Below are 72,089 nucleotides of genomic sequence, written 5' to 3'. Positions count from 1 at the left end.
AGAATAGTTAATCATGGAAGATTTTCCTGTTCTGTCTCAAAAAGAGGATCTCACAAAATCCTGGCTGTTGAGATCCAGGCCTGGAGCGCAGGCTGCTGTCCTGAACCCCCCGAGGAGCACCCCGACTCCGCAGCCCCGGCTCCGGTCCCTCCAAGCTCTGCAGCAGCAGTCAGGATACAGCCTTTGGAGAAGGAGCAAACCCCGACTGTATATTACCAGCTTAATTTGGTTTTAGACTAGATTGACTAAGCTACTGCAGCTGTTTTGTCTTGGTGTGAAAAAACAGTTCTTTTAAGAGGGCATCTCTAAGAAACAAAACATTCCCAGGTACTTTGTCATGAGCACGGTCCAGCCAAGCAGATTTCCTCTAGAGCCTTTAAAGTATTAACTCACTTTTTTTCCCCTTTTATAAACTATTGCAGAATCTGTTTGGGTTGAAGATGAATGACATAGAAAAGCAATTCAACAATGCCACCAATGCTTTGAACAACCTTCAAAGTTGCCTTGAGGAGGTTAGTGTGTTAATTTATCAGGAACAAAATATTATTTGCAATATTCGGTGACTTCCACTCCATGGCTCATTTGCATCTTTCCTGAGTAAGAACGGAGGAAAGGAATACACTAACGTCTTGAAGTAGCAACTGTCCCTCAGTACTTAGCACCTGATTATACAATCTACTCGATACAATCTACACTATTTTTGCAGGGAAGGGGAAAATACATTGAGGAAATGTGCTCATTTCTCACCCAGGAAGGTGAGGAATTCCTCAATTAAAAAAAAAAAAAAAGAAGAGGGGTGCAATAAAGTTTAAAAACACGCACACCTTCTTTGAGAGTGAGGATGCAGCATAATGAAGGGGTAAGCCACAACGTTGCACACCTTAAAATTGACCCTGCCAAAGAAGACAGCACCGCACCTCGCCCGTATTTCTTAAGGCTGACTTCCCTGGTAGATTAGAAAAACCGGTAACTTGGGTTCGTGCTTACATGCATGGACGTGATTCCCCCGTCCAAAATAAATCTCTGCCCGCACGTTCTTGGCTATATTTTTCTAACACGTTTCTTTGCCATCAGTAACTCCTTTCACAGATACATTTGCATCCAGATTTTCTTTTCTTCAGATTTAAAACCGAAAACACTGCAGAGCTGCAGTAGATTAGCAAAACAAGGCCCCAGGCCGAGGCACAATACACGGGCTGCAATTTCATCCCCGAGATTCGGCTGCTCCACTTGAATTGTGCTTTTGTGTTTTATGGCGTCAACAGAAACATCCCACTGAATTGCCGCCTTGTATTCGGTTACAGACGGCACCCAGTATTATCCGGCTTTTTGCAAAATGGCATCTCTGAACATATCCCCAGTGCACTGGGAAGAAAAGCCTGGACAGGGCTGGAGAAGGGAGCCAATGCTTTCTTTTTATTTCTGCAGAGCCGGAGTCAGTGTTATTTAGCCCCCAAACTTCCACTTCAGCAGTGGTAGCACTCGTTCAAAACCACAATCGGGTCCATCGCAGGTCACCGGTGGCTGTCACAAGGTGCCGCGGGCTGATGCAGGCTGGCTATTTAGGATGAAGCAGACCGGAAACGGGAGTGATCCTTTGAGTCTGTGCTTCGGGAGGATGGCTGGGATTCATCCCTCTGTCCTGGAAGTTCACTCCGAGCAGTGATTACTCGGGAGCAAGGGTCTGCCAGGATTTCTTATGAGGCAAAAGGCTCGTTCACTCTTTGGAGACGTGGCACCATCCCAGAAACCAGCAAGACCCAAAAAGAGCAGCTAGCATTTGCCAGGCAGTTTTCTTGTAAAAAAGAGTCATTCCATAATCTGCTAAGGAAAAATAAATATTATCCTTATCTTTCACCAGCCTTCAACTCCAAAGTCAGGCATATTAATGGCTAGGATTTTTGCCTCTGACAGTAAAGGCCTAATTCTGCCCTCAGAGACTTGCACAGCCCAGTTGATGTACCTATGTGAAATTAGGGAGAAAGCAAACCTCCTGTACCGCAGTGATCCTTTGGTAGCAAGCTAACAGGCGGACACAGAGGGCTCCACTTTATTAGTTATAGATATCATTCACATTGTCCGTATTTAATTTTATGTATGTTTCACAAGCGCATCGACTCTCTAGGAAACATTACTGGCCCAAAGCAGGAGGACAAAGCATCGCCCCTTACACTGACCGCAGGGACGTTTCATCTGCCGGCACCAGAACTGAACCAGACACCCCAAAAACCCCAAGTTTGGACCCCCCTAAAACGTGCAGTGTCTTGGTCTGCAGCTGGGGTGCCACCAGCCGGGGGACGCAGGGAGGCAGCTGGGGTATTTGCAAAGAGGCTAGGATGTTAGGCAAACCGTAGGGATCGGGATAAGGATAGGGACAGGGAAAGGGATATGGAAAAGGATAAGGATAGCAAAAGGGAAAGGGATAGGGAAAAGGATAGAGATGGGGTAAGGAAAAGGATAGGGAAAGGGGTAGGGAAAGGGGTAAAGAAAAGGGATAGGGAAGGGGATAGGTGTAGGGAAAAGGGTAGGGAAAGAAAAAGGGGTAGGGATGGGGATAGGGAAAGGGGTAGGGAAAGGGATAGAGAAAAGGGTGGGAAAGGGCATAGGGAAAGGGAGAAGGAAAGGGGTAGGGAAAGGGAGAAGGAAAGGGACAGCATACTGCAGAAGGGCTCAAATCCCAACTGAACTATTTAATAATAATATATAGTAAAGAATGCATAATAACCTCTAATAAAAACCTCCTCCAAATGAGGCCAGTCCAGCTCTCCAGGAGATGCTAACAATGTCGTTCTGCTGCTTTTTTTTTTTTTTTTTTCTGGGGGGTGGGGGGCGGGGTGGTGGGGGGTTATTTGTTTGTTGGTGGGGCTTTTTTTAAAGGTAACAGGGCCCCGAGAGGCAGAATTAAAACATGTTTTTTTCCTAGGGACATCCCTTGCCGGCTCCCTCCGGCGGCCGCGACGCCAGGTGGCAGCGCAGCCCCGGCCACGACAGCGGCGGGGAGGGGGGGCAGGGAAAAAAGGGAGGAAAAAGAGAGATGGAGGGGAAAAAAAGGAGCGGGTTTCTAACAGGCTGCCTGCGGGGAAAGCAGCCCTGCTGCGGGAAAAGCCTCCGTGGGATGCTGGTGTTTCCAGCCCCTGAAAAGAGCAGCTCCAGCCGCCGTGCAGAGGGGATGGCAACAGAGGACACGGATGCGTGGACACGGATGCGTATGTTTGTTGTTCCTCCCCACCCCAAAAAAAAGCTTATTTCTAATAAAGAACACAAATTTTAAAAAATGCTATACACTGGGAGTTCTAAGAAAAACATCAGCTTGGGCTGATCAGCATGTTTTGTTTAGGTTTATGCCTTTTAAAATGTCTTTTTAAAGCAAAACAGCATGCACGTCTGAGGAAAGCTATCCTTGGAACAGTAGAGAGAAGTAAAGGTTCTGCTAGGAAATACAGGAGCAGACTGTTTCAGCACTGAAAACTTTTTGCCAACTTATTTCCAAACCCAGAAATGCCTGGAAATCAAGAAGTGGAAAGGTGTTTTCGATCCGTACGTGTGGCGGGAGGTGCAGGCTGCAAGCTTATCAAGCTTCAGGCTGAAACCAAGAAGCATTTTCCTCCCATAACTCCATTTAGAAGACTGTTCTTGTCCCACCTGATAAAATCAGAAAATTACGAACCTAAATATTCTCCTGGCCAACTTCTACCCATCTGGTTTTGTTTCAACATCATTCTTTGGCTGAAACACCTTCCCAAGTTCTTTATTCTGTTACGTTGCTGTATAATCTTAGCTCCTCCTAGCCTTTGTCTTTTGGCTAGACCTGAACAAGCTGGGAAGCGGCTTCTCCTTTCCTGAAATTGATACCTTCAATGTCAACAAATTAGCTTTTTCCCTTTCACAAAATGCTCGGTTCCAAGTTCCCAGCCAGCTCCTGCTTTGGGTGCTCTCACAGCCGGGGATAGCCCAACTTCTCCTGCGGCTTGTCCCAGCCCTGCCCGAGCTGCGCAGAGGGACGGGACGGTCGTCACCACGCCCCAGATCAAGGGGTTTGGCAATGCCGAGAGTGAAGAGCAGCATTCCAACGCCGTGCGGGCCGACGTGCAGCAGCTGTGCAAAACAAGGCAACCTTGACCCCAGATGGCCAGCCATAAAAGCGACTCCCTCGCAGCCCACCTGATCTCTGCAGAAGACCTTTTTTGAGACCTCAGCAACCTCAGCTCCCACAAATACCTTAGACGCCGTAACTCCCCAGCCATCGCCCACGCGGCCCCCTCCACCTCTGTTCGCTGAGGATTTCAGGGCTCGTTTCCTGACGGCTCCTTCCCCCTGTAATTCCAGAAAATCCAAAAATTTTAACTTGTGCATCTCTGTTAATAGCCCTTCTCAGGGAGCTGGACATTCGCCAAGCACTTCCTCAGCTACTGATCCGGTCTTAAGTTTGTTAAGCACAGAGCCAAGCCTACGCTGTAGCAACCTAACCACAAAACCCAAGCAACACAAAGGGCATAGTCAGTATTCAACACCTCATTTCACAACCTAACAGATGAAGGCAGCACCCTTTTCCCCCTTTCCCACACGTGTAACCTCTCCGCGTGCTTTTTTCCGCATCGGCGTTTCGCGGCCTCGTTGCCGGGGAGGTGGAGGTAAACTCCCGTTGAGGAGGGACTTTTTTGGGAGGTCGTTGTGTCTCCAGGGATCTTATGGAGTGAAGCCAAGCATGAGGAGGAAAACACAAATAAAGGCAGCAAGGAGAGGGAGAGGGCAGCAATGCTTCAGTATTTGTAGGAATACTGGTATTGAGCTCAACTGAATTGAATAGGGCTGACACACACAAAAAAATGTAAGTATGTATACTGGTTTGCTTTGCATGACTGGTATCTTGAAATGGATAATAGTCTAACACAACACACGACATACCTGTTCGTGGTCCTGTATTTGGCAGGGACTGGACACAGTGTTCTTGCAGATCTCCCAGCCTGAGAACTAATTGTTCTGTACTGAGAAATTTCTGACCCACACAGGTACGGGAGGCTTAAAGACCTATCTCTTGACACCCAGATCTCCAATGAACGCTGAAGGTGACCTACAACCTTGCCTTCATTTTACAAAGATCATGGTGATTCAGGTAACTTGGCCTAGGATATAGTTGAAACTAACAGTTTACAGTCAGAGGGCGAAAGGCTTGGGAAATTAGTCTTAAAAGAGAGTGGCAGAAATGATATGTTGCTTAAATAAGTAAGTACTCTCCTGAAGCCCTTCAGCCTGAACAATGATATTTTCCTTTTAACTTGGCCTGAAGAGCTGGGCAGTCTCCGGTCACGCTCACACACCATCCACACTTACAGCTCCTTTATTCCCCACTCCCGTACTGGGATTTAGGCAATGTTCCCAGCCATCGGTACGAGAAAAGGGGTGTCTCCTCCCAGCAGGCATCTGCAGCATGGCCATCCTGGCATCCTGTCCTCGAGGGCTCCCGCACGGCACAGGGCACCTGCCTTCTCCTGCATCACCCTCGACAAGAGACCTGGCTGCTCACGACACTTGGGGAAAGACGGAGCAATGTGGAGGTATTGTTAGCATCTTTCTTTGTAACACAAGGAAATTAATAAGCTGACAATTTGAAGAAACAATGCATCTGGCAAGACACTGCACAGAAAGATGACATTTTAATAGAGGCGGGACAGCAAGGTGGTACGTTGCAGGTACATACATACAAAAAAGGTGTTGCACAGAATGGTATGCGTCTAAATCTCACTAGCTCAAAAAAAATGGCAGTCGGGAACACCTGTGGCAATATTTGATCACAGCCAAGAGCACAAGGGAGTGATGTGGGTAAGAGAGGGGAGGACATGAGAGAACATAACAGCACCCAAGATCAACCACTGTGTGGTGGAAATAATCCCTTCTGTCCTGAAGCAGAATGGGAAAAATTCTGCGTGCTGCTGAAGATTGCATCCTGAAATAGCTTGGCCGGAGGAGGGCCACAGGGAGCGCTTTTTTGGGAGGACAAAGATCTGAAAAAGGGTTCCAGGAGCATGAGGCAGACAGGCTAGAAAGACACCCAGTGCCATGTTGGGACAGCCCTAGACTTGAAGTCCCGTGAGCTTTCACAAACACGCTCCTCGCACCGTATGATGAAAAAACAGAGAAAGGCGGAGGCAGCGGCCACATGCTTGCTCTTCCTCCCTCACCCCTCAAAAATTATCTCTGGTTTTCCCTCTTACAGCAACAGCAGCATTGCACATACATCGAGGTGTGCCCTCAACACGGGAAGCCACGCAGCTGGGCACGTGTTAGCTTGTATTACACAACCAGAAGCGTCAAACTTTCCCAACAGCGTAGTCCTTTCCTCCCACACCCAGGAAAGCAGGACTGCCCAGAAGCTGTCCATAAGAACCGATCTGGTGAAATTGTTTGGGTCTATACCCAAAGGAAAGAGACAGGTTTCCCTCCAGAAGAAGACCCAGCAGTAAGTCCCTGCCTTCCACTTGCTCCTGAGAGGACATGCTTGCTAGGGAGCCTCAGCTGCTTCCTGCCACCACCACTCCCCCGTCTCAGCTCCCCCAGTTCTGAAGCCCCTTCAAAATAGCTTTCAGAACAGCAAGTTATACAGGATACATCCACCCAAATAAGTTTCCTGATGGGCAAAGGTGGAGAGAGTGAGCTATGACTGGGATCCAGGTGGATCATTCTCCCCGCTGGATTACAACCCTTGGGTCCCTTTCCCACATGAGGGGCCTTTGGTCTGCAGGTTGATGAAAGAGCAGTATTTCTGAGGAGGGGCTGCTGGCCAAGCCCAGCGTGGTGGGACTAGACCATCTCCCTGGAGCTACCTTCCAGCAGCTGCCGCTGATGTTACCAGCACAGGAGCAGCCCTGGGTTGTCCGTTCTTCCCCTTTCCCCCATAAAACAACAGATGGGAGAAACTAGGAAGAAGGTTGATCAACAGTTGAAAAAACAAGTGCTCACTTGACCTACTCGCTCATAAAACATTGATGTATGGCCATCCTGGCCTGACTGGGCTCTATGACAAAAGGCAAGCGGGAAAGCAGCACCAGCCATGGCTAAATAGCTGCTTCTCACCCTGAGTCACCCAGAGGTCACCAGCGGGCTGTCAGCTCTGCCAAAATACTCCCACAAAAGCAGAAGGCATTGCCCTGACTCCTTTGGTGTGATCTGAGAAGGTGCTCGCAGGAGGCCAGGGGATCCCAAGGCCTGCCGGCAGGAGCTGCCTGGGGCCCTTCCTCATCCGAAGGACCCCAGCATGTGGTGGAGGAAGAAGAGTCTTGGTCTCTCATATGCACAGAGACTCTCCAAATTTTCTCAGGACCCTGTAAGCCAAGAATAGAGTATTTCCTGAGGATTAGGTAATAATGAAAGAAGCTAGTGGCAAGGAAGTTGGTCACAGGTCTGGGAATAACCTGTCCTAAAGAAAGTTGCTTTTATACGATCTGATCAGTGACGACAATTTGTTTATGAGAAAGAAAGCTGTCTTACCCATAGTGTTACTTTAACCTTCTTAACTAAAAGCTTTTTTTCCTTCACACACTTAAAAACTTTCTACAGCAATCCCATCAGTGGTCCCATGGATAGGCTGGAATGTTTCCAGCTGTTGGCTTGAGGTGGTCTTCCCTTTATGTCCACCAAATACATACTTACAAAAATCAAAGAAAAAAAAAATTAAGGAAGCTGATGAGTCTTTCAGGAATCCTAAGTGCCACCACAGGTGTGGATTCATTTGCCTTTTTGGCAAAAGCGTGGAGTCATACAGTCCCTGCCCCTCATTACATGTCATTCCTTATCCATTGCTTTCTTCACTGCTCCATCTGCTTTTGTAAGGCTGCTCTGAAAAAGAAACAAACAGGGAATGACCTAGGTTTTATTTCTGCAGGGTTATTTTTAACCTGGATCTCCTCACTGGTTTTGTTTACAGTGCAGCTCCACAAAAAAGATTTGTCTGCACAAATGAGGAGGCAGCAAGCCGCAGTGCACAGCAGAATGAGTGGCCAGCGGCAAGGAGTCCTTAAAAAAGACCATAAAAAGCTTTTGCACCTAAGCAACGAGTGACGGGATCCAGGAAAAAAAAAATTGTTGCCTTTGCTGTACCCTAAGATCAATCACACTACAAATTCCAAATGATTTTATCTAAAAAAAAAAAAAAAAACCCATAACATTTGTCTGTCTTTATACAGTAAAGTAATGCAGATTTTGAATTCATGCATCTTCTTGTTGTCATGCCTTTTTCAGCATCACCAAGAAACCCAACCATGCACCTTCTTCTGGACCACCAGACAGAAGCTGCAGAGCCAAGAACAACAGAAAGGAAAAGCAAAATAAACATTTCTTCCATCAGGAAGCTTACAGGTGAGGCTCACAGCGTTGCAAGGTGTTATCTGCAATGAAATCAAATGACCAAACTTATTGTCTTAGATCTGAGCTTGGAAACTTTCCCTGGGGCAACAGTCCCCCTCTACCAGAAAGCCAACAGAGCCCAGCCAGGACACAAGGGGTACATAGGAGCTACCTAAGGTTTCCATACAAGTAGAATTGGGATGGAGCTATTGGGACAGCTTCTGGCATACTCATGGTACCACCAGGACTGTTATCCAGGAAAGCAGTACTGGGAGGACTGGTAAATGCCAAGGGGCTTTGGCAAAGTGGCAAATCAACACTTGATATGCACAAAAAACTATACACGCTAAAACTCTAGTGATAAAGGTTGCTGCACTATAAAGGGAAGATACAGAAACGTATAGAAAAAGAGGCATAAAGGTTAAGACTAGAGAAGCAGGGCACAACAGAGAAGAACCTCTTATAAATATAGGCAAATACTTTAATTCCTTATAGAGCTGTATTTTTTTCTAGATGTATTTGCTATCTTTACAAAGAGTTTTCTCAGTGGTTGTCTCCTGGAGCTGAAAAATCTTTTCCTTGCTCTAAATCCCACAGGAGCTGAAGAAGGGAATTTATTCAAAGTCTGTATCTGAGATTATCACATATCTGCTGCTTAGTTTCAAGAAGTAAACAAGTTGTTTGTGCATTGAATGAGAACATTTTCTTCCTATGAAGCTGCCAGAGGAATTCAGTTTCTCCCACCACAATAAACTTTGAACATGACCGTATAAGCTTTAGCCACCCTATGAGAAATCAGATAACAGAAAAAAACATTACGGAAGCATCCAAAGTGGAGATCTAGCACCTCCTTCCTCACTTTGTGGGGGTCTAATATTTAGTCCAAACTTGCCACATGGAAACTGATTAATGATCTTTAAAGCCTGATACAATACCACTGCAGATTCAGCCTGTATCTGAAACTTAAAAGCCAAGGTTAGCAATTTGTCTCCAAGCAAGCGATACCTGAGATACCAGGGAAAAGGACAAAGCTTTGCAGTAACAAAGGGGAAACTGGCTTCCCAGTTCTGGTTAGCCATTTCTCTTCTCATGTCTTGAGCAGATAGGAAGGTCTGCAACCTTTTAACCTCAGCTAGAATATAATCTTGCATATTCATCACCTATCTGCAACGTTTGGGTATCTACAACAACAAAGTGCTGTCCCTTCCAACCCAAACCATTCTGTAAGTGTTCAAGGTCAGGCTAGACGGGGCTCTGAGCAACCTGATCTGGTTGAAGATGTCCCTGCTCACTGCAGGCGGGTTGGACTAGATGACCTTTCAACATCCCTTCCCACCCAAACCATTCGTATGATTATTGTTGAAGCCTTATATTAAATCACAGCCTTGTATTAAACCTGTATGACCTGTATTAAACCTGACCTTGACTGTTTCCAGGGATGGGGCACCTACCACCTTGCAGAGCAAGCTGTGCCAGTGTTTCACCACCCTCATTGTAAAAAAAAAAAAAAAAAAAAAAATCTTCCTTATACCTAGTCCGAACCTACTCCCTTTTAGTTTAAAACCATTACCTCTAGTCCTATCACAACAGGCCCTACCAAAAAGTTTGTGCCCATCTTTCTTGTAAGCCCCCATAAAAAGCTGCAATAAGGTCTCCCCGGAGCCTTCTCTGCTCCAGGCTGAACAACCCCAACTCCCCCAGCCTTTCTTTATAGAAGAGGTGCTCCAGCCCTTGGATCATTTTTGCCCTGTGCTGAGGGCCACAGAGCCGGACACATGGCAACAGCTCAGATTAATTGCATGTTATGCAACACAGTATTTTATTTTCATGAATCAGTTTTAAATGAGCTGCTCTTTAATTTTCTTGTGAGCTCCTTTTCATTGGGAAAGGCACGTGGGTAAATTCAATTTTGCTTTTGTATGCTATTATTTTAGATCCCTTCATTACATAGGTTTATCACGTTACAGTTCTGTTGAGGCAGTGGTGACTCCAGCCTCACGCTGGTGCAATGCACATCTTTTTTTTCCTCCCTCTTGTTTTTCCTCAGGCCGAACAGTTTCCATTCCTCTCCTTGTCCATTTCTGGAACTCTCGTCCATTTTATCTGCTGGAAGTGGCCAAAACCAAGGAATCCAAGAAACTTCTCATCAGTTTACTTGCATTGGTTTATCCCTGAGCACCAGGCTGAGACATGCATTAAGACATCCAAGAGGATGCTGAGCATTTTTATACCAACTGCTTGCAGCTCATCTCAAACCAGCTACTGGCTCAAAGTTTCCTCTCTCCTAATTCACCTTCATGCCCAAATTACTGAGCAGTGTCAGCAGTTCCTACATCGTATTTGCCCCTTCCGGTTTTGAGCAAGCGACGCAATTCTGCATTTTCTTGTAACACCAGCACAGATAAACACATACAATGCTGCTTGTTTCTCTCTATCTTGGGAGATCTCTCTCCCAAATTAACTATGACACTGCACAGCCCAGGCAGTGCAACACTGTGTCAGGCAAAGTAGGACAAGGAATTCCTCCTGATTTTGAAAGAAATATTTCATTTCATACAGCCAGTTTAAGACAATCTAAGCTTGGCAAAGTAGATGATCAAGCATCCGCATGTGTTAATTGGTGCGAGTGCCCTCATGCAAAAAAAAACCCTTATAGACCAGCACCCAAAAGTATTTCTTCTCTATCAAGCACTATATTAGTGAAAAGTCTCCAAATCTGCTCTAGAGAAATGTCCTGAAGAAGGCAGAACTTTGCGCCAAGACCTTATTTTTTGTTGTTGTTTCTGCAATAGGGTGAGATGAGATAGTAGTGGGAACAAGGACTGAGAAGTTAGTCAATGCTTTGGACTGCTGAATGTTGACCATATCCTATAGAAATGAGAAATACCCAATGCAGAGTTTGCGGTGAATCATAAAATTAAGGTGGTGGGGTTAGGCAGCAGACTCAATAGCCGGCAGGACATCTTTGATGAAAGAATCAGACAAACCTTAACAGCAAGATGAAGATACTACATGAACGCTCGTTTTACAACAAGTTGACTACGGCATCATAAACTGAGTATAATAGAGGAGGGCCCTGAGCACCTGTGTAGACACGCAAAAAACATCTAGTTTAAAAATACCACTGAGTGTGCATTGAACTATTTGCCAAAAATCCTCACGCTCATTTGCAAAAAGTTACAGTCTATGTTGTTTCTTGCTTGAGTAATAGCTCCTCACCAGCCTCGGTTCTTACACCTAGACACACAATTATTTCATTAACATATAATCATACTAACATTAAAAAGCCAACTAATGCTCCGTACAGTACAATTATGCTCTGTTTGTAAGTTGATGCTTTTGTCTGTATTTTTCATAGACCACTACTTTCATGACAGCACTTCTAATCTCATTGAAGGCTGCTGTTTGTGGTTCAAACACCAATTTGACACACTTTAATCAAGAGATCCTCCAGTCCAGATTTCCCCAATTCAAGCTGAAATGTACAGTGCTGTTCTTCTAAGGAGCAATTCCTAAATTGGCTCACGATGACAACCCAAAGAAGTTTTGGTATTCCTCATGTCTCGATTTTTCTAACTCCTATATGTAATACATAAATAATATAAACTTTATGTATCCTCTTAGCCACAAGGATCACGTGAAGACAAGAGTAACTTCCAAGCAAATACTTTCTGATATATCCCTAACTATTGTTCAAGCTTCTGTCCCCTCAACATATGTGAAATACAAGCTTTTCTAACCAATTTTTGTTTCATTACAGAGTAACTGAGAAGACCAGGAGAGAGATGCATGACATGCTCCGATTTTTGTTATTTTACAGTGAAATAAAATTTAGCATTGGTGTTTTTTTTGTTTAAAAGAGCAAACACACCCACAGCCCTAGATAAAACAGTTTTATACCACTGAAAGGTATAATTTTCATTTGGATAAGTAAGCCTCAACTGGTCCGCGGTATTTACCAAACAATGGCAGAAGGCTGCCTTGGAAGATTAATTCAGTTTCTTTTAAGACCGTCTTCTCTGTTCAATGCATAATAAACAGTATTGATCAAACAGGTGATTAAAACCTCAGACTTGGTATTGTGATTGGGTATGCAGGCTGGAGTTGCATGTGTATTTTTTAAACACGCCTTTTTGACATTCCTTCAACAATCCAGCTGATTTCAATGCTGGCTGAGCACCAACACCAATTGCTGCTAGATTCTTTGTCTTGAAACACAGGAACACTTCCTTGCTATAACAAAGAGGGAAGTTTTCCCATTGTTATCCACAGTGCAGATGTGGAATACATACCAAAATATACCCAGGGAAGAGACTGTTGGAGGGGTTGTTGTTGGGTGTGGTTGGGTTTGTGTGCACTTCCTAAGTATCATGTTAAAATTATCCAAATGAAAGGAGTTACAGTCTTCCTGAATACTGCTACCTGTCTCCTACTAGTGCTGCTGGACCAGAAGTAAAAGAAAAAAAATTAACACACATATTTGGTTTTCTCTACAGCTCCATAATAAAACAATTCACAGAAGGCAAACATGAAGTTTCTCTGAGGAAAATGCCTCCTCCTCCTCTCCTCCCCCTCCCAAGATCTTCATCCTAATTCCTTGTTCTACTTGTGAACTGTTAAAAACCCCACACCTGAACACTGTTCTTCAAAACCCAAATGCAATAGGGTAGCTTTCACCTTTGTTCTGTAATGCGCTTAGACCTTTAATATTAAAGAGCAGCAACATGACTTCAGAGACTCTTCTCTCATATTTACATTTTGAACCTTCTCGTTAGAGATGTCGCCTTCTTCCTTGGAAATTGGGGAGTATTACAATTCCAGGGAACCACAAGTGAAAGTATTTGATAGTACTACAGCCACTTTTTGCACACATGTGCACCATTTATCCCAATACACAAGCTAAAACAACACAGGCAATTTCTTGTATAACACTGGATTTGTTAAATCCATCTTTAAACACACATTCCCCATGACCCCCAAAAGAGAAACACCTCTCAAAGAAAAAAAAAAACCACATGTGATCTCATTGCAGGAAAAATTACAATATATTTATGTCATTTGAAAGAAGGATCACACCTCTCATTAGTTGGCCACTAGGCATCTCTAGGGTTGTACAGCAAGGAAGACAGCAGTCATTTGTCAAGACACCAAAAAAAAAAACCAACCCAGAAGTTTATTAAAAGTGCTGATGTCTTCTGGTGGGGGGGTGGGAAATCACCAAAGCAAATGAAGCACAGCTTAGCTTCAGAAGGATTCAAACAGCCTTCTGTTTCTTACTGATACAGATGCGCACATGTATTAGATTTCATATACAAATAAACCCACTTGTAGGTACCCAACACAAATTACAGGGCAAAATTTAGCACCCTGGAAATAACAGGGCTAAAATTTTGCTTGAATGTATGCATACGGTAATATTTTTATTGTGTCTCTTCACTACAGATATATAGATCAGACTAACTACAGTAAATACCACAGACTTACCATGCCATAGAATAAAATCAGTACATAATCAACTTCATGAAAAGTGGCATCTTTCAAGAACATCAAAAAGATTAACACAGAATAGTATTAAAAACCTGATTTTGCAAGGTCTGGGGAATAAGAAAAAACTGCTAGCACATTCATTGATTTCCTTAAACTCTGAATACTTGATAACCATCTCCAGAACCTGTTTCTGTAGGTGATAATTAAACTGCCTTGTTTTTATGGCTGCTTTCTTCTTGAATCATTGAGCTATTCAAAGGAAATCAGAAAGCAGAACACCAAAACCTATGGCAAGTGCCCAAGTGTCTCGAGCTTCTTTGAAAGTCTTCATGCAAGTGGCACGCATCTTCTGTGCTTATTGTGGCTGTTTCTTGTCTGCTCATTTTGTCCACAGAATACTTTATCTCAGTTGCTCCAATTACCCTTCTTTTTATACACAGATATTTGGGAGAGCAGTGAAGCCCATTTCCAGAGCTGTGTGAGGGCTGCAGGTTACACAGCTGTGCTGTGCTGCCTCGGGATTTCTGCACACCTGCCCCAGGAACAGCTCCGAAGTGACTGATTTTGCACCAGTTTTACCCTTACAGAAGTGTTCCCCCCACACCATTACCCACCCACTTCGTCTAATACAGGTTCTTGCAATACTGCAGGGAGCTGAAATGAAAAGTAACAACAATATGAGATCATATTTGAACTTACAAGAAGATAACTTTGAACAAAACGGGTGTTTCTACAGTTCAGGTGGATCAGACCCACCTAGAAGTTTGGTAATACAATTAATAATGCAGCAACCTCCCTCTTTTGCAACTGAATTGAAGCATGTTTATATCCAAAGAGACTACTCAGAAATTAATCATCTCATCTAATATCTACATGAAAAATCTTTTGGTTTTGCTTTCTAAGAAATGGGTTAATAGCTTACCGCATATACAAAACACCCACACTTTACCAGGAACGTTTACATAAACTTTAAAAAACTAACTGCCTTAAAGAAATCTGGTTAATCATCCCATCTTTCAATTGATTCAATGCTCCTACAGGAAATAGGTCTACATTCACAAAACAAAATATTTTTTTATTCCAAATACCTATCATGCATCATGGTGTATATACTGAGAAGAAAGAATTTGTGTATCCTAATACACATCCATTTATACACACTCACACACGCCAGTTACTTCAAAATAAACAGCATTCATCTGAATAAAAATATACATCCAACAACAGAATTTCTCTATTAAATCCATGTTTATTGCTTAAGTTTTATCACAGTGGAGATTAAATTATGCTTAATCATCCGGTCAGTGCTTTTGTACCTTCTTCAATGCCAAAAAAACCATTTAAACCAAGTCATTCATACACTCGAAGTCTTGTTACCATCCCACCGTTCATCGCCTCTGTGTGCTCCTTTAGTTGCCACAAACTGCAAGATTGTAAAAAGGTATAGCTACTAGGTTTATTTATAATACCATTTTCTTCAAGTATTCAGAAAGCAGTACAAGTAGCTGTACTGTATATTAGAAACATATCCGTACTGTTATTTATTGCTATAGGATAGAGGCTCCTGATGGAATGATAGTGAAATATTGCATCACTGTGTATGAAGATGATCTCAGCATCCTGTAATCATCGCAACTCTTCCCATGTTAGTGAACAACACTAGGTAAATGGGTTTCTTTCCTTTCTCTTTCAGGCATGGGATTTCAAACTACAAATAAATAAAGCATACACTCACAACATGTGTAGTGCAAATTCCAAGTAAACAGAATGACATGGAAATAAACTCATAGTTGCCAACTCCGGTTCCGCAGGGCAGTTATGATTTTATGCCCGGCGTCCTGCATCCCCACCCTGGGTGCGCACCACCGCCAGCGTCCCATGTCGGCGACAATGATTGAAAGAGATTGTTGCAGGGAGGGGCCGTAGCAGGGGAAGGGGGAGACGACCACCTCCGCAAACCTCGCGCTCGGGTGGCCGGGCTTCACCCGACGCGTCCTGTCAGGCCGCGGGAGGAAGGCTGCTCACCCTCCCGGAGAGCAGCCTCCCGTCCCGTATCGGAGAATTTGTATTGGCAACTATGTGAAACATGGATTGCGTGGCCCAGACTAATAGAAGGTAATATTTTTCCAGATACAACCATCGAAAGAGAACATCTACAACACTGCGATTTAGAAAGAACTTAATAATAATGAGAATTAATAGGAAAGACATTCAACTGGGCAGGGAGCGTTTGTTGTTTGGTTTTTAAACCCCAAATAGTGGTTTGATTCTGCACAGCTCTGGGCCATTAGAAAACCTTCTACATTAAGCACTGGGCTAGATTTTTCTTTGTTGTTGTTGGTTTCATTTATTCTTCTTAATTTTTGCAGATCTACTTCCCACACAGCTGCATTTTAAACTGAAATAGAACTCCCTAATATTTTCATGGCATAAATTATATATGCAGAGAAAGGCAACATACAAAATTTTGCATACATTAAAAATTAAGACATACTGTAGACTTGCTCAAGACCCTTTTCTCCAAAGTACCAGTAGTGAGCAGAAGAGTCATGCAGCTTATCAGTAAAAGGAGTACATATTTTTGCCATTTTTCTTTACTGCTCATTTTTAAGATTTTTTTTTTTTAAATGTCTGTGCTCTCAGTCTGTAACTGGCTATTTCTTGCACAAAGACTGGAAAAAAATTTTTTTTTTTTTAAACAGCATTCTTACACAACATGTTGAACCTTCAACAAAGGAAACAGAGCTAGCACTAAAGTTCTCTCAGCTAAAAGAAGGATATATTAAAATAATAAAAAAATAAAAGGAAAAAACCTCTGCAAATAAAAAGAAACCTTTCCTCATTTGGGACACACACATTTAGCTTTTAAAAACTGAAAATTCATAAATACGGTCATTGTATAACTTTAGAGAATTAAGGCTTCTAAAAACTTCAGTGCCAAAATAACCTCTCTGCATCAGTATTAAGAATAAAATATTTTCCATTTTAGGTTGTGCTTTTTCTTTTTTTTTTTTTTTTAAAGACTTTTCTTAGTTCCGTAGAATTCTGTCACATAATATTACATACTGAAGGGGAGTGTTAGAACTGCTTATTGAGGTTTTAAGTAGTTGTTAGACTAAGTTACAGCGATAAAATTCGATTACTGATCTGATTCATGACTACTTTACATGGGGCGGTTGGCTCATTTCACCTTTTTTTCATGCTTAATGTGGCCATTTCTTCTATACTTGCCATTTGGTATCCCGTTCTGGTAATGTCCATTAACAGCGCTATGTTCGTCATTTGACCAAAGATGTTTGCTTTGTTTGCGGATAAATTTTGTTATTCTGGCCAAAATATAATAAAGTAAGGCAGCACCCACTAGTACAACAAAGGCAATATCCAGTAAGAAATACTGATATAAAGAGATGCTGTAAACAGCGGCACGTAGATGTTGGGCTCCGTTGTGACGGAGGATGTAATTAATCCAGTACACAGTCCGGTTAACAGGATGACCGGGTTGGTCTTTGTGAATCTCGGACAGCCTCTGCGCCCGCTGCCGGTAGCTGCGGGGAAGAAAAAGAAAGAAAAGGGAAGAAAGGAAAAATCGTCGTCAGCACGCTCTGAGCAATGCAAGCCTGCAAACCCGTAAATATACATAAGCCTCTTCAGATCAAACAGCATACTACTGCAGGTCTCTTGCAACCAGGCTAGACATGGCAGATAATCTGGCTTTAAATGAGTGCTTCCAAGCTCATTGATGAAGAATGAGATTGATGAAGAATGAGTAGAAAAGCAGACCTGTGTGTGACTAAAGGCAGAAATCCACGCTCCAGCAAAGCTATGAAGAGCCAAGCTGACCTGCTGCCAGAGGGGCACCTTATCCAATCCAAAATGAATCCTTCCATATGAGACACATTGGCCCTTCTCACTGTAGAGTGGCAACGTACCCTGTTGTCCTGGTTTTGGCTGGGATAATCTTCTTCCTAGTAGCTGCCATAGTGCTGTGGTTTGGATTTAGTATGAAAATAATGCTGATAACACGCCAATGTTTTAGTTATTGCTAAGCAGCGCTTACACTACTCAAGGACTTTTCAGCTTCCCATGCTCTGCCAGGGGCACAAGAAGCTGGAAGGGGGCACAGCCAGGCCAGCTGACCCAACCTGCCCAAAGGGACATTCCATGCCATACGGCGTCATGGGCAGTATAGAAACTGCAGGGAGTTGGCCGGGGGGGCAGCGATCGCTGCTCGGGGACTGGCTGGGCATCGGTCAGCAGGTGGTAAGCAGTTGCATCACTTGTTTTTTTCCTGGATTTTGTTTCTCTCTCTCATTGTTTTCCTTTTCATTACAATTTTTATTATTATTATTTTATTTTAATTATTAAACTGTTCTTATCTCAATCCACAAGTTTTCTTACTTTTTTGCCCATCCAATTCTCTCCCCCATCCCACCAGGGGGAGGGTGAGCAAGCAGCTGCGTGGTGCTCGGTTGCTCACAGGGGCTAAACCACACCACCTAACACACCGCTCATTTAGGTTATTGTGCAATTGAATTACCAGAGAGACACAGAACAAGGAAGCTCAGTTTTGATTGCGCAATACACTGTTTCCACTTGGGTCCAGAGTTCAGCCTAAAACTTTTTATTTTTCTCAGCAGGTTGTCCCCAGCAGCCAATCATGTCAAATTTCTTCTCTCACCCCTCACTGCAGCTGCAGGGTCAACAGGTTATTTATGCAGGATTTGCCTTTCTACTAAGGATAATTGCACAAGGGAAAGGTGATGAAACTGATGTTATTGAGATCTCTTTAGCAACACTCCCCTTTGCTGCGGTTCTGCTGCTCACTCCTTACAGGTTTCTTCTTTCTCAAGGCAAGCACCGCTTAAAGACTTTGCTCCCATGAAAGCAAGAAGTATTGTCGGCACCGTACTCCAAAAGTGTGGTTAGCCTGATACAATAAACTGCCAGCTAACGCATCATTATTTTTCATCTGGAGATGGTCTGAACATCACAGATGTTTAAAACAGAACACTTCGGAACAAACTTGTAAAGTGACTCTCCTCACGTTATAATATTCCTGATTAAATTTGTTTGCTGGAATTAAAGAGTTATGAAACCCAGTTCATGGGCTTTTACTTATTCCACCTGAATAAAACAAAATTTACAGAAAACAGACTGGAGCCCTCATTCATAATAATTGTCAGAATATTGTCATTGCAACAAACACAAATGACCTTCCTGACCTTAAAAGAGGCATTACTGGCCAGAACAGGATTTTTTTTTTTTTTTTTAAGTCAAATCATGGACTCAGAGTGACACTCTTCTAAATACCTCCGTATTTTTAGGTATAATCCAAACATGCCACCCTTCAATCGTGTAGGTGTATTTTGCTCCAGGCCCCTTAGGCAGCACAACAGCCAGACTGCTAAATATGGAGTAATCAAGACACACAAAGAGACATTGGTCTGCAACATGGAATAAGTGAGGGCAGGTTTGTTTCTATAACCTTTCTGCCTTTCACATGGCAGATGTCACAAAAAGCAAATGAGACAATTGAGTTTTGGTATGCTGAGCAACAAGCTTAGCACTTACACCAAAACCATCTTGTGAAATGGGACAACCATCCAAAGACCTGCCCCGACTGTACACACAAATAAATCCCAACATGCATTTTTCTTCCCCTTGCACAAAGGTTCTATATATGCATATATATCGCATAACGGTAACTTAAAATAAAAGCAAGAAACAACCACTCATTCCATACCTGGGATCATTAATAACTTTTACTAGGGCTTCATACAATTCGCTCTCAGTGACAGTCTTCCAGTTCAACAATATTCCCATGCCTTTGGCCTGCACACGAGTCATAGTATCATAATGGTCTCCAAAAAGGGGAATCCCCACCACCGGGACCCCATGGTACATGGTTTCAAAAATGCTGTTCAAACCTCCATGACTAAGAAAAGCTTTAATGTTAGAGTGACCTGAAAACACAAGAGGCATGAAGATTAAAAAAGGAAACATTTACATCTCCTTAACGTGAAGTTAATGAAGCAACCGGGTACAACACATCTGCCACCATGACTTCCTATGACTGCAATTCAGGAAGGCAAAAATCAATGTGACTTGTTCTGAACTCCTCCTCCTGTGCTGGTTTTGGCTGGGACAGAGTTAATTTTCTTCACAGTAGCTAGTATGGAGCTGTGTCCTGGATTTGTGCTGAAAGCAGCGCTGATAACACAGGGTTGTTTTTGTAACTGCTGAGCAGGGTCAAGGCCTTTCCTGCTTCTCACCCCACCAGCAAGCAGGCTGGGGGGCACAAGGAGTTGGGAGGGGACACAGCTGGGACAGCTGACCCCAACTGACCCAAGGGATATTCCGCATCATATGGCGTCGTGCTCAGCATGTAAAGCTGGAGGAAGAAGGAAGAAGGGGAGGACATTCGGAGTAATGGCATTTTGTCTTCCCAAGTAGCCATTACACATGATGGAGCCCTGCTTTCCTGGAGATGGCTGAGCACCTGCCTGCCAATGGGAAGCACTGAATGAATTCCTTGTTCTCCTTTGCTTGTGTGCACTGGTTTTGCTTTACCTATTAAGCTGTCTGTCTCCACCCACGAGTTTTCTCACTTTTACTCTTCCGATTCTCTCCCTCATCCCACCAGGGCAGGGAACGAGCGAGCAGCTGTGTCATGCTTAGTTGCCAGCTGGGGTTAAACCACAACAGCTCCTTAAACTCCACTGGAATTTCCCATGCATTAGATGATGTCCTTATACATTCAGAGAGAGGGAACAGCCAATGCAAAGAATTTTCATGTATATGAGCTGTGTAAAATTATTAATGGAGTAATTAATACACATTGTTTACTCCTGAGTAGCTACAGGTGGTGACTACAACCAGTTTAGCAGTACAAATGAGCCAGGGAGAGAGAATCTTTCCTCATTATTCATATGAAATACAAGCTATTTAATGACAGGACAACTGATATTACATCCTCTCTAAAGCTTCACATGCCTTACTTCAGGCTAGCAAGATCTGACAATAATGGTAACAACCTCATGTAATAGAAAAATGAGACTGCCTCAGAGCAATTTAGTAATCAAAACAAATCTACCTGGTTTAAAAGTCATTTGCCTAATCACTACATTATGATAAATATTCCAGCTGACATGCACACACACTGACACACATGCATGTTTAACACATTCATCAGTGCCCATCATAGCACCAGCGCTGTTTTGCGAACACACAAACATCCAGGTATCCCAGAGAGAACCATAAATATTCTGTGGCCCCTTGGATCTGCAATGTATTCAGCCACCCTTCGACAGGGAAGGAAGGGGGGAAAAGAATAAAATACATAGACTTTAACATAGCCTTTACCAAAAGATGGAAGAATAGCAAGTTTCACCTTTGCACCTGAGAACCCACAGTACCTCAGGTTAGTTAAACAGAAAGGTTATCAGCTTGCAATACATGCCCAAGTTCTGTTAGAGCTTTCTTTGGAGAAAAATAAGCGCGTATGCATACAGCAGTATGTACAGACGCCTAAGACTCATTTTGATGCAATGTGAACAAATTTTGTATGCTCAATTTTGACTCTTCCATGAAGTGACCAATGAACACCATACCATGCTGCTTCATAACAGAGAAATTGTTACAGTCATCAGTACCCTAAAATAGAAGATTCAAGAAGATTCCTACTTATTTATCTTTAATTTTTTTCCCCTCAAATTGTATAGCTCCACATGGTACAGAAGACACTTGTCAAAAAATTTTCCCATTTAGTAGGCCAAATAGTCTTTGGAATAACTATGTTCTTCTCCACACAATTAACTTAAGGAAAAAAATGGAGTTAGTACCAGGGAAAGATAATTAACATCAGAAAGGTGTTTGATTTCATCATCTTGAAATTCTGACAAACTCTATATTCCTGTGCTATGACTTCCATTACAGAAATTATCCTAGAGTTATTATGACTGCTAATTCAGTAGAATATTGTTGGAAGAGCAACCCGAACTCAAGTGAGAATAAGCGATATATGATCAAAACAGGTACTCACCAAGGAGGTCGTTTTGTGGTAACCATTCTATAAGCTTCGTGTTGTTGCCTAAATTCCTTGGTTTGTTTCCTGAAAACCTAAAACAATAAAATCAAATTGAAGCTGAGTTATCAAGAGCTCCAAAATCACTACACTCAAACCAGAGAATCAAACCAAATGAGCCCTAAGCAGATCTCCAGTTACATGGAGGTACTGTTTACTATTACAAGAGAAAACAGGCTCAACCAAAGTCCCATAGATAGCTGATAACTTCCAACTTCAGCTTTTCAACATTCAGTTTCCTTGCAATCTGGCTTGAAATGCAATGTTTTCTATTAACATAATGGCAATGTAGCTCCTTCTTAAAGCATATATAACCCTTACCACTGTGACTGGCAGGAGGTTTTATAACCTCTCTATGGCTCTGAGACCCTGCTTTACTGAAAACTCTGGGTGGTACTAGATAACTCCACTGAGAACATCTCACAAGTCCACAGATAGTAGTCCACACCATCAACAGGAGGCATACCCTTTCAGTTGGCCAGTTTCCTGTAGCTCTTGATAATCAACACCTTATTTTAAAAGGAGTTAACTAATACCAGGAAGGGAAAGGCTGACAGCTCAGCTTATGAGGCGAGAAGCGACTGATGAAAAGTTTGGGATCAGACTGTGAGACAAGTATATTTTTCTTACTTGCTCAACTGCGTGAAACCCCAATGGCAAGCAACATCTTGCTCACCTGAGGCTGCTGGAAAAGTTTAGCCCATAAAATACAGACTCCAAGTAGAAACTGATTTACATATTAATGTTTTACGCAGTTTATATATAAAGTTAAATATATTCTAAACAGAAAAGAAAGGGGGAAAAGTTACCAGTGACTACTAGAGGATAGAACTGTTTTGTGACAGCTCCAACAACTTAAAAATATTCTGGTTATTAGAGAGCATTACAGCTATGACTTCAGAAAGAAACACCTACATATTCCCAATTAAGCAAGCCACATCTTTACAACCAGCTTGTACATTCTATACACTGGAAAAAAGCCTACTTTATTTATGCTAACTTATATAAAAGCAAATGAACTATTACTGGTTTTGGCTCTAACTAGTAATCCATAATCACAAGGGTATAAAGAACTGCAAAGATTTTCTCGATTTGGCATTCTGACATAAGACCACCAAGCAGCACTACCCTTCTCATTTGCAGAAATATCTAGTATAAAAGCCACCGACGTCCAACACAGACCATAGGTCAATGATCTGAAGAACAAAAAAAATTCAAAGTTGGACTTGTAATTTCATATTTAGGTATTTAATTATGGATCTCAAATTCTCACTGGGGTGACTGAAAGCCACTTGCTCAGCTCTCCCAAAGACTATGTCTTACACCTAGTCCCGGGGACATCCTCCCATTCCACAGCTCATGATGGAAAGAGCGAGCAGGTGGGCTCCCTTATCCAAAAAGCCATTCAGCAGATAAGAGATTGCAGATAACAAACCCAGAACAAAACACAGAACATAAAGCAAGGAAACAGTAAGGAAATACTAGTGAGGAAAATGAAAAATTTTAAAAGGCTTCAACCGAAATTGTTGCTTTTGCATGAGAAAAAAAAGTTATCCCCAAGAAAAATCCATTAAAATTTATTTATTTACTACAGAAAGTGGATACTTCCTACAGAAAAAACATTCCAGGGAGAACATGATAAAAGGATAAAACAAAAGAAAAGCATTAAGATCAAGTGGGACTAATAACTCATTACAAGCCAAGCAGCATTGCAGGCTTCTTAAGAAACAAGCATATAGCAGCTCTACCCTAAACAAAAACTGATGAGATCTTTACTACAACTACCAAAGGTTCTGTGCCATGGTCTGAAGAATTTTCATTTTCCTGTTCGTTAGTGGGGTTCATTATTTCAATTACACACAGCAATGAAAACAGTCCCTAAGAGATGGCAGGGAACGGGATGCTAAATAGACTGCTAATACAATTCCTAAAGTGCAGCAAGGACAGCAGTCAAATTTTAAGACACTGATTATTTGGAAACCAATGGTTCACATGAACTCCTCAGAATTATATTCCAGAGCAACACTCCGCGTGAAGCAGAGCTGACTAAACCGTTTTTGGATTTTTACAGTAAGTTTAGAGAGCCACTCAAGATGTTTTTAGACCCAAGAAATCTTATTACTGATTTTTACTCCTGCAGATTTTTCTTCCTCCAATTTCTCACAGAAAAAGGCAAGTGAGGAGAGCAATTATGAAAGTCTGTATTTACAGATAAAAGGGGAGAAGGAGCCCAAAAGAGAGGAAAAAGAAAAAAGATAAAGAAAGAAAGAAAACCTAGGATTAAATCAGCAGGATGTCATTCTTGCTCCCTACGGTGGCTTCTTTATGAGAAACGATGACAGTATGTCACAAACGTTATAACCTCAGACTCTCTTTTCACTGTCCCCAATCCTTCTAGGATATGCACTCAGCATAGAAGCATAACCTATGCCTTATTCTGCCACAGAAATCATTGTTCCTCTTATTACCAGGGGACCGCAACATTTCCACAAAGAGCATCTTTCAAAAGAGTCAGGTCCTCTGCACCACCCAGAGTGTCTCAATTTCAGCTTCTGCAACTCTAGATCAAGATGGCACAACAGGGAATGAGCGTGCTTCAAATCACCAAGTACATCTGTCATTGCACTTACCTCCAAATAACTCTCTGAGGCAGCCTCGCTAGAGCATGTGCTAACTTATTTGCTATATCTTCTGACAGGTATTTCACTCCAGCTCCAAATGAGACGAGGACAAAGCCATTTTCGTTAGCACCGTTCACCCACGTTTGGAGATCCTGTTAAAGTGAAAATTCATACTGAGTACTGTAGAAGCACAGGTAAACCACAGAAACAGATTAAATAAACATTCCTTAGGATGAACAGTTGTTGGTCCTGATATTACTTCACAAGCCGAGTTTCAAAAGTCATAAACATTTTAGAAGTTATTGAGTACAATGACTCAGTAATTCGGAATCCACGGTACAGGCTACGAACAGGCAAATTCTTCCAGGTTTGTTTTAGCTTCCGTATTAACACCCAGTTTCATAAGACAATTTGTCCCTTCTTAACTGATCAGTTGACACACATTCACATGTTAACACATTACATTTTAACTCAGCAAAATATAAATAGATCTATCTTGTAGTATCAGCCTGGAAGTACAGCACAGGAAATGCATGAGTGAAGTCTGGGACTCAACTGTCTGATTTCCAGCCTTAAAGAAAAGGAGAGTACTGCAAAAGGGTTGTTTTTCTTTCATTCATACAAAAATAACAAACACAACTTGAAAGAAGCCTGAGCTTCAGAAAATACCTTCAGTTTCCACTGCTCCAATATTTCAAGAAGCAAGGAACAATATTGCATCTGTATGGCAAGTACAGGGTGGATGTCCCTCTTCCTTGGCCCTGTATTATCTATCTTAGACCTAACTGTGTGCCTCTTCTAGGGCAAGTTACCAGTATTACATTAAATATACACAAGTGTAACCAAAGGACAAAGCCCTTTACATCCTTAAGCTCAACCTCCTCCTGTAATTATGCTGCAATTGAGTCCCTTGCAACGCAATTTTTGCTGACCCTCTTGATTCAAGGGCTGCCTCGACTCAGGCAAGGAAGGCAACAACGCAGAAGCAAGGTCTGCAGTACCGCACTGCTCAGAAGCACTCCAAAAGCAGAACCAACATCAGTCTCCTGGGGGTAACCTGACGGCTACGCCATGAGATTCAAGTTCAGAGGCAGCAGCTTTTTACAGCAAGGCACCCCGTGACACTTCTGCAGCAGGGTCAGGCCCCCTGCTCCTGCTGCACAGGGCTTTGGGGCTCCCACCAGGAGATGCTCAGCCCACACGTGGTCACTGGTGGGAGCACCCTGCGCACAACCACGGCTGGCCCAGGGGTTTCACTGCACTAAACACCTCGGTGCCTTAAGTCCAGCCACAGGTAATTCCTTCACAGCCGATGCTTCAGGCAAGTCCTGGTAAAGTTGCAAAGGCGAGCGCAACATCCAAACCCTGGGGCTGACTTGATGGAAACGGGGTTTGTGTCGCTGATGACAAGACAAGCCAGGAGACAGCACTACCCACCGCCACCGGGACAGCCGGGCTCTGCAGGGTCAGAGGAAACCATCCTAGCATACAAGAGAGAGCAGAGCTGCCACAGCTAAACAATTCTCAGACACAAGAACAACGTCATTTGGCTTCAGGGGGGAAAAAAGTGACAGGGAGGAAAGAAAAAAATTAAAAGCCTCAGTGTACCCTTTGCTTTTGGAAACAGATTTAAATTCTATTTTTCCAATGCAACTGTTTTCAGTGGAAACTAAATTATACCACTGACACATAGATATGTCAGTCTGCCGAAGGATAACTTATATTTCCCCGGGGTATGGTTTAATTCTGGTCTCGCCAAATTTAAGCATAAGCCTGCTCAACATCAGTACAGCAATAGGAAATGAATAAAAGGAAAATTAAGAGCCCCATTCACAATGCACCTCTTGTCCTGGTAATAAACAGCAGGCCAGACAGTAATAGTAATGCTGCGCTATCGTATCCGAGCACAAAACCACAAAAGCTACCACAAAACCCAGCAGGCGTGACAAAGACCCGCACATTACACTGGGGGTTGCACACTAGTCTCTGCTATGCAGTGAAAAAGGGATTTCCATTTGCTCTGGAGCCCGCACTTTTCTATTTTTTATTCATCCTTTTCCAGTGCACTTTCTTTTCCATTTTTTCTTCTATGTCTGTGGAGGAAGGGGGAAGAAGGAGAAGGAGGGGAAGTGTCTGCAACCTGCCTTGAAGCTGAATCATTTATTATAAGCTGAACTTCTGACATGAAAGTTTCCAAGTGGTTTTGTGATTTATTTAAAGTTTGTCCTTGAACTTTACTAAAGAACCGAAGGCATGCTGCAAATGTAATTATATTACAGTCGCTTTTACTTAGTGGTTCAACTACTTACATCTTGAACTATTTCCTATCTGTTGTTTAAAGCTAAATAGAAAATAACCTTTTGTGAGCTCTAGGACAAACCATCCTGAAAAGCAATCAAGTACCATGCTGTAGAAGACTGCTCTCTGCCCGTTTGTGACATTTGACCAAGTTATATTCTGAGAACTGAAGTCACCTGTTACAAGGTGGTTTTCTTCCAACATCTGGAAGAAGGCTGACATTCACAGGCTCTGGTCTTCACAGGGCACTCACCCACACTGCTATCTGCTAGAGGGGCAGAAACCTGGAGGTTTCTGGAGTGGCTTCTTGCTGAAAACTCCATGACACAGGTGCTCAAGAAGCCAACAAGGAGGCACTGCTGGACCTCATACATACAAACAAGGAAGGCCTTGGGATGCAAAGGTCAGGAGCAGCCTTGGCAGAAGTGACCATGAGATGAAGGAGTTCAGGATACTGAGAGGAAAAGGAAGACAACAGCAGCATCTCCTGGACTTCAGGAGAACTGACTCTGGCCTCTTCAGAGACCTGCTTGGAAGAATCCTGTGGGATACAGCCCTGGAGAGAAGAGGGGCTCAGGACAGCTGGTTGATATTCAAGCATCACCTCCTCCAAGCTCAAGCATGGTCCATGCTGATGGGCAGGAAGTTAAGCAAAGGTGGCAGGAGGATGAACAAAGGACTCCTGGCAAGACTCAGATGTAACAAGGAAGCATACAACACGGACTGGTGGCCTGAGGGGAATAATACAGGCACTGCCTGAGCCTGCAGAGATGGGGTTTGGAGAGCCAAAGCCCATTTGCAGCTAAATCCGGTAAGGGGCATGAAGGGCAGCAAGGTACATGAGCAAAGGGAAGACCAGGGGAAGCATGGAACAAGGGACCTGATGACAAAATATATGGTAAAGGCCAAGGTACTTCATGCTTTCTTCATCTCAGCCTTTACTGGTAAGGCTGGCCTTCAGCAACCCCAGGTCCCTCAGACCAGAGGGAAAGTCTGGAGCAAGGAAGACCTACCCTCAGTGGAAGATGAGGCTAGGCTACTTTTAAATGAACTGGACATACACAAGTATATGGGACCTGATAGGATGCACCCAGAAGTGCCAGTGGGCAACCAGGAGCTGGCCAATGTCACTGCAAGGCCGCTCAATTATCTTTGAAAGGTCAGGGCAACTGGAGGAGATTCTGTGGACTTAGGAGGGAGGAAGGGGGGGGAAAAAAAAGCAAGTGCCACTTGCACGTTCATGAAGGAAGATCCAGGGAATGGGCTCCTTAGCCTCACCTTGATCCCTGGAAGGCGATGAAGCAAATAATCCTGGAGATCATTTCGAAACATATTAAGGATCACATGAATGGAGCAGTCAGCACAGATTTATGAGGGAAAAATCAGCTTGATCAACCTGATAGCCTTCTACAGCGAGAAAACCAGCTCAGTGAATGAGACAAGAGCAGCAGTTATTTAATTTACCTTGACTCAAGTAAGGCTTTCAGCGCTGCCTCCCAGACAAACTGATGAGGTACTGGCTACACAAATGGACAGTGAGGTGGGACTGAGAACTGGCTAAACTGCAGGGCCCAGGCGGTTGTGATCAGTGGCACAAAGTCCAGCTGGAGGCATGTTTGCTTTTTAATAAGGATAAAAACAGGATAGCTGGCACTACTGCTTCAGTATTTCTCATTCAACACTGGGAAGTCCCACCCGTGGTGACTTATGCTTGGTCAGACACGTGGTTTCCACTGCTAGAGATAAGTCTGTTCTAGCTGAGGAATCTGTGCTCAATTAGAAATTCTGGGAGACTTCACAACTCTGATGTGTTCACACAGTAAGAATTATACATCATTATGTAAACACGTAGAAGAGGTATATTTCCTTATAATAGATTTTCTAAAATACCCCATTCAAAAATCCCCATGTATAACAACAGATAGCTATTAAGTGCTTCGAATTTTATGTAAAGGAAAAAAGGAACTTTACTATGTACCATGGAATTAGTCACCCTACAAACAGGCCTTTGCTTTTTACTGTTCCGCAATAGCCAACCAACCTGTTTGGCATTATGATGGCTGCTTTCATATAGCCAAACCTTTCTAACCCTTCCCTTTGAAGGTAATCCCACTGCTTCAGTGGAACATAACATGTACAAAGGGGAACTTAAAATCTTGACAGGAAAGATAAGATCCTGCCATCAGGCTGAAAAGATGGACTTAGTCATATTAAATGGGATTACATAAAAAAGAAAAATCAACAGAACACAAGCTGTTTATTTTGTATAAACTGAAGCTTATTATCTGAGTGCTCCCTCTCCTAGCCCACTCCTAAGTGTGGCAACACACAAACACACACTCGCAATCTCTCAAACTGGGATCCAAGCAACAGAAGTCTGCATGGAAAGATTCTAATTAACTTCGGAAACCAGGCATGCTTCCCCTACAGACAGGTCTGTGCAAGGAAGAGACAAATGAAACGAGGTTTGCCATGCTCCGAGTTGGTCAGGTACCCATCAACTCTGATCCAACAGGTACATAATGATTAACACAAGTGCAACAAGCAGGGACTCAGCTCAGACAGAACAACAGCCTACACAGCTACCATGGGTTTCCAGACCAGAGCTGGATGATGCCTGGCCAACCCAAATCAGGAGCAAAGGACCTTGAAGTTGTCCTCAGGGTTTCTTTTAGGATGCTAAATTAGGAAGAATATGATTTTGATTCCTCACACAGTCAGGGTCAAAACTGTCCTGTGCCAGCCTCAAGAAGATCCAGAAGAGTTTCAGCTCAGCTTGTTGTATTTCGACATCAACTGAAAGGTTCTTCCCCCCCCCCCCCCCCCCCCAAATTTGTCCTAATTTTACTTAAGTTTTATATTGTGCTGGTAGTAAGAGGAATTGCTTGCCTGCCTTCTGATCTGCAGCCCCTTTCCAATCTGCTTCCCCAGAGGGGTGCTGGAGATCAGTACCATGCATGGGCTGCAGAAAATGAACTACAGACTTGTCAGGACAAGGGCTCTCCTCGCATACATCTGAGTAATTCCTGGCATAAACCAGCCTTAATTAAATGGGATCACTAAGAATTGCTAAAAATGCAAGAGCTGGGTAAAAATCAGGAAATGAAGAATGGAGGACTCACACTGCCTCCTTGTAGAGCTCCCTGAGTTCATGACCTGGAGGAGTCCATTATTCTCAGGTTGCTTTAAATTCTTATAATTATTTCTCCTGACAGCTTTCTAGTACAGACTTTCTGAACTGAAGATCTGGTGAAACTGAATCCGTGTGAGTGGCGTTCATAGGTCTTTAGTTGCAAGATAGAGCTGAACGTCCTGGTACAATTAGCTGGGCCACGGCACAAAGGCTCAGTTATTTTCTTGTACTTTCCCTGTTCTTTGAGTGGCATACAAGGTACAGAAGTGATACAGTAGATAAAAAGCAGGCTATGATCTCGCCATATGAAAGGGACTAAATACTTCATCAGCATTATTACTATGGCTATATATGTCACTTAAATCACACATATGCATTCCTAATGTTTACTTTAGGAAGCGCACCGCAGTGACTGGGATGCAGGACAAGCAGTGCAAAACGTAAGCTTTGAGCGATTCTCACAAAACCTGAATCATGGAAGAGAACACACTGACGCCACAGAACAATTTTGTTTGCCTACACTGTCAGCGTACCCAGCCACTGCAGCCTTTAGTCACCTTCCTACCTTTCCATTCATCAAGGCAGTATTAGCCCTAACACCCCAAGTACCAGTCTCAATGAAACCACCACTCCAACACAGTACGCGAAGAAGTTTCACAGACTCCCAGGCTCACCCCCTCTGAATTTACCCCTTTCTTTTTCTTAAATCCACTTACACTTTTGACCTCCAGCACATTCTCTCTTTGCGATCTAATTACGCACCATATGAAAACACAGCAAGTCAGGATGAGTCATTAGAGCTGCCTTCATTAAAAGCTGCGTTCCCTGTTTGGGCAGCATTGTACAGCTCATTGCTTGCAGCGGGAAAGCAACCTCCTTTTGCCCAGTTTAAATGATGTTCAGGTTGACTGTAAATTCAGTGCAGTGGTTTTTTTAATGTAAGGAAAGGGTATTTGAAATTACAACTTTTGAGGTTTGAACCTACAGTGACGGTCTGGGGAGGGGATTACATGACAAGCTGCATTACTGAGCCTTCCTCAAACTCTTCTTCAATCTTCAACTGAACACAGAAGTGAGAAGGAAACACCTTTGACTTTTGCAGTTAATTCAAACTTTATATATACATTATATGACAACCACTTCTTTAAATGGTTCTCTCTTTCAGTGACCATAACAGAGCACCTGATCACTTTTCCCCCAAATATAATTGTTGTGTAGAAAGAAAGACTCTTGCCTCAATTACTTAAGTCCTAACATAGCCAGCAGACAACATTTGCTTTACTGAGGCTACCCTGCAAACTTGACAAACTGACCAGAAGCTTAGAAACAGAGACCTGGCTTTCCCCTTCCAAACTAGGAACTAAACCTCAAACAATTATAACCCCCAAACCTTGATGAACTTGAAAGCAAAATTTTCAATAGAATTTAAAATAAATTAGATCAGGCACTTGTGTAACTTGTAGTTGAAGAAGCACTAAAGAGTAATTATTCTTCTTTGTAAGGTCCCACTGAAAACAAGCTGAAGTATTAAGCTGGACACACAGGTGCATACCAGGATTTTCCAGAAATTTTAGGACGGTTAAAGCTGAAAAATCTGGAATTGGAGAGGTATTTGCACATGGGACTTGAAGGAGGGAGGCTGTTTTCTCCAGGCTAGCTCAGCAGTCAGTGGAAAGGCTCAAAGGATAAATCTGAGCACCTACAGCTAGACACATCACACCTCTTCCTGCCCACTCCCATCTCCTCACCAGGCACAGTACCACCTCGGATGAGCTTAGCCCATGTGAAAGACAGGAAACCTGTCAAGTCTACTATAGCACATGTTCAGTTTCTGAACTGAATTGTGAACTACACTAACTGAACTTTGGTTTTCAGCCCATTATAGCTTTATATACATCCCCAACAAAATATCATCTAATACATATATGAACTACCATTTTCACTTGAGTGATTTAAAAAAAAAAAATCAATGCACACCAAGGTATGAAATGCTTAAAGGAGCCCCCCAATTACACTGTGCCAAACCCTATCAGGCCTCTGCTAGTTTTCATGTTAACTTCTGTGCAAATGCCTGTTCTTTGGGCAAAACAGTAGAAGAGTAAGACTGAAGCGATAAACTCCTTTGAAGCTCCCTGCCTGTTCATTCAAATCTCTATTTTCACTTATGTCGACTGACTGATCCTGGCACAGTGAGTCCCAGAGGAGGTACCAACTCATCTTCAACCATATTCCACATCAGATGCGCTTTCTAAGCCCTTTTAATAAATGATAATAAACACACACACAGGTCTCACAGAGAAGTACGGCACTCACACAGAGCAAGCAAAGGCAGGCAGACAGCTACTGCTCCCTTCCTTCCCTGGGCAGGGAGCTTACACATGGTAGCAGACTGGCCTCATGGCCATTTTGCCCCTCTCAGAAGTTGCCTGCTTGCTTTTAAAACGCTGCCTTGAGTTTGTCATATACACTCTTCAAAGGTTGCCTAAGCAGGCTTCTTTTTCAACATGGGTAATATTTATTGCTGTCCAAGCATTGCACAGAAGCAGATACTGCGACCTCGCCTTGTTCTCTTTTCAGAGTTTGGTTGCCTACGAGTAACGATTTCTGTGTGCCACTACGTTACTGAAGAGCGCAGGTTTCTGAGTGTATACTGGTCTTTTACTGAGGTTCTCCCTGCACTTGTATAAGGAGAAAAAGCACTTATTGATCTATGCTGTACTATAGGCACGGGGGGGGGGGGGGGGGGGGGAGGGAAGGAGAGGAATAAAAAAATAAAATAAATCTTTTTACCATTTTCAGACAGGAATGCTATTGTGCCGACCCTACTATGTGAGCTTTGTTCTGTTTGATTTTCTAATTAGCTATTCTTAGCAGGCTTAGATGCTAAATGCACAGCTGTGACTATAGAGTGAGGACCCAGCTGGCAGTAACCAGTGGTGCCTAATACTGAGCTTCGTTTCAGATAAACAAAGTACACAAATACAAACATAACCGGGTTTAATATCCGAAGCTTTCCCTGTTCAGCTGCTCAATTCAAATGTGTAATAGCACAAATGTCTGTTCTTTGAATATGGTTGCAAACCACCATTCCCCAATGGGGAGCACAGGCATACTATGCAACTTCTACTACAGAATGCTGCTCAGAGTAGACAAACCCAGATCTATTTCAAAATAAATAAGAAGCCACATGAAGTGATCTTTAGAAAGGAGGCACTCACTGATAAATAAACAGAAAGGTGCACAGACCATTTTTATTACTGTCCTAACTTCTCTGGATCTTCTAAATAGTACTTCTCATTCAAAATATTTAAATGCCATATTAATACATTTCTAACTTCATTTCAATTTTTACTAAAAACCAACATTTCAGCACAGGCAGTTAAAGGTCATACAGATGCCATGATATGGCCTTTACTGTCATTGAACAAAGGGGGTCTTATCATATAATCTGAAAGTTATAAAATAACATGTCAGCCTACAGCAAACCCAGAGAAACACCATCACTTTAGGCAAAGCATGCTGCTTGTATTTACTTGCCATGAATTTGTAAACCAGTTTACAACCAAAAATAGGGCTTTTTTTTTTTTTTATTTGCTCTAGTGAGCAAAGGAGATGGGACACGATGGCAAACACCTGACTGCACCGAGCAGGGGATGGCTCGCACCTCCCTGACTCGACACATCCAGCTGCCTTCTGCTGGCTCAGCCGAACATCTCCGCATCGGCTAGCGCATATGTCACGCTCTGAAGGTTATTTTTCCACTAACTGAATTCCTGCCTTTTTAAAAACGATGGCCATGAGGCAAACATGCTCATCCCATTTTATTAGGGGCCTTTCCATATCATCAGGCTCAGTCAGTTCAGTTAACAGCAGCCACGCTGCTCCCAACCAGGACAAGATCCTTGCCCACCCCACCATTTCCCTCTGGATTAATCGCAAGTTAATTGCTCCCTTTTCTCAAGTACAAGTTGCTGTCGGCCACCAACCTCCTCTCTGTTCCAAACTTGTAACTAAACATGGGGGGGGGGGGTGTTTTCTGGTCTCTCTCCCTCTCCTCTCCATTTATTCTGCTCTCCAAAGTCAAACTGAAACTTCTAAAAATGAAATCAAAAAAGTGGGGTATTTGTGAAGTCTGAGCAACCTTATATCTTGTCTTCCCTAGATATACTGATGACCTGTGCCATATGGTATTAAGACACTGATAAATCTCATTCTGTTAGTGAGATCTACCACACACAAAGTCCATGCAGTTAATATGCACATTATTTTTTCATATTTTTTAGTTCATATCAGCACAGAGTAAGACAATTTCAAAACAAATACTTTGTAGACATTAAAAAAAAGCATACATAGATTATGGCATTAGACTAAACTTGTCTAATTTTCTTGCTTGTTAAAGCCACGCTTACACTCTCAGTTGGGAAACAAACTGTAAGATCTGAACTGTTTTCTGTTAGGACCCTGAGCACTACTAAGTGCACTACATATTAATCTAACAACGCTGTTGATACAGTGCTTCTTCAATAACATTAGACACAGATTCAGCCTTCTTGAAATACAGCCTTTTTCCTTTTAGGTTTCTCACTAATTATTTGGTATATATATACACTGCATATTCGGCTTATCAAAATGCATTGGGGGGGGAAAAGTCTTTAAAACCTTATGAAGCTTTTCAATGTCTAAAAATTGCATTTTCTTGTCCCTGACCTCTACTGCCTTTTCCCATTTACCATCCAATACCAACAGAATGTTGAAGTCCATTTAACTTTAAGGAGGAATGAAATTCAGACTCAAATGCAGGCAAGAAGTACAGTACTGCAAGCTTTTGTCTTCTCTCCCGTATCTCAGCCCTCTCTAGAGTTACAGGAGTATCCAGTGAAGCCTCCGAGAACACCATCTACCTAAAAGTAGAGGTCAACAAGAAAACCACCACGCAAGTACTTCCCTGATGCAACACTCTCTGTCAAAAATCCATTACTCACTGGACCTTTGGCAAGCACTCTGGGAAAGCAGCCTTGCCTTTCAAATGAATGGAAGGTAGTCAAAAATAAGAAGCTTGCCCTTCGAGAGAGGTTATTAAAATCACTGCATACAGTAGCAGGTGCAGAAGTATCCTCAAATCCAGGATTCAAATTAAAAACTTTGCTGACATTACCCCAGAGGCAATATTCTGTTAAAAAATACCAAACCCCCCCCCCCACTTTCCTAAGCATGAAGCCCCGCCGTATAACTTGCAAGTATATACAGAAAAGTTTATGATTATTAAATGTAAATGCAAACCAAGGTTTTGCCAATCCTCCTACAGTTTCAGTAGCCCCATATGTAGTAGAAAAGCTGTACAAGTAAGGACAGTTTTAAGTATGAAGACTGTTTTTACTTAACTCCTTTACAGAAGGTCGGGCAGTGAACACAGTAAGAAGAATATCAAAAGGCAGCTGAATTTTAAATCCAGACCTCTGCATTACAGATACTGACATATAGCCCCATCCATAAATCCACATTATAAACTAATTTAGGTGGGAAACTTTGTCTTTCGTTGTTCCAGTATGACACCTGTGCTCTGTGGATGGTAGGAGATATAATTCTAACCTGCAGCTTCGATTTAATAATGGCAAGTTCTTCATTTCCTCTTCAGATAAAATAGCTTTTCTTTCTCCCTGGAGGTTACCTCTTCCCTTCTCTTTTTTTTAATATTTATACATATACATGCACATTTACATGTGTAGATATGCATGCATACACACACATAATATACATATATTTTTTATATAATATTTATGTATTTTAAACAGGCCAGTCATCACCCCTTCTTTAAGAAGCTTGAGATCAGCTAGCTTCTGAGTCTGTGTTTAAGTGATAAGATCTCGCATCCTTCAATAAAACCTCCCTAATCCTTTCTTCTGTTCCTCCATTTGGTTGGGGTGACCAGAATTGCACTCAGAAACTCTTAGGAGGGCCCCATCTATGCCTGTGCGTCCCCCTCACCTTTGTGCAAAAAGCACGAAGAGAGACTGGGCACCACAGCGGCACTCGCTGAGCAATTCTCTATTTTCACCTCTTAGGGGGCCCTTGCTCCCAGCGGACGCGGGCAGGGCTGCCAGCACGGGCAGTGCTACACAGGATGAATCCCCGCAGTGGCTGCCAGGTATCCTGCCTCCACCTCCCCAGACCAGGGTTATGTGGCCCTGGCACAGCACGCTGTCCCCGGGCAGGCTGCACACAGCCTGGGAAAGCTCCGGGACATGCAATGGAGCTACAACCAGCAGCAAAGCAGCAGGGGAAGGTTAATACTCAGTTACAGAAGTGTATTGCTGCATTAAAAGTTAGTTCTACTCAGAAGTTTTAAAAAAAATTAAAAATTAAATAAAAACATTAGGACAACATTGTTAAAACTTCTGTTCAAGGTGCTGTTGTGACCTATAACAAGCCCACTGTCAGGATACAAAAGAGGACTTTACTTCAGGTCATCTGTAAAATAAATCCACAGAACCTCGGCACTGAAAAAAGTTACTGTACACCAGGTTTCAGCCAAACATGAGTTGACTTCCTGAAACTATGATTCCCTTGAAGGCAAGCTTTTAATAAGAATGGCATTATTTCGAAGACAGATGCTTTTTTTACGCAGAGAAGCTGAAGATACACCACTGATTTTCCCAGCACTCTTCAAAAGGTCAGGTAAGAGGTGCTGGAAGCCACACCACAGAAGAGGTTATGTACCTGCTCTCAGCCACTAACACTGGGGCACGGAGCCAGGCGTGGGACCATCCCTCCTCCCCATCCATCACATTCGGTTCTTCCCCAGAAGCCTCCACCCTCTCCTGGAGGCCCCTGCCGCAGACACCTCACCAGCCCAAACAACGGGTGCAAGCCAACACTAACCCAGCCACAGGATATATCAACACCCAAGCAGATTATTAGCCAAAGACAAGTTATCCACTTAAGTAACCTTTGAGCAACTAGGACATCTGAAGAGAAAAGTTGGCTTGATTACAAAGATTACTGGTTTTAAGGTCAATAATATTAAGTAGGCTTGCTGATCTTAAATGTCAGCTTTGAACACATCCCAATTTCCCAAATTATACAAACATGGTGTTCAAACTCAAGCACATCCCAAATGCTACAGAAAAAAGTATGCCTTTGGAAATAAGTTCTATCTTCTGTCTCTCTACCTAATATTAGAAATTATCCTACGGTATGCTAAAGAAGTAGACATGGAAAAAACACTAGCTCGTGATTTGTCCTACATACAGGTGAGTCTTAAAAACTTGCAAGTGACACCCACAGTTAAAGCACTGCACATAACCAAAGTGAGTAATTTTTTGATTTGTGCATTCCAATACGAAAATGATGAATTAGACTACTTAAACCCAGAAAACCTGTTTATAATAATAGCTTATATTAACCCGTTTAATTTTTTTGTAGATAAATAGAGTAAAAGTACTTCTGTTGCATTTAACTTTCATAATTTGACCTATGCAACATCCAAGGTGTAAACCTCGCATTTTCTGTTCCTAACACACAAAATCATTTGAACTGCAGAAATAACCACCTCGTACTATGATCTGTGAACCAAGTAAACTTGCTTTTTGACAGACAGCACAGGCTTGCTGAAGAGGTTTGGTGTTTATTCATCAGCTCACTGGATGCCAGCTCAGGTTTGGCATGTGTACTTGCAGGACCTGCCTTCTTGACCAAGTTTTACTGGAGATACTTAACTGACTTCTGAGCTCAGCCCTGCGTCCTTTTCCCTGTGTCTTAACACTACATGGGTAGATGCCGAGTCCCATATCTTCCCAAATTTAAAATGCAGCAGCATAGCAGGAATAGGCATGGTTCATCAGCCTAGCCATACTGGAGCATCCGAGACTGGAGCCTACAGCAGTTTTATGACTGTGGGTACCCAAAGAGCTCAGGCAATGCTTACTTGTGTAGCAAAAGATCAATTGTTGAGGGACAGGGGGGAAAGCTTTATTTCAGAACCAAAATACATCATCATATGGTTGTCCCGGTTTCAGCTGGGATAGAGCTGATTTTCTTCCTAGTAGCTGGCATAGTGCTGTGTTTTGGATTTAGTAGAACAATGTTGATAACACACTGATGTTTTAGTTGTTGCTAAGTACTGCTTATGCTAGTCAAGGACTTTTCAGCTTCCCATGCTCTGCCAGGTGCACAAGAAACTGGGAGGGAGCACAGCCAGAATAGTTGATCCGAACTGCCCAAAGGGCTATTCCATACCACGTGACATCATGGGCAGTATAGAAACTGGGGGGGTGGGGGGGTGGTCAGGGAGCAGCAATCACTGCTCAGGAACTGTCAGGGTATCAGTTGGCAGGTGGTGAGCAATTGCATTGTGCATCACTTGCTTTGTATTATATAATTATCATTATTATATTGTTATTATCATCATTACCATTTTACTTTATTTCCATTATTAATCTGTTCTTATCTCAGCCCAGGAGTGTTTCTCACTCCTCCTCCTCCGATTCTCTCCCCCATCCCATCGGGGCAGGGGGAGTGAGCGAGCAGCTGCATGGTGCTGAGCTGCTGGCTGGGGCTAAACCACAACAATGGTTCAGCACAGAATTTACACAGTGCCCCATAATCTCTATCACCCTTAAAAGACTTTTTGCCTCCCCAGCTGACAATCACATGCATTTTAAAACAGCTCTAGAACTGCTTCACACCACCAGAAATTTACTGTCAGAAGTAGCTCTATGAGAACTATTCCCCAGGCTTTAAAAAAAGTGATGGTGCTATGTCATGCGCAAAAATCTACTGCTACAGTCTGCAAGAGCTTATAGACAGTGTCCTTGAATTTGAATGAAGGAGGAAAAAAAAAATTGGACCTAAGGAATAAAACATCTCTTTATTATTCCACCTAATTTTAAAGATAAATACCAGTATCAGCTAACACCCACCTAGTAAACATACAACTGTCAGCAAGACTCAGAAAAAAATTTTAGTGAAGATATTTCAAAACCACCAATTTGTTATATAGATCTAGATCTATATAATGACAAGATTAGATAAGAGATCTACAGGGAGGAATAAGTTACTGTAATTACTATTTGTTGACAGCTCTGGCTGAATGGACAGCTTCTACTTCTGGAACATGAACACCTTCCTCTGAAGCATAAATTTAGTTTACTCAGGTACAGAAGAATTAAAAAATGAACTGTCATTTGTTTCTCTTTTCCATCAACAACAAACAGCATTCAGTCCAAAGTACCACCTCAAGATCAGCATTGAAAAAAACCCACAGTGTTACACAGAGGTAGTTATGAAATTTTAAGACTGGGCAGATGTGAAAAAGCAGCAGCTCAACTTACAAGCTACACGGTATGCGTCATTTTAGTTTGTGATTTTTTTTTGTGAACGCTGACAGATTATCTCAAATACAACTGCATCCAAATTGCAGGATCCAGCCTATACCCAAATGCACCTACATCATCCACTAGTTGATGGAAAGGAGTCCTCCTGAAATTTTGAAATACCATTCAGTTGCTTTTCTTGCAGCAAAGACACCTGCTCATTTCCAGTGCCCTCTGCCCCCTCCTCACCAGGGACCAGGTATTTCCAGAGGTGGCTGCTTGTAGCACTCTTGGGTTTCTACCCCGATTCAAGGACATATCTTATCAGGCTGATTAATGCCTAACTACTGTCAACCTAGTCAAAAGATATAAATGCCACAGCAAAGGTTTCCCCATTGTTTCTTAAAGTGCATGTTACTTTAAAAAGCCAGCTTCATTCAGCTTCACAAGATCCCTCGGGAGAAGTGTAGTAAGAGGCAGAGGAGCCTTTTACTTTCCTAATGGCCACTGCCAGTTACCTGGAAAACACTGCCAGGTAACACCATACACTTAATAGTTTAAGTCAGCAATGACGTTAAGGACTTGATAGTCAGTCTGTCTCTAGTTTTTTATCTCTTAAGCCTAATTCTGTTCACACTGCCCTCTATGCAATTCAAAACACACCTTTTGGAGTTTACTACACAAACCCTGGACTCTTTCCCACATGCATGTAAGATTTTATTCACTTATGGGTAATGGGTGCAGCCACATTAGCCATGCCCTTGTCTTTTACAGAGCACGCTATTTGTGCAAGAACAACCTTCAAAATCCGCGCACTGTAACCACTGAAGATCGCACGTTATTTACCACGGAAGACTACTCCTAACTGCGCGGTGACTATTGCGAAGCAACGATCAGCCCTTCCACCACGATGAGACAGAGTGACACAAGTTATGCTCAGCTTCATCCACCTGCAGCAGGAATCAGAAGAGGGAGGAAGTGTGCCATTATCAGCAATTTCAGTCACTGACTGACACACTGCCTCTCTGTAAAGGGCAAGACTAACCCTGCTACACCAAGGAGAAAGCTCCCAGCTGCCCGTGCCGTGCCGCAAGACGCTGCAGGGAGCCGGGCAGAGCGGTGACCTCCAAAGGACCCACTGCTCTCCTTGCTGGCTCTTGGCTCCCGCTCCTCGGCATGCTGATCACTGCAACCGCACCGAGGGACACTGCGCCAAGCTCCGCAGACCTCAGGGCACTGCCTTAGAGGGAGAGCAAAAAGGAGGATTGGAGCCTGGCGAAAGCTTCCTGAGGCGTCTGGGCAGGCTGCAACCCGAAGCCACATTTGCAGTTTGCGTACCGCAGGCGGGTGCTGCGCGCTGCAGCCGTAATTGCTATAGAGCTCAGCAGCAGCTAAAAATCATGCCCTCCGCATGAGCTAACTGCATGATCGGCTACTGCTGGTTTCCGATCTGTGCCGGGCAGTAAGGATATGCCCCAGTAAGGCCAGTTCCCTTCCCAGATGACACGCAAGATGCGCAGCTAAGCAGCAGGGACTGCAGCCTGCCCCTACCTGAGCACCGTGCCAGCACAGCAGGGGCTCTGCACAAACACTGTGCACCCTCCAGCAGCTTGACTTTGGCTACAGCTATTGTGGTCCCCAATCTGAGCGTCCCCCCACAAAGCACAGCACTTAAAGCCCTCCAAAACGCTAAATGCTGCTACAGACCCTTACTTCTCCTAGCAGACACGAGCAAGCATTTGGTTCGCAGGTGAAATAAAGCTTCCAGCTTAACCCCTTCCAGAATAAATCTAGTTTACCTGCACCAAAAATACTCTACAAAGGGAACCTGCATGCAGTAAGTGGGGATGATTGGGGGATTTACAAAACCCTTCCATTGCCCTGAACCAAAATACTGATGTAGATGGGACATGGACAGAGCAATAGACAGGTTTGTTTCCCCTCACACACACAGCTACGTGATATGGATATTCAACACCCCCTGCCACATGCTACCTTTAAACCTGTGTTTTTCTAACTTTTCTTTAAAGAAAGTTTAAGGAAATCACAGGTGCAGACTCTGAGCAACTGCAAAACAGAGCTACCACATCCCCTAGAATTAAACAGCCATCCCATTACTGTTTAAAAGGCCTTGCCCTTTGTCTCCTCTTTGATTGTTTAATCATTACTCTCTGCCTTTTCTTTTTAAGATGTTACTTATTAGCAGAAAACTAAAGCTTTGCAGTTACGTGTAGCAATTCTGATCTGGTTAACAAACTACCTTTTTCCTTTTGCATCCACACCACCAAAAAACCACCCCAAACTCTCTCTGCTGACAAGGCAGCAGTGCCACTGCTGAGGTACCTGGCTCTTTTGTGTTGAGCAGGTATTTTGGACTTGAAAAACCAGCGCAGATTTTTTTCCAATACTTCTCTACCAGAAAAGGTGGACTAGGTTACTTAAAAGCAGTTTTGGAGAACATAAGAGACCTGAATGGCTTGTAATACTAGCTTAAGTTTGCCTGCTGAAGCTGTTACCTCCAGCCACATGCCCCCCTTTTCTGATGATCACCTCTGGGCAGGTACATCGCTTTCATTTACGAGATGGCTCCTGAAGCATCACCATTTCCAGCCCAGCACAGAAACATGAACCAGCTCTGCTTCTGGCTTACCTTAATGCACCAGGCTAAAAACTGCAGAAAATAAATTAGCAAAGGCTCCTGCTTTAGAGATGCAGCAATAGCTTAAAACAGTCACAGCACTAGCTATCCAATTTTAATCTGCCAGAGTAAAGTGACAGTTACGAATTTTATCTAACTGTTCAGTAAAAACAAACTGCCCAATAATTTACCTACAATACATACCACAGTGGATTATGCGTAACAGTTTAGGCATGGACAAATTATATGATACAAGATGAACACACTCACTTTGTCTCTCTCGCATTCAACCAAATCCCACACTTAGAACATTGTAAGAATGAATTGCCTGATAAAACTGAAGAGAAGGTAAATAATGTCTTAGTTCACAAATAATTACAGGGGTTCCCTCCCATAATAAGTATTTGCCAGCATGTACTCTACCTACAGGTCTATTTCAAGGTCACTGTCAGTCTGGTTGTATTAAACATCTTTCTTACTGTTCCACCTTCTTGCATCGTAAGATACTGTAACAGGTTAACATCTGTGGTTCCAGAGTAAATTTAGGAAGTACACGGAAATATATTCTCAAAAGGCTTGAAAAATATATTTATATATATTTGTACATACATATAACTATGTATACACACATCCTTATAGCAAAACACTGAAAGAAAACTGCCCCTTTCATATTCTTCCACTCCATTTTATAGCAAAGAAAGTATCTGCTTGTGAGAACAGTTAATTTTTTTACCCTAAAGACCAATCTACAGAGAGAAAAAATAGACAGTGTTGATGTAGTGCTCAAATTTATCATGCAAAGACATTTTTCTTCTTACAGAAGAAGATATCAGTTTGGAAAATGAGGAGCTGAAACTCAATCCAGCCGGCAAGGTTTTCCTGGAGAGAACAGGGCTGAACTTTTAGACAGCACAGGGCTACCTTTAGCCTGTGTTCTCAGGGTATCCGTGCAGCCTGACACTTCCTAAACACAAACACATTAATGTACACACAGGAAGAACCAGTCAGAAGCAGCACTCTTACAGTCATTCTCTGATGACACATTGGAGAAGAGACAACAGTGTATGTTGGGGTATAACCACCAGCATGTTCAGAGTGCGATGCAAGTGCCTGCTCTCACTCAGCTCAGATGCATTTTAAAGTTGAACAGGGGAGGAAAAAAAAGATGAGGCAATCAGCTCAGCACTCCACATCCTGCAGCCCAAATCAGAGAATTGTCTGATGTTTGCTCAGATGATGAAAAAAGGTACTGCTAAGTCAAGACGCTGCCAACAGTGCAAAAAATAAAACACCCACAAAACAAGAAACATCCAGCCTTCCACAACCAATTTTCAGGCTAAACCAGATGAAAAGTCGGGCTGGCAGTTTTCATGCAAAAAGCAAAGGCTGAACAAGGCATTTTTAGAAGCAAGTTTTTGAGCACTGCAGGAACACCTACCTATTTATCACCCAGCTAGAAGCATCCACTAGTAACTATCTCCAATTCAAGATTTATTTGTTTATGTATACATAAATAGAAGTGTAAATTACATGGTTTTCTGTGAAATTTTGTTCTGCCTGTCACTCACCATTGTGCTGCTGAACAGAGGCATTCTTGGATATCAGGTATCAAAGACCACAGAGTACACTAAAGTAGTCAGACTTAATGATTAATTTGTGCAACCAGGATTTCTAGAATCAATCTATCACTTTCAGTCTGAAGTTCAGTACCTGATGGCCAGTAAGCATACAGTAAAACTTCCTATCTGAGTACAGCAGTGGTGCCATTTATGTCACCTCACATCACCTCCATTTCTTGGCCTATACACAGTTTCTTCATGCTTATATACACCTAGTTTTAGAGACATTTTTACCTATCAAACCAAGGGAAGCAAACTCTCCATAAAAACACTAATACCATGAAATTAGATAGTATAACCTATCAGCGGGCTTCTTTAAGCATAGCCAGTATTCATCTGCTCTCCCTTCTTCCCATGTTAACCCACACTTGGTTAGAAGCTACAGATGTAACTTCTGAGATAGCATGCGCTGTTTTCTCCCTCAACTGTACCATTAAGCACCTTATTAAAAAGTAAAATACTTCCCGCAACCACAAAAGACTCATTTTGACAAGTTTGTGTCTGATAGTTCCCCTCACCACCACCCCAAGCTACTTCCAGTGACTTCAAGGGTGTATTTCAGCAAGCAACAAGAAAAGCCACTAGAACCTATTTGAAATCCACTGCTTAAAAACTGCCACTCATCATATGAGGGCAACCAGATACCACAGAAATTACCATAAAGCTCAGCAAACCTTACTTCTGGCAGAGGGCTGGCCGGTTTGGTTAGGATTCCTCCCACATAAACAACATTGGGTAGCGTAGGTCTTGGAAACTCCAGTGCTACATCAGTACAAAGCATCCACAGGCTGGATCCATGAACCAAGTCATACATGGACCGTTCCGGCAGAACCTTGTATTTCTGCATTATCCTTTCATACTTTGGCAGAACCAAAAAACTGACTCCAAATCTTGAAATAAGATAAACAACAGTATTTTTAATCCTCTCAAATAGGTTCATGTGATCTGTGAGCAGCGAGTTAAATTCTGGAACGTAAGACAGGGGAGCTGGAGCGCCCACTTCTGCTGGATACCAGAGGCCAGTGGAAAAGACGGCGTATTTAACCCCTAAAAGATGAGCTATAACAAATCCACACATCTCATTGGGATCTACCAGGAGCAGGTCAAATTTTTCCTGTTTCAGGGCATGCATGAGGTTTCGGTTGCCAACAATCATGTCGCAGTTCTTGGAATAGTGGTCCAGGATATCGAACAGTTCGAGGGCTGTCAGTCTCCCAGAGAAGATACTCCTCATCTTGGACTGGAGAAAATCATCCGAGGTGCTGCTGTTAAAGATCCCTGGGTAGCGCTGAAGTCTATAGTGATTAGATGGAGGAATCTCTCTGCCCTCAGAGAGGAGAAACACTGTCTGGTGACCTTGATCATGCAAGGCTGAGGCCAGAGTCTTGAAAATATAAAGATGGCTTTCAAACATAATTGGCGGCACAACAACGATTTTGGCAGCCCTCGCTATCCCGACAGCACTCCACAGGAGAATGAAAGCTGGAGCGTACGGCTTCATAGCTGAAATGAGAAATAGAAGCATTACATCAACAGAAAACAGGTTTGTATGCTACCTGGGAATTTAAAAAAGAAGTTATTATGTGGCTGCCCCACGAAAGCTAATCACAACTCCCTATTTCGAAGACATCTTTGCAGTGGTCATGGAGAACAAGAGAGCCACTCAGCTTCAGAGTGCATTTGTTAGTGCCCATTTTCCAGCGAGATCTGCCTTTTCCCCTCCCTTTCCATCTGGCCTTAAGGGTAGACGAGAGACTTCTTCCAACACAGATACTGATATGGCACCTGCATTAAACAGCAGGAAAACCAACCAAGACAATGGGGTCGGTACCCTCCACAGAGATACCATGTGCACCGCTTCCAAATTCTATATGCCATCCAACAGCTGTAAGATCTTGAAGTCAGCTCTGAAAGCTAGATCCTGCTATGTTTGGGATTATATTTAAAAGCACAATTGCATTACTGTCATTGTAACATATTAAGTGAATAATAAAGATGCTAAGTTCAAAGACCCAAAAGCTAAAATCCTGTATTTATTCACACGAGACCCAAAGGATGCAGTGCTGATTTTCAGTGCATAGGATATTAGATGACTTTCATAAATACAATTCAGTCTTGTCCCCTCAACTGGAACGTCTAATATGTCCATTTTAATTTTGTAGTTTGAGCGTGCCACACTTCACACTACTGTTAACATGGTTATGAGCATTTCTACTGCAAGGTCTTGTCTGATAGTCACCTACAGCTTTCAAGCTGTCCTCCTCCGAGTTGCAACTCTCTATTCTGATTTAAGGATAACATTTTCTGCTGTTCTATTTTCATATAAACCAATGGGAACAGAGAAGAATTTTTTCCCCCCCTCCTAAAAGGACAGGCAAATTCATGCACTGTTTTTCTTTAGTATCAACACTGATCAGACACATGGGGGTAGAAAGTCAAAATCTGGTAGGAAGATGCTACCGTCAAGTAAGAACCAACTTAACTACTTTGAGCTTTCAAAAATGACACTTTGTGTATGGGAACAATTGAAATAATGGGAGTTAGTACTACATACATGAACATCACAACTTCCACTGAAGTGCTTTTAGAAGTACTTGATTCTGAACCTACTTAAATCAGCACTCGAGCACAAACTCTAACCTATGCTGAAAACCCCACTGCCGTCCTAAACACACACTGTCCCTGGCAGTAGCAGGCTGCCAGGGAAAGAGAAAACACTTTTCTCCCCCCATGTTTTGGTGAGCACAGCCTGTAAAACACACACTGTGTCAAATGAAAGCAAAGTGCATTAGAAGCATGGAGGGGGCATGTCAGAAAACTCCTCAGTCACTTCAACCCTACCAGGACAGAGAAACAAGTGCAAGCCAAACCAAACAATCTGCTCTTTTCTCATGCCAAACCAATCCACATGGAAACCCAAGTCTGTTGCAGTGTCCTTTATAAAGGAGCACAACAGAAACAGATAACACTGCTATTCACTCCTTGTTATCTCCTTACAGGACAGTCTTAGCCCTCCTACAACAGGTTGCTCATAAAAAAAATTATAAATTTTTTTTTATGTTACATGGGTTATCAGATCACCAGAGCATCTCATATTTGTATTGCTACTACATAATATTGAGCTTTCTGAATGGTGCCCCAGTTTTCTCCTACTCCAGCTTCTGCAAGCAGCTTGAGTTTGAAACACATATAAGTGCGCACCAAGCCCAAGTAAAGCTGGAAAATCACCACAAGGTACATTGACTATTTAAATCAAGTTTCTCATGTGAAAAGTCTTCTTACTGGATTTGAAGCCTCCCCCACACTTGTCCTCACAAAGTGTTAGCCATTGCCTAGGAAACCACTGACCATCACTTACAGAACTCTACCAGTTTTCAATTATTTATCACCAGCAGTAGTGTGCACACAAACACACACATGTATGCACAAAAAAGTTCATTCGGGCAGACACTTTTTTTTATGGGTTTTGGTTTTTTCTTTCCCAATACAAAGCCCACAGCACAAAGATGCACAGCAAAACCTTATGGTACCCACAAGCAAGAAGTGAGGAACTGAAACACAGAGAATTTCTTGAGATCTCCACACCACCATCACATTCATAGCCCGACACAGCATTCTGGGAAGTACTCAGAGGCTTTGCTGTTTCTAGGCACAAAGCTCAATTTTACAGAGATAACGCTTCAGGGGAAGAGGGAAGAAATTACTTGCTGCAAGTATTACCAGCAGCATCTGAGATCTTCACTATACTGCACCATTGTCTGACATCAGGACACACAGGTTTGTTTTTTAAGCTGCTTCAATTAGGGTGTTGGATATTACCCTAAAACATCTCCTCCAGCAAGTAGTGGTAGTTAAATTGAACTGCAATCCTGTTCACTCTCCAATGAAGTTGGAAAAAGCATTCTTACTACACGAGAAACAGCTTACCTCCCAGCACAAAGACCTGACCTGCTGGAAAGTTTAAGGTATTAAATTGCCTTTTTAGTTTAGGCCTTTGTTTTCACTGGAGGCTTTCTAGAAAACCGCAGCACCCCACAGAGCTCAGCTGCCCTCCCAGCAGCTCTTGTTTGAAGGACATGCCAGTACCGAGCCCCGCTCATCATCCCGCTTCACACCCATCCATAAAACTCACAGGTTTCAAGCTGCAGCAGACGGTTGTGCAAGTGCAGAAATACACAGGCTTGGCGTAGCATTCAATATTAGTACCAGCAAGCCATGCTCAGCTATCTTCAACAGGGCCCCACTGCAGGATAACACTGCAGTGTTAAGTAAATATCCAAGAAAAATGATTATTCAAACTTGGAAAAAACCCATTATTTATTACATCTCCCCATGCTATAAGCATTCCCACGGTATTAAGTTACTGCTCCTGTCAACAATAGCGGTATTACAAAACCGTGGAGGTGTAGGATTGGGAAACTCAAACAGTTAATATTTCTATCAGCGGTATAAATCAAAGGTACCAGGAGCCTAAGGGCTAGTCATGATCCAGGCATTGCCAGATGCAGGCATGCTAGCTGTACTTTGATCTCCTGACCCGATACAGCCCTGGAGCACAGAGCAGGAAGATACAATCCTTAGCCCTAAGGCGTATTTTCCACAGCTGGGGTTACACACTTGTCACCAAAAGCCATGGAAACTACAGCTGTACTTCCCTGGGATGATGACAGTACTGCCCTACCACTTCCTATCCTCACCCTCACTGAGCAGCAATGCTTTCAATGGGAATCACATTGCACATTTTACTCTTTACGAAGGTTCTATAACACACTACCTACCTAACATGAAAACCTGTCAATATGACTACAAGCAATTTACCAAACATGAGTTTTTCTCCTCTTGAGGTGTATCAGTGTCAAGAGATGACACACCATGCTTCCCCAGGAGTCTGTAGCTTTCAGTATCTTCAGAACTGATGAAAAAATAATCATTTCTCAAAAATGTATTATGCAACTCCCTTTTTCAATGCAAGCATCTTCCACAGGGACAGGAAAATGTATGTACAGGACCTGCCAAGCCATAGAGATGTTAAACACACGATGCTATTAGAGAAATGCCGATTAAGTGACATTTTTACTGGGAAAAATGGCATTGACCTTATATTGAACTTTTGGCAGGAACCTGCAGGATGAAACCTCATCATTTCATCCCATGGCCAGACAGAAGCAGGGAGCTTGGAAGGTTTGTATTTAGCAGGAATGAGGGCAATATATATAACAGCACTTTGTAAGCCAGTTTAGCACAAGCATATCTCCCATTTGGCAGACTGGGAGGGGGGAAGAGGTAGGCGCTCGGTGCCATCAGCACAGCAACAACATGCAACTACGCAAGCTCAGCTCCAGGCTCAGCCCTGGATGCCACTTCGCTCCGACCATCCTCAGCAATGAGCTCCTGCAGCACATCAGGTATTTCCACCAAGAGAGGGAGAGCTGCGGAAGCTTGCCTATTTCAATGGGAATTTCTGATTCGGCTCATCTCCAAAAACAGTGAGCAGCACCTAAGCAGAGGAGGCTTTCCAAGGGTCAGGAAAACTATGAGGTGGTGCTCAGCTGGAAGCCAGCTAATCAAAACCAGAGCACAAGGACTCTTCCCACTAACTTCCAGCCATACTCCAGCCATGAACTCCCAGAATAAATCACTTGCCAAGATAAATAGAAAGGACCAGCATCCAACACAACCAGCTGTTTCCAAATACCAGGAGCATGAAAAAGAATTGTCAAGTGTCCTGACAGAAAAAGAGGAAAGAAAACCCAAAGCCAGAGGATAACACTTTTCTCCAAGATAGTTGTTAATACAAAACCATTTTCTACCTCTGTCTTAAGTCCTTCTGCTTAGGATTTGTCCCCCTTAAATAAGATTGTTTTGCTGTCTGAGCTAGTATATAACATCCTTTTATAATAGACAGTGAAAAGAAAAATCCAACTTTTCTAAAATTAAAAAAAAACCACACACAGCACCCCACAAAATTATCACCAAATTGAAGCCATTACTACTTTCAGCCAAAAAGCCCTAAAAGCAATGGTATAGAGCAAAAAAAAAAAAAAAAAAGATGCAGAGTGGCTTTATGAGTGAAACCAACTGCCAACTGTAAAGAGTTCACCCATTAGACTGCAGCAAGGAAAAGTTAAATATTGAAGAAATACCAAGAGGTTAAACATTAAACCTATTCCAACAGCTTCTCATAAAGTTAGCTACCTACATGTGGTTTTTTTCAAATGAAACAGAAAGTACGAGTTTTGAAGTGTGTTACAGAAAACGAAGCACATCCACAGAAGACTGCTGGAGGGATGTTTTCAGCTGACCAAAACAGTTCCAAATACTGCTTTTGCTTTTTTCTTAAGCAGCATTTTTCCATTCACCCAGAAAGATCAAGCAGGATCTAGAACAAGAAGTGTGACTATACAGAAATTGGTGACTTTAAGAGGAAAAAATAAGGGGGAGCACCCTTCCCCTGTATTGTTCACAAAGGCCTGATACTTGGAAATTGGGCAATGTGGAAACTGAATGGCATTTATGTTTATATAAATTATATGGAAAAAGTCTTAATGTTTAAATTCATATTTTAAAACTGAACTAATACTACAGTTACATTTCAATCTTAAAAATGGTTTCAAAATTATTCCAATTAATAATTTATATAACAGTCAATTACAGTACTGGAATACATACCAAAGATTAGATTTCCTGCCAATCCTTAATAGTCTGCTAATCATTCTGTAATTAAAACTTACAGGCATATTTGGGGTTATTTTTCTGCTTTATACCACTGGCTGCCTACCTACTATTTCTGAATCTCACAGAAATAACCATTTTCAAGCCAGCAATAGCATTGTCAGTATTTTCCTCCATTGCAGTGAGATCTAGAAGAAAAAGAGGCTCTCAAGCACCTCTGTATTCAGCACAGCTTGAACTCAAACTGCATAAGTATTTATCACTACTCAAAAAAGTAAACAGTTCTTATGCACTTACACATACCGTAACAATATGAAGAGTCTCCTTTTTATTCACTAGTAACACATAACACTCCTGACTCCTAAAGCAGCGAATGAAGTTTTACAGAGATTGAGTTCAGCGATGCTATTAGCTTTTGCAAGTTCTTCCCTTCCTTTCAGCCTTTCTTAGGATTTCCTGAGGTTTATTGAGTTTACCTGGGCAGTTTGGTCAGAAGACCAGGACCCCTGCCTAGAAAGGCACCCTTCATACTAAACAGCAGCGCTGCACTGGCAGCAAAGGAGCAATCTTTATAGCTGAGCACTCTCACCTTACCAAAAGAGCTCAAATTACTCATTACAATTTAACAGATACCAATACACATTAAAAGGAGCAGGCTCATCAACTACACTTCCACCTCTGCAAACCCAAGTACAGATGCTAATTAGCACTGAAATGACTATGCCCAAACACAAAGTTAATGATGCGCATCATGGGAGTATAATTATCAAAAAGGGGGGGAAATTTGAGATTTGTATGCATTTCAGCAAACCGTGGGTACTGCAAACTGCCACCAGAGTGCTGGTAACGTGCAGGTTTATTACTTAGTCTTGCTCACAGTATTGTCCTCTGTCTTTACTATCAGTTCATTACACAAAACTCAGTATTTTAGAAGGGAGAATACAAACCCTGCTTTTAAAGCTGTAAACTCTCCAAAACTTCACATTAGCTATCTGAGCCAATTGGGACAAAAGGCAGAAAAACAGAAAACTTTTTAGGACAAAAAAAAAAGGTATATTTTATCAGCAGCTAAACTTTTCTTAAAGTTGCAAATCTGATGCAGTTTCCACATAGGGAGAGTGGATCTTGACCAGTTACGTACTGCAACTGTCCATGGCAGGCTCCAGGCCAGGCTGCTGCAGAGCCGGTTGCTTTTCTTTCACCAAGTCAAACTCAACATCAGTTATCCCACATGCTCTTATCTCCATCTGAGGTCAAAAACCAGAACCATAAGCAGTGCAGCATCACCTCAGCAGCTAATCCCACCTCACCATGCCTAAGAGCAGCATTTACCACAGGTAAACATATAGTGCATTTGTTTCTTTTAAGGTAGTATGTACTGCAACTGTAAGAAAAGACACAGTCAAAAGTATAATATGAAAAATGCTGAGCTAAGTTGTGACTGAAAGACCACTGGCTACTGAGAGCACTACAAACTCCCTCTGAAAAGCACATAAGCAGCTACTGGCTATGGTTTACTACTGCTCTTAATAAAAGGAAACATTAAAGAGGAGAAAGAAATGAGCATGGATCTCAGATTGTTACCTGATGCATTACCTGTGTTACTCGATTTATTGAAGCTCCGGTTCTGCCCTGCCTACTCAAAATCCCATTGACACTAACTTATTTTATGTGCAAATCTGCTTTCGCTGTTATTAAACACAGTTTTACAGATAATCATGGTATCCAACCTTCACAGGTTTGTAAACATTTCAGTTAAACAAATACAGAACCAAGCCTTACAATGCTAGTTACAGGGCCTTTGGTCATGCAACTAAGCAAAGCATTTTATCAAGCCTAAGATAGCAAGGAATGACTAATAAAAAGCACTTACAGCTAAGTATAAAGCTGAAAGAGGAAAAAAGTTATTCCAAGACAAATTAAATGTTCTCTAACACTGCTTACAGGAAGATTCAGTGATAAAAATACAGCTAAGATTTGGTTTGGGTGCACATAGCAGCTACATGCAAGCAGCTGATATTAAAGACAAAAATATATACATACAAGCATGAATGCAGTGCATTCATTAAGTGGGGAAGAGTGAGCAGAAAAAAGAAGAGGTCCATCTTTCCTTGTAACATCCTCCAAGACATCTCTTGAAACAATACAAATAATTTTTCAAGTCGCCATCAAAACATTTTCTTTAATGTTTAATACCAGTCCACACCAGTATTTTTTTGCCAAGCACCAGGGTAAGGAAGTGCTACCTATGTGAGGAAATGCACTGACCAAATTATGTATAACAGCAAATCTCAGAAGATGATCAAATTATCAGACACAGGAAGATTTTAATTAGTGGCATAACAGACAACAGTAAGAAAGACCATGTTCTTCAAGCTAAAAGTACAACTCAACTCTTAAACCCTTTAAGCCGGCAATTGTAAAATATGTTCTTAAACTATAATACTGCTCGCTGTACTGTACATATTCCATAGGTAATAGGAAATACTACTCCATAATCCTTTAGGAGCATTAAAGTAAATCAAGCCCATAAGCCAACTTCAGGCAGCAAACTGCAGTTTAAGATTAGGCAGCAATTGCTACCAAGCAACCCATATGCTGTAAAACAGACGAAAGCATCAGAAATGTGTGAATGCACAGAGCCTTGGAGCAGCAAACCATTATATTATCCAGGAAGAAACTCTGATAACAGGTATTGCACAACCTTTGGATTTATATTCTCAAGTTTTTCCTATCATACATCTTGTTACTAATTGCTGAGGTAGCGCATGCTATGATTGCTATTTTGTGTTCCAATGTTTTAGGTAAGTGTTAAGATTTAGCTTGTAACTACAGGCTCCTATTTCAACCAAATGAATACGTTTAGAAATTAGTGGAAATGATCAGTAAGAAATCATGTGCGCATAAACAACGGCAGGCTTTTGCATTTACTTAGCACAGTTTCTTGGACAACTACATCCTTCTATCCAATGACTGAAACAGAATCATTTAAGTTGGAAAAGACCTTTCAGATCATCCAGTCCAACCATTAACCTAACACTACCAAGTCCACCACTAAACCAATTAAGGGGAGAGTCATAATTAATTTCATGTTTCCTGGCTTGGTGGCTGGATTATTTTTTAACATTTCGATGATTACAAGAGTGTCTCATCTACAGATAAAGAGAAGAAGATTTATAGGCATTATGATGTCACTGTAATCACCTGTCAGAGACTTACTGTGTCACTTAATGCAAACAGCAAAGGAGTTAAGAGAGAGTCAAAAGGATATGCAATTTATGAAACCCCTTTTACTAACAACTTATTATTTGTGTAACAGGTTTTATCGAAAACTGAAGGATTTTTACCTAAGCTTTTGTACTCGAGACTTGTGGAAAAACAATTTTTAAAATCCTCGCTCAAAGGTAGCAAGGTAGAAGAGGAGAGGTACTTCTCTTTCAAAATTGAGGTTTTACAGTTAGTACACAAAATACTTTCAACAGACATGCTAGCAGATAGATGTTTTTTAACAAGTCACATGGGAATAGAACTCTTATGCAAGGCATAATGGCATATTAAGATGAGTCTATAGCAAGTGACCGAGTTATAACATTCTTGCTAGCACTTCGCACTGGCTTTCTGAAAGAATGGCTTTAAATGAGTCCTGATGGTTATGGACAGTCCTAAACTTCTGAAAAGACTGACTATATCTAAAAAGATTAACAATTTACAAAGATTGCCTTTGTTATTCTATTAATAGATTCTAAGTTTATAAAAAGATTTCTGAAATTATTAACAGTAATACATTCAATCTTTTAAATGAAGTCACTTATAAACCATGCAAGGCCTGGATACTTTGGGATCATAATACTGCAGTATTGACAGCATCAGTCAAGAATAGATATACTTGAGGGTAAAGGATTAAAGTCTAATTAAATTTCATAACGTGAAGTATGTTACAACAGGGCAAAGGCACATTCCCCTTCACATGACTTACACTTCTTAACACTCTATGCACTAGAACTGAGCAAACTGTATTCAGTTTAAAAGATATGCTTTTTTGAATGTCGCTATTGTACCAGTATCCATTTTCAAGATTCAGTCCAACTAACTGCACGGAAGTGCGTTTCAAATATTTTACACCCTATAAAACACTAATGTTCACAGACCTACCAGGTAAGCTAGTTAAAACAATTCAAAATACCTCAAGAATATATTTTTTTAATAACCCAAATAAAAGTAAAAAGGGCAAGAAGAGCAAGTTCTCTTTTGTCCTGCTGTGCACTGGGTAATTCAACCTGGGTAGGTGAAGATGCTTATAATCTGTAAATCCTCCACCTTACATAGCAGGGATTAGCATTTGCAAATACTAGTCTATTGGTCAGGGTTTTGGTAAAACTGAGCGCTATTGCAAATTCTCCTGTAAGGCTTAGCCAGGCCTAGAAGTGCTGCATGAAGAAAAATCCCATCCCTTCTGCCACCGGCCTAGGTCCGAAGCAGTATAGCAAAACCAGAACAGGCTACTGGCCCCAGCACCTCGGCAGCTGCCCTGCATCCCCAGAACCGGGAGCAGGGGGGAAGATGGGGCAGAGGTGCATCAGTAGGACAGCTCAGGTCAGGCTGTGCTTATTACCTTGGGCCCTGCGCAAGAGCAAAGCTGACCACGTACGCATGTGGTGGTGTAATGGAGCTGATGTGCCATCGCGGACATCAGGGCAGAAAGGAAGCACAGTGCAGAAACCCGAGAAGTGAAAAGCCTGCTCCAAAACCTATGCACCTTCAACCGAATGCAACCTGACTCGATGTGCAAGCGACTCTGATTTCTCCGCATTGGTGCGCTCTATTATGCAGGTCTTGTCCTTGCTGCCCATGGTTACCCCCCCCGCCAGCACCCTGGAAAGACAAATGATGAGTACATACAGCAAAAACACCATCTATTTGGAAGTCAGACACATACATCCCTTGTGGAGAGATTTGTCTAGTTCATCCAAAACAATGCGAGAATGTTTTCTGACAAATTATACATCTTCCTCACAGCTACGGTGAATTTACAGAAGACATAGTATTTTTAGCGCCAACATACAACAGAGGCCCCTCCACTTCTGGGAGACCCTTCCTCCAAGTACGAGATCCGAAAGCAATGTTTCTCAACCTGCTGCAGCCATTCTGCACCAGAAAGCAAGCAACCAGAAACAGTGTTGTGACATCAAGGGGTGGGGGTATTAACATAGAGAAGTCAACAAGTTACTCCACATTTCCTAGAGACACCAGTGCTGTTTAAGATGTTATTTACTGCCTCACAGACTGCTGGCCCTGCTCCTGCTGCGTGACACTGCACTGCCCAGAACAGCCCAGTAACACAGTAACTTACCACAACATGTTTCGTGCTGCACAGTCAAAAGCTACAGGAGTAAGCGTGAAAAGAAAAAGAAGAAAACCTTCTACCTGCAGAGAGCAGGGAGCATGAGTGCCACAGCAGCTGATGGAGACAAAGATGCCTCCACTGAGGGGTCAAAGCTGCCCAGGAAGCCTTCTCTTTCACACCAGCATCAAAAGACAGGTTGAAATACTGGCTGAATGAAGTATCAAAAGGAGAAAGAAAAGAGGAAAAAAAACCACCACCACTCTGCCTGATTTTAAACACTTTCATCAGTGACAGATTCTCCTTTGATAAAATGACTCTCCAAAGAAGGGGCTGGAAAAAACTACAGAGCACAACTTCATAGTAAGCTTAATTTATTGGTGCAACAAACACTGTCTACAGTTACAGGCTACCATCACACAAGCACAAATTTCGCCTCATGAACAAGCCTCAGGATCTGAAACAACATTGGTTTCAAACTTAGACATTTTCCTGGGATTTTATTTTAACTTTAATAATTGTTTGGGGGAATGCTTCATTTTTCAGTACAGCTAGCTTCAGCTTGGTACAAGCTCTCCCTGGTCACGCCATCACATGACACCTAGAAGCACTGAATGAATTTCTTTGTTTGGTTTCTGACTTCATCCTATAGCAAATAACTACATTTTAACAAGCCACACAAACAGAATCACAAGGGAAACTATAGCAGGTTTGTTTCCGCAATGGGAAATACAACTTTGAATAAAGTTAAAATACTTGATTTAATAATGTTTTGCTCTTATTCAGCTCAATTAAAATAACTGAATTGCTCAAGACAGTATGCAGCAACAACACACACTCCAAAAACATTCAGCTTTTACAGTCTGTTCATCTTTAGGTTCTGTTTTGAAATTTACAGGTAGGGTTATTTTTTTTTAAAGCAAATTATTGTCTTTTGTTTTCAGGTTTCTGTTTTGTAGTGACTGCTTTGAAACTACCTCCTAGTAGAATTCGGTTATTAGAATATGGATAAAAATACTGTGTGTAACAGCTTTTCTCTCCATGTAGTTTAATCCTCAGGCTCTGATTTTAAAAGCAAGACTGCATCACTTAGAGTGAGAAGGGACAGAAATCAACTCAGGAACCTTCTGAAAGGTGCAGACTACACTCCAATAAGGCATAAGAAAAGACCTGGGTTTTTTTGCAGTAGCTGCATAAAGATTTTTAAATATACAGCAATTTCCTACCAATTTTAGTATTAGTAGCTGACTAAGACTGGATTATAACTTCAGAAAGGAAAGGGCCTGAAAATTGACAAACGCTGTCTTTAAAGACAATGAGACTTAAGTACAATCTGTTATTTTACAAATATTAAGAAAAAAGACACAGATTCAAAGGTTGCAGAGGGTTAAGATAAAGATGATTCACAGCACTAAGACTATGATTCACAGAGGATGATCTGGGTGTAAAACCAAAACAAATCAACAATAAACCATCCGGATGCACATCAAGTGCTTCTACATGCGCATGCGTGTCTGTTCCTACCCACTGAAATTGCACTTTCTGGGAGATAAGATGATCTTCCTCCACTTGGAAAGCAACTAAAACTTTTTGAACACTATCACTATATAATAACAAATATCTGATGGGGGTTTTATAACAGAAACATGTTCTCTTCACTACAGCCCTGCTATAAGCTATCAAGCTATTTCACTAGTAAGTAGTTGATTGCAAGGCTGACTGTTTAATAAAAAGTGTGGTCTGAGATTAAGCTAATTGGAATACTCCAATCTTGAGTGTACTTTCATGAAAATAAAGCTAATTGATAAATAAGCAAAACAATTACCAAAGTATCACAAAGCGGAGTAATTAGAGATTCACCACTATGAACGGTTAAAGAAATACAGAAGCTTTAGGTTACACTCTTAAATTTGACAGACCATACACCAGACTCTGATCTATTTTATGAGATTCCCAATTTTGAGAGAAAAATTCGGATAGTCATCAGCTGTCCTTGGGTGAGTTTCTACAGAAGCCCTCACAAGATTTACACCAACAGCTCACATCTGCAGACTTCCAGGCCCAACAAGCAATGGATGCCCCCAACACTAGGCTGGCCTGTCTAGTCACATTACTAAAAACCACCTGAAGTTTTCCGCTTTAGAGTGCTGGGAAGAAAAATGTGTGTAAGCAAAACTTCCCACAAGCATTTTATGCTCGATTTCTTATGAGAGACTTCTGTGCCCAGGGACCAAACACCACACATATGAATGCACACTTCTCAAAGTTCAGGTTCTTTGAACCCAGGAACAGGAAATAACAATCTTCCAAGGACCAGCAAGGCTTAATCAAGGGTCTGATTCTCCAACAAGTCTTTCTTGGTATTTACAGTACACCGGTGTACAAGTTTTATTTAGACTACCATGACAGTCTCCTCCAAGTTCACTCAGGCATAAGAGGCTTAGTAGAAGAGAACCCTAGAAGAAAGCAGAAGAGATTGAGATCTTTTTTGCCAGCACGGTATGGAGGAGCAGCAGCAGGATTCCCACAGTCCGCAGCTCACTTCAGAGTATCAGCACAGCAGGCTTCCTGTATGAACACCTGACCCACCCCTTACACCACCGGAACTTTTGTAGCCAGCACTACCTATGGCCTACAAGCTATAAAAACAATTTCTGCCGGTGCCCCAAGCGCCATCAGGAACAGACACAAGCCTGACTTGGCAACCAGGCAGCAACCCAATAGAAACAAGGGTTTTCAAAAAATTGGGAGCGATCAGAGTATACATTTGTTTCCAGCTTAGCCAATCTGCCTTGTCAGAGCCTCCCAGTTAGCTTCATAGCCAAATTCCTTGGGTATCAGTCTGCCATTACTGGAGGGAACAGTAATTGCAGCTTAAAAAGCTCAGACTGGCACTAGAAAAATCTTTTCCTTTGGAGTGGCACTGGAAAAGGTTACCAGAGAGGATGGGGAGCTTCCATCCTTGCAGGCAGCCAGGACTTGGATGAGAAAGAACCACAGCTGACCCAATCTTGTGTTGCCAACAATTCTGTATGGAGAGGAAATTTGTACAAGACCTTCCAGAGACCCTTCCAGACAACATTTCTGACTTACTGACCCTGTAGGCACCCAAGCTGGTGAACCCTTTCACTCCCCTCAAGGGTAACTCCTGCAGAGGCAGTGCTGCCTGCAAGACATACTCTATCCTGACTGCTGCCAATGCCCAACCTCACCTGCGAGCTCTTCACTGGCAGCAAGCTTCTAGTCAAGAATGCTCTTGAGAAAGATACTGCTATCAAGGTCCAAGTTAAACATCTCACCGCACCCACACTATTAAAAAAAAGTACTTTCCAGCACCTGTTTGCATTATGATAAATCAGCAGAACTGGCTTCCCAAGCAAACTTACAAAATAAACATTGAACTACTTGCATTCAGCATCTACATTCTCTAACAAGTATCCCATTAACAAAAGCACTAAATCTTATTAATCTGAAACAGATACAATGTAAACTACTACCACAGCACAGTAACAGCTTTTAAAGTGAGAAGGGAGAAACCAAACTAAGCACTCACTTGAAAGACTATTTCATTACAGAATTTCCAGTAGTATGAAATGTTTATGTATTTGGCACATCTCCTATGCTTGCATTCTTATTCCTATGTCCATTTCCCACATTCCACCTTACACAAAAATATTTAATCAAACTGTGGTGGAGGGAGGGAGAACATTATTTTCCACGAAACAAAGCAGATTCAAATTAGTAACTAAATCTGCATTCTCAATCAGTTCAAGGACAGGTGTACCCAAGAGGAGAGGCATACAACTGCATTGAGAAGCGCAGGTTCCCCCTCCAGGCGCTGCATGTTGCAGAGAGCACATCCCGCTACGCTGCTGGGTCTGACAGCTGCAGCGGGCTCCTCAGCCCTACCTCCCGCTTCACCTCAAAAGTGCGCTGTGCATCTGCATGCTGCTTAAATTATTCTAATGATTAAAGCAGTATTCCGGCCAAAATTCCTGTTCCTAACCCAGATTTCATTGAGAGATATGCATCTTGGATCCCACTTCGTAGTATAAGCTAGGAAATACTTGACTTCTCCCTGAATTTGAGAATTTCTCATTTTAAACATTAAATAGGGAGGACAATAACGATGTCCTGAAAAGAAACTTAAGGCAAGTAAGTAACACCACATGAGTACTGGCCATGGTTGTTTTTTTTTTAACGCTACTACTTTACTTTTGTTGAAAGTTTTTACAATTTGTTTTTTAAATACCTTTATTTTATGAATTGTTGTTCTTGGCATTAAATTACAAAGCCTTATTAGTTTGACTTAAGTCAAATAACTTCCAACTTGTGGGGCAGGAAAGAAAAATCATCCAATTCAGCAAGAGTAACTGCATTTTAATCAAAATCTTCACAACTGAGTCCCCAAATTTCAGAATTCAGTGTCTGAAGGTTGTGATGCAGCTATGCACTCAGTCCTCACATGCAACAAATGCATGAAATAACTTTTTAAAGATTGTTGTTGATACATGGGTGAAAACAATTTCTCTAATGGAATATAGTGTCTTAATTTAAGGAACTCCGAACGCCCTCCACCTTTTATGTTCACACTGCTACCTCCCCTTCAACACACTGAGACAACCTTCATTAGGTTTTTGGTTTGATTTTTAAAAAGCACAATGTTTCACCAGGGCATCGAGGCTCATTTCCAACTCACTTCAGAATCTGAAGCTGACCCAAGATTTCCCATTAACTTTGCCTTCAGTTATCAAGTAGGAAGGGAAAACCATCTTAAGTCATTTACTTCTCATGAAGGTTACCCATCCATGCACAAGAGAAGAGAACAGCACAGAGCAAAGAAGAAAGCTATACTTGTTCCCCTATACAAATACAATTATGTGCATGACAACTGTGCTGCCTAAGAGAAATTGTCATAACAAATCAGATTAGAACTACTTTTTGCAACCCCAAACTGTATAATTTAGAAAACAATTGTCTACATTGTCTTTCAAACCCTTTAAATTGTAACTGTTACATTTACAGTTTGTAAAAATGCAAAGTTTGGTGGTATTTTTTCCATTTACCATCATTTCTTCCCATATAAAAAACACCCTTTTGAACTGGGCTAGTAGCCATTCTTTTTCTAAAAAACAGCCTACTGATCAAAGAGTTCAAGACTTAGCAAGGATATTAGAAGTGTCGCTTAGCCCCAGGTATAGTCGATTGGAGGTACTGTTTCTAACAGCTAAACAATTAAGTTATTCCATAAAACCACAGGTAGTGTCGTCAACTCTTCCCATATCTAGGAATTAAGAACATACACAAAGTTCTGTGTTAAAAACTGAAAATTTCAAAAGCTTCCAAGAGAAAGCACTCGCTACTACTTCAACACACTGGCTCCAAGTCAAGAACTGTAGCACAAAATCTTTCATGTAATTGGCAAAGTAAGAAATAATTCAAAAATAGCATGGTGTGATTATGTAACAGCAAAAAGGAGAGCTGAAAATTCTTCTCCTATTAGATGATAAAACACTACAGAGAAAAATATTTTCATGGGCTTGTAATGAAAAACAGCAGTGATCAATTCCTAAGATGTTTTCTTTACAAAGCTACAACAGTTTAAAGACTTCTTCCTTACAAGGAGTATTAACAGGACCTCACACACTGAGCATGTAAGATACATACATCCCAAGTGTCATAAAACACTAGAAATATCGGAAAGGGGTTCAAGAAACCTGATGTCACAAGTCTTGGAAATTCACTCCAAGTACAGTTGTCCTGAAATGTGTGGTGGGTTTTCCATTTTCCGCCAGGACAGAGAATTATATTCAATAGTTCAAGTGCATTTTACTTGCTGGAAAACAGGAAGAGCCCTCTACAATGCCTATTCACAAACACTGAGCTGTATCAGAACATCACTTTTCAGCCCAAAGATACTTTCTAGAACAAACCAAAAAAAGATAAATCCATGCTGAAAGTTTTTCAGAGAATAAAAATCCCAACAAAAGAAGGTGAATTATTTCAACTGCAAGCATTGTTCATGTTCAAATGTATCGGCAATTCTCACACACAATCCTATTCTCTTCTTAACTATCACTCTGTAATGCTGAAACAGAAATAAAAGCATTTCTGTTAAGAGCTGGGATGTGGGGAAAAAAGGTATTTCATTTAGTAAGCATCTCTTGAATATGATCTTACAACAAACATCTCAATAGCTTTTAATACTGTACTGTAATTTTTCTATTAAGTAACTGACAGGGGACTCAAGGTGGAGTAAGCAGAGATGAATTCTTCATACCATTCTAAAGGAAGCAACCTGACTAAAACAGTGATGTGGAAAGCAGCGCTTTAAAGAACCCCAAGCGGAAAACAGAAAGGAAAGTAGGTGTGGGCAGTAAAATACCCAGCAGTTGAAGTCAGAAATAATGTAGTTCATGCTCAGGAAGGTCAATTAGAAAATAATCAAGTCAGGATAGGCATTGTTGTTACAGTTATTAGTACAATTAACTGAAAAACATCTTTGAAGTGGTAGGAGTGTTGCAGCAAAACACATCCTCTGTACAAGTCTCAACAGGTACAGAAAAGGCCATACACACAGCTACGCTCCGTGGCATTGTTTTACGGGTGATGAGGCTTACCACAGTTCCTTCTCACCCAATGCACCTGTAGTAACACACTACTACAAGGAAAAGACTTTGATAAATTTGATTTTTTTTTCATTCCTGGAAATAAAATGTATTGTTAGAAATCAACCAAGTCAACCTGTAGCAAATTATATACAGCAAAAAATTATGGCAGTTCTCTCACTTTTTCTTTACAAGTTAATTAGACCATGTTGTCATGATCCACAGCACCCCTGGCATTCACTTGCTAATCCAATACAGTTCCCCCAAGTGAGCCAACTAAAACAGTTATCATTCCAAAGGGCTGATTTGGATAACAACCTCTGAAGTGTTTTAGATATGATAAACGCAGCATTAAAATTTCATGAACACAGTAGTTCTGACTGCCTTGGATTTCTCTAAGCAATAACTAAAACAGTTGAAGTTCATCACAGGGTACCAGTCTGAAATTACAACAGAGCCCTGCCTTGATCATGGGCCAAGCCCAAGCTGCAGCTGCAATGACTGCCAACGAATTACAACAGCTAGTAGCCATTCACTAAGTTGAAGTTGCCACCAGCATATAAGACCAATCCACCACTTTGTTACTACTTCCTTAGCGAGTCGGCTGCCCTCCGCTCCACTCACACAGGCAAGGAGAGGACTTGTGCAGAGCTCAGGTGATGCCACCCGGGGCAGAATGAGGATACAGGGTTTGTCTCGGATGCCCTCTCCTCTAGCCCCAGTTAGTCCCATCAGTTTCTCCACCCAAATCCTGCTTCAGAACAACCCAACTGCTTAGAGCCCTCCAAGAAGATAAAACGTAAGGGGTGTTTACTAGGTACTCTAACATGATTCTCACCTATATACAATAGCCACATATAACAAAAAGTAAATAATTTTCTTCTCTTGCTTCCTGCAAAGAGCTTCTGTTGATGGCAAATGTTGTGCAAAAGTCAAAAATAAACTGCAAGCATTTCAGGCCAAGTACTCATTTCCTTGTATTTCAACAAATATGTTCACAACAGCACAAAAGCCGTCTGAAAAACTGTACGACTCTAGCAAGAACCAGTTAGTAGTTTTGAAAAAACAGCCACTGCAGTACCCAGTGTTCAGCCTGGACCAATGACCAAAACAAAAGAACAAGGAAATGTGAAGTAAAGGTTAACTGCATACTACATTGTGTTGCTGCTATGAAACTAGCTCAGCTAAAATATATAAGTCACCTTGTGTGACAATTGCTTGGAAAGCCAGGCAGGCAGCTTCAGAAAGGAAGTGTAACCAAGACAATTTTCAGAATAAATGTCTAGAAAGAAGTGGTATTATGTGAATTACTCCCAAAACTAAGTCACCTAGTCATAACACGAAAAACACTACTTTCAAGGTGTTTGCTTTGGGGGCGGGGGGGGGGGGGGGGAGACCTTCAAGGACCTCTCCTATTCAAGTTCCCCACTGCTGTTCATCCCCAGGCAACTCTGATGAGAATGCAAGACGGGCTGCGTATTTTTTAATGCTTTCCTATCCTTCCATGGTCAGTACTAAGCCGAGTATGTAAACAAGTCATAGAAGACAAGATACCATTTAATATCTGTTTAAATACCGCAACTTTATTGACGTATTCCCTTGGAAGTCTACGCTTAACCGGTTTCCTTCTTTTTAAACCCACAGGGGAGGCACAGCAGCAATTATGCAATGTTCTTCCTTCAAAGGCAAGGCAGCTCGGACCGAAACTCAGTTAGCATTCACGGAGAGCACAGCACACTCCAGACGCGTCCCAGGCCAAACGCTCACACAGAGGTCCCTCACAGCTCGTCTTCCAAGTTTGCAGCCGGGTCATAAAAATATTTACCAGGCACCCACAAGCAAATGTGGCTGCCCGGTTTGCATAACTCTGGGGGGGTGGCAGCCCCTCACGGCGATGGCAAGGGCCCATTAGTTAATGGAGAAGGGGGAAAGCGAAACGCGGGGATGAACCAAGCCGAAGGCAGCGTCCGAAAGGCACCGACCCCCCCTCCACTCCCCCCCGGGCCTGCGGCAGCGCCGGCCCCAGCACCCCGCCGGCTGCCGATGGCCGCGGGCTCCCGGCACCTACCGTCACCGCCTGCTTCATCCCCCGAACTTCTCCCAAGTGCCTGCCCTGCGCTTGAGGCACAGCGGGAGGAAGCGCTCGCCTCAGCGCTGCGGCCCCCTCCTCCTCCTCCTCCTCCTCCTCACAGGACTCCCGGCGCTCAACTTCCTCAAGGCGCAGCGCGGGCACCTGGCGGGCGCGGCCGCGGCCGGGCCTCCAGCGCCGTGGCGGGCTCCCCGCCGCCGCCGGCTCCCCGCCGCCGCCTTCCCGCCGCGCTGCCTGAGGCGGAGGAGCGGCCGGCCAGCGACCGCCCGGCTGCCGCCCCGAGCGGCCGCACAGGTGCGCGCAGACCCGCTCCGAGGGGCGGCCGCGCCCCCTCCTCTCCCCACAGCAGCCGCCCCAGCTCACCTCAGGGCAAGGGCGGGGAGGCGGGCGCCCTTTTTTTTTTTTTTTTCTCGCCCAGAAATGACTCCCCTCGCAAGGACACGGCGCTTTTATCCGCCACCGCGGTCGCACCGTCCCCTCGCTCAGGGACACCGCGTCGCCACGGCTTCCCGTTCCCCTGCGGCTTCTTTCCAGTCGGCCCACGGCGCTCTCCTCCTCCCCCCCGCCCGCCATGGCTCGCCCTCCTCCCGCCCCACCGCACCCCTCTCCTCCAGACCCTCCGCCGCGGGCTGATGCAAGGCGGCCAGGGTTTCCTCTTGCGTTACGGGAGGGAGGAAGGAAAGCAAGCAAGAGGAGAGGGGAAACTGGGGAAAAAAAAAAAAAAAAAGAAAAGCAGCAAGGTGAAACGAGAGCCTCCCACCTCCTCACCCACGACCCCCGCCGCCTCAGAGCGGGGCGCCGGGGCCGCCTCGCCCTCCTCCCCCACCGCCCCGGGGGTACTGCCGGGCTCCCTCACCGCTCTCCCTTCAGGGCCGTCTCTCTGGTAACGAAGACCGGAGCGAGCCGCTCGCCGCTCCGCTTGCCGCGCTTTTCCGTCAGTCGAAGCGGGGCGCCGGGGCTGGGCGGCTCCGTCCGGGCCGGCCTGAGGGCCTGCTCCCCGCCGGAGCCCCTCCGCTGCGGCGCCGGGCCCGCCTGTCCCCTCCGCCCGGGCTCTGCTGCACCTGCTGCGGGGCTGGGCTGGCCCCTGCGGCGCGGGCACCCTCGCTCCGTCCTCCCTCAACTTCTCATCACTTCCCTCGGCCCCCGCTGCGCTCCGCCGCGCCGCCGCCGCCCCCCTCGCTTCGGCGAGGCAAGGCTGCCCTCACCCCGTCCCCCCTCGCCGGCGCGGTGAGCTGCCCTCCGGCTCCCCGGCCGCCCTCCCGCCCCATGCACCGCCCCGGCTCCCCGGGACGGCGGGCAGCTCCCGGCGGGGCAGGTCCCCTTGCGCCCGCCTCCGGCGGGTGGGACCGGGGCCGCCCTCCGCCAATCGCCCCGGAGAGGCCGGGGGAGGCCGCGCCGGGCCCGCCCGCGGCGGGAGGGCGGCCCTTGCCGCCCCGGGGCTGCCGGCCGACCCCTGCTGCCCGCGGAGCTTCGCCGGCCGCCCTCATGCTCGCCCGCAGCCGGGCACGCTGCCCTCGGCGAGGCGCGGGGGGTTTCCCGGCCGCAGGCCGCCGTACCCTGCGGGGTCCCGGTCGCCGCCTGTCGTAGCCCCGAGGGCTATCCCGACAGAGCCACGCCGTAGCGTCAGGCCTCCTTTTTCACTCCTAGCTGGCTTTGCTTAGAAACAAAGCGCCCAAGCGCTCAAAAACCTCCAAAAGCTCCCCCCGAGCCTTCCTCAGAGCAGAGTGCAGTTGCCTAATTGGCCCTGGCTACTCCAGGGATACACATCCTTGTATTTTCTCCTTGCAGGAAAGGCCGCTCGGCTCCCTGCGCTTCAGGCCCTGCCTGGGGAAGGCTGACCAAGAGAAATGCCACGCTCCTCTCCTCCACCATCCCAGGAAAAATCCACCAGCAGCCTTCCGAGCCACCACCTGACAAAGTTTAAATACTAATGGTAATTCTCCAATTAGTTTTTTGTGTGGGTGCGCGTGGGTGGGTTGGTTTTAGTTCACCAATCATATAATAAAAAGCGTAATTTCACAGCTGACAGACAACAGAGTTCTTTGAAAGGACAAGATTTGCCCCCTGCTTTGCCACACACTTTTTAAAATCCAAACTTTTCCCCCTGCTTGCTTGAAGTTGTAAGTTCAAAAGTGTTTTATGGACACACTAAGGCAAATGCTTCTTTCATTGAACTTTTCGTACTGAACTTTAAAGGAAAAGAAGTTTCAGAGAGTCTTTCTGATTTGGTGGGTCAAGTTACTCCTCTAATAAAAGTGAAGGTTTAAGTTTCGTCAGACAAAACAAGGAAGTTAATGAACTTTGAATGGAAAGTCAGTGAAATGCATGCTAAAAAACCTGAACGTAAGCCTTAAATTGATCTCCATTCTAGTAAAGATGGCTTGCAAAAGAAAATGAAACTTTACTGTCATTCAAATTAATCCAATTTATTTGGGACATAGAACTTCTCATGCTATTCATTATAGAGCATTCGAAAAGCTCTTCTGTTTTTCAGACATAAAACAAATCATTAAAGCTTCTCAAATCCCATGCCTCATTTGACATCTAGTTAGCCTTAAATGAGGTGTTAGGCTTTAGCGGGTAATACTCAAATCCTACAAGCTAATAGTGGCCTTTGGCTTTGAGGTAAGTATTGAGCTTCTAAAAATGAGGTTCTGAAGCCAAATGGCCCAGAATCAAGCATACAGAACCGCTATTGTGTCAAAAGTTTTAGTTACTTCCGGGCAAAATAAATTTCAAACTGTAATGCCAGTTGAAGACAATAGGCAATAGTTAAATAACTTCAGCTCCTCTGCATATCTAAGCTACCTTCTTATTCCAGTGGCAACTGATTTAACAAAATCCAAATAGAGCAGAACTATTCTTTCGTTAACAGTGGGCTTAAGTCTAGCTTTGAACCAAGAGTAAATTTTATTCAGACTTCCCTGAGATATGTTGGTATCTCCTGCATGTTTGTGAGTATTCTTTGTTTCGTGAGTAGCAGCTTTAATAAAGCTGTTCTTGCTGTGGAAGTAGCAATGCTGAAAAGTAGCAATTGGGGCAATTATCTGGGGATTTTTTATTAAAATTACTTATCAGACCTTGGCAAAAAATTAATTTAAGAGTCTTTTCATGGAATGATGTACTGGAAATGTCTCACAGTGATGGTGGTATTTTGAATTTAATTACTGTATACTACTTAATGCTAACTCAGGAGAGAATGTTACTTCTAGGAGCTTTTTTTATTCATCCCCATACCTTCTACCTTTCCTGTCAGCAAGTCAGAGCTGCTTGATTTTATCAGTGTTCTGCCTTCCCATTTTCCTGTCTTCAGCAGACCAGCATGGGTCAGATAAAACATTTTATTGAAAATAAATGTGTTCAGAGTTAATTGTTTCCTCATAACATTGTACATTTATTGTAACGTGATGTAGTGATCTTTCTTTGGTGCAAATATTTCAACTCAAAGTACATGATATTGTCCTGTCGTTGCCTGTTATGGTTACATGCTATTGCAAAGTTGTTTCTGTTTCAAACTCCAGATACACGCATGATTTTGTATTTAACAATTTTGTATTTCTTTCAAGGATGAGCTTTTTTCATTTGAGGGAAGCACTGAAATATATGGTACCTAATGTTACAACAGCACCTGCTCTCAGAGAGACTGACTTTTGGTATTGGAAGAGTATCTTCAAACTTGAACACTCAGTATAATCTCATTTTACTGTTTTCTAGGCAGCTAATCCTGTCTTTTTTTTTTTTTTTTTTTTTTTCTTTGACTGGTCCGGGAAAAGCAACTTCAAATACTGACTGTAGTGGGATTATCCTCTCAATGGTTTCCTGGTGTAGAAGACTCCAGAGGTACTAAATGTTGATTGTCTTGCCTTCAGTGTGGGTTTTAAGTATGGAGATACAGTGCAGTTTGGGGTGAAACCTTCTAAAGTTCCATATCACAATAATTTTCCAAAGTAACTGACACCAGAATTATTAACTTGTGTAATACAATTATTAATATGTAATAGCAAGTTTCATCCTGTCACAGTTTAATATCTCTTGGAAATACTGGGCGCTCCCAGAGACTCAAATTATGGGGTCTTGGCAGGTAAAGTAGTATTTTACTCTGGAATATCGATGTCTTGTACGTGACAGCTCCAATCTTGTATTGCCTGACTTGTTATTTTGATAAACAATATAGTGATGTTCGTATACTTCTTTTATCACTAGAGAGATGCAAGTGAACCGTAGATGGTTTACAGAATAAAAAGTGTGCATAATGCAAAGTAGTTGGGTTTTTACCTATGTTTAATTGTTTGTTGTATTTGTTACTTGCTGCATACTTATAGCAACCCAGCTGTGGAGACACTAAATATAAGGTACTAATTATTAATTAAGCTATTATTGTAAATCTAAGGTGTATGAGGTATACAGCCCAATACTGAAACATGGAATTTTTGTTCTCTGGTAAATTCGAGAATGTAACACAGAAATTCTGTGTTGCAAAAATTTTGTAGTCTTGGAATTCCAAATTCTGATAAGGAAATCGGATTCAAATAAAATAATGAAAAGTCACCAAATGCGGTAAATATGAAACATTTTTAATTTTCATTAAAGTTTTACAGGGCTAATAAACACTTCAGAAGTGTTTTTAAATAACCTTCTATTGTTGTCCAAAGGGACACCTTCACATTATTTTTCAAAAGAGAAATTTATTTCATTTGCTTCTAAGTCGGACACCAATGTCATCAAAGTTATTTTTACTGAGGAACAAGAAATGCATCTTGACATGAAAAGTTTCTCTGAGGGATTTAGAACTTGATTCTGTTGGATGAAGGCAAGAGCGCAGCAGCTGGAGAGCACCGTTTCCTGATGCGTTTTCTTCCCCCTAGAGTTTTCATCATACTCATAAGAATATAGAAATACTACACTGTTAATTCCAGATTTGTGTTTCTTCAAATCTGGCTGATTGGACTGGACAATGTATGTAAGTTAAATTGAAGATTACATCCCTTGTGCTTTTCTCCTGGTTTGTACTGGTCTGCTGGCAAAAGAGAGAGTAATTTCTCCAGTAGATTTCTGGATTATGATGATCAACATACAGTTCTTTAAGTGTGGTTTTTTTTTTCCTAGTGCCTTGATTGTTTTGACTACACGTGCTTCAAGAGTTTCTATGAGGCAAAGTGGAAGTATAACCTTGTAAATCATCTAAGATAGCATTAGCTAATTTTGCTTGTTAATTGGTATGAGATCATAATCAGCCAAACTAATTTATTTAAATAAGACCTTACCAATTTGCCAGATGGAACTTATCATCTGAAAGGTATATTACCTAAGTTAACTGCAGTGTTACCAGACAACCATCTCTCCCAGATCTGCTTGCCACCTCTCGTGACCTGGTTCGCAAATCCCCATAAACACAATAAAGGTGTGCGGAAGAGTCTGCCTTTGCTATAGGCAACTGTTGGCCTTATTATCTCACATAATTGAACCTAACACAAAAGTGGCACTTATTCTACCTAGATGGGTGACTCCCATAATTGTATATTACAGCTATGAATGGTGGTTCCCAATAGCAAATAATTACTGTGTGATCACACTGTGTTTTGTGGATCTGGTAAGTGTGAAATGGTAATTTCCAGTTAACTGGTGTATCTCTGGGTAGCAGCAGAACAATCAATTTTCCACTTAGAGGAGAAACCTGTGATGCACCTGCGGTGGTTGTGTCAGGGCAGCCTGTGTGTTTACGAAACATAATGTTCTATTTCCTTGAGGAGACATTTTAACAAAGGAAGAAGGAATCATTTAGAAACAAACTCAAGTGAGATCTTACCTCTTATTATTCTTTGTCTGGCAGTACTGTAACTTTCTGAGGAGGTTTTTGTCTGGAGTGTTTGTTGACCACAGGCTCAGAATGCTTTCCTGTAGAAAAGTGTTAAAACCATTAATGCCACTTCAGTGTGCCTTGTTATAAAGGCCTGCTGTGGTTCGAGAAGGTACAGGGAAGAGCGCTTAAAGTGTTTAAGGGGATTGAGCAGCTGCCTTATGAGCTGGAACTCTGCTGTGTGGAAAGGAAAAAGCTGAGGGAGGATATGGTCAAGATTTGCAAAACCGTGAAGGGAGCAGAGGTGATAGACACACAGCTGTTACTCGCTACATCCTGTTATCCAAGAACCAGGTGACATTAACTGCAAGTAAAAAAACAGATTAAAGAGATGAGAGGCAGCTCTTCTAGAAAAGCAGCTGACCTTGATTTTTCTTATTATCACAGGAAGTTATAGAGGCAGGCTGTTGCAGCAGGTTCAGAAAGGGAGTAAGCAGCCTCGTGGACAACAAGTCTATAAACAATCATTAAGGGCAGCGTTCTATCCTCTGACTGTCCAAATGCGATAGCCGAACGCCCTGGGTGAGTAATGGGGGAATTGGCTATAGGAAGTGGCTGTGCTCTTTCCGAGGGGTGTTCTCTTTTCTCACTGTCAGAAAGGGAATAGTCCCCTAGAGGGACTTTGTTTATCTGTGTGGTATTTCTTGCGTTGAGAACTCTCAACTAGAGAGCATGCAAACTCATGAATTGAGTTCTCTTTTGTTAGTTTTGTACTGATTTAAACAGAGTTCTGTGTGTGAGATTGTAGTTGGAAAATCTAAAGATTCTTTTTGGTTTTTTTCCTGTTAGTAAATGGAGGTGCATGTGTTTTTACAAAATTTGGCTCTGGGATGTTGAGGTATGTTTATGTCTGAGCACTTTGAAGTCTTAAGGTAGCAGAGATGTTGGATTGAAATGTAGTATGTAGGCAAGAAGTGCTAGGTGTGGTGTAGATGTTTGTTGACTGAGTAGGGTTTTGTTTATGTTACTTATTCTGGTGACTTTTTGTTCTACATTTAGCTATGGTTCACTGAGGTCGGGTCAAAACCTGTGTGACTCTCTGTATCATTTTCATGTTCTAATGCTGTTCTCCCAACATTGCATACTCACTCGCTTCTTGAATTGGGTAATAACCACTTCCTTGTCATGCTTTTAAAAAGAAATGTAGAAATAGCAGGATGGATGTTGGTGTTCATTTTTTGACAAAACTGTTTTAAATTCTATTTCAGAAGAAAAATCATGCACAAGGTTTTATTTATTATTCTTGTTTCCATCCATCAACTTCTCTTTTCAGTTATGATGTTTTCTTTAATTCTTTGGGAGTTGAAATGAGAGCCAAAAGTTGAAAAGCCATTGGTGTCGTTCAGGTGAAGGTTTAAATGCTGGATGATTGTTACATCTCTAAGCTGATTCGTATAAACTTGCAAACTATCTGTGTGGATTTAACCTGATTAAAAGATTGTATTTTCAGTTGTAATTAAAAATGTTTTATTATTTACAAATGTAACTTGTGATTTTGCAGGTTTCTAAACTGTGGGCAAATAATGCCATTTATAGTCATCTTTATTCCTCTTCAAAGAAACTATTATATTTGGTTCTTGCAACATGTCTCATTAACGAGCACAGTCTTACCACACCTGCTAAAAAAACCCCACCAAACCCAAAAAGCTCTGTGCATGTTGTTTGTTCTCCTTACCTCACCTGAAAGGCAAGAGTAATGAATAGAGCTTAACGTGTTGAACCTCAGTTGGGACTGAAGGAAGTAGTTAATAGAATTGAGATCTAGCTGGTCATTCGATACTGGGATAACTGACAGGGGTGTGGTATGGTGTGTGTGTGTTCAGTTTTCTGTTTTATAAATGATTGTTAAGAGAGTATTCATAGCCTTAAATGTAGAGTGGTGAAAGCTTGACAAAACAAATACTTTATTAATCTGCTTTAAATGGAGTTCCACCTTTTCTCTCATGCAGGTGGGTAGTTTTTGTTTTTCCTTCCTTGTTGGCCTTTGTGTCC

At 42.6% G+C, this 72,089-nt stretch overlaps 1 protein-coding gene across 1 annotated transcript; it reads right to left on the bottom strand.

The window, feature by feature from the left end:
- Positions 1–17,003: 17,003 nt before the first annotated feature.
- Positions 17,004–45,052, bottom strand: UGT8 (UDP glycosyltransferase 8). Its single transcript, XM_075709310.1, has 5 exons — positions 44,210–45,052; positions 24,541–24,683; positions 21,869–21,945; positions 19,571–19,790; positions 17,004–17,372 (listed from the first exon to the last, which is right to left on the bottom strand). Exons 1-5 carry the CDS (start codon positions 45,029–45,031, stop codon positions 17,009–17,011), a joined length of 1,626 nt encoding a protein of 541 aa, XP_075565425.1. The 5' UTR covers positions 45,032–45,052; the 3' UTR covers positions 17,004–17,008.
- Between the last annotated feature and the right edge of the window lie 27,037 nt (positions 45,053–72,089).

Source organism: Pelecanus crispus, chromosome 4 (assembly GCF_030463565.1).
Source record: "Pelecanus crispus isolate bPelCri1 chromosome 4, bPelCri1.pri, whole genome shotgun sequence".
Classification (NCBI taxonomy): Eukaryota; Metazoa; Chordata; class Aves; order Pelecaniformes; family Pelecanidae; genus Pelecanus; species Pelecanus crispus.
Note: the sequence above shows the minus strand (reverse complement) of the source record. Positions and strands in the feature narration are given on the sequence as shown.

Bases quoted from the DNA above. Each gene is read 5' to 3' on its own strand.
- UGT8 (XM_075709310.1), bottom strand. From the start codon at position 45,031: ATGAAGCCGTACGCTCCAGCTTTCATTCTCCTGTGGAGTGCTGTCGGG. The intron at 24,684-44,209 runs GTAAGGTTTGCT...TCACTTTAACAG, and splicing joins CGGCCAGCCCTCTGCCAGAA to GATCTCCAAACGTGGGTGAA. The intron at 17,373-19,570 runs GTATGGAATGAG...TCTTCCCCGCAG, and splicing joins AAAGTTATTAATGATCCCAG to CTACCGGCAGCGGGCGCAGA.